Below are 71334 nucleotides of genomic sequence, written 5' to 3' on the forward strand. Positions count from 1 at the left end.
GTAATAGGAGCAACATCATTTGGGAGAGATGCCTTTTTACCTTTGTTTCTCCATCTTTTATTTTTCTTGTTCTCATTATGTGTGGGTTCAATCCTCTTTTCGGTGCTCCTTATTAATGAGATTGATTGAATAGAAGGCTCCTCCTCGTTACCTAACTCATCATAAGAAATAATAGGAGGGTATTGGGAAGTCTCTTCCCTTTCGTTAGTATTATCTTCATCTTCTATTTGTTTTCTTTTCTTTATGTAATTGGCAATATAAGGATTTTCAATGAAATTCACCGCACAATACATAAAAATTTCTTCTAGATCAATATCGAGGAATTTCTCAAGGTTATATTCTCGAATATGCTTAGTTATACGTTTCATTTCTTCATAACCCAAAAGCAAACTAAGTTCATTATGATGTGCAAGGGAAATCAAATCATCACAATTTTTGGACACGATTCGGTCATGAAACAATTTGCATTGGAGATTTAAATGACCATGTTCATTGCAAAGTTCACAAGTATGGCGAAGAAATTTAAAATTTTCAGCACAAACATCTAGCCTTTCTTGCAACCATTTAGTTTCCAAATACTTATGCCTCTTGCAAAATCTATTTTCCCTAATTGGTGTGTACTTGCAAGCTCTATGCACTCCACAAAAATTGACATGCTTATAAGAGACATTTTCATTATGACTAATGCAATCATCATTAGTACTATGGATACTCAAGGAGTTCATACTAACAACATTGCAATCATGCTCATCATTCAAAGATTTAGTGCCAAACATTTTATTGACTTCTTCTTCTATCACTTGAGCAAAATTTTCCTTTCCATCATTCTCACGAAAAATATTGAAAAGATGAAGCGTATGAGGCAAACTCAATTCCATTTTTTGTACTTTTATTTACTAAGCTAAACTAGTGATAAAACAAGAAACTAAAATATTCGATTGCAAGATCTAAAGATATACCTTCAAGCGCTAACCTCCCCGGCGACGGCGCCAGAAAAGAGCTTGATGTCTACTACACAACCTTCTTCTTGTAGACGTTGTTGGGCCTCCAAGTGCAGAGGTTTGTAGGACAGTAGCAAATTTCCCTCAAGTGGACGACCTAAGGTTTATCAATCCGTGGGAGGCGTAGGATGAAGATGGTCTCTCTCAAACAACCCTGCAACCAAATAACAAAGAGTCTCTTGTGTTCCCAACACACCCGATACAATGGTAAATTGTATAGGTGCACTAGTTCGGCGAAGAGATGGTGATACAAGTGCAATATGGATGGTAGAAATAGGTTTTTGTAATCTGAAATTATAAAAACAGCAAGGTAACTAATGATAAAAGTGAGCGAAAACGGTATTGCAATGCTAGGAAACAAGGCCTAGGGTTCATACTTTCACTAGTGCTAGTAACAATAATAAAATAATTGGATCATATAACTATCCCTCAACATGCAACAAAGAGTCACTCCAAAGTCACTAATAGCGGATAAAAAACTAAGAGATTATTGTGGGGTACGAAACCACCTCAAAGTTATTCTTTCTCATCGATCTATTCAAGAGTCTGTAGTAAAATAACACGAAGCTATTCTTTCCGTTCAATCTATCATAGAGTTCGTACTAGAATAACACCTTAAGACATAAATCAACCAAAACCCTAATGTCGCCTAGATACTCCAATGTCACCTCAAGTATCCGTGGGTATGATTATACGATATGCTTCACACAATCTCAGATTCATCTATTCAACCAACACAAAGAACTTCAAAGAGTGCCCCAAAGTTTCTACCGGAGAGTCAAGACGAAAATGTATGCCAACCCCTATGCATAAGTTCACGAGTTCAAGGAACTCGCAAGTTGATCACCAAAACATACATCGAGTGGATCACGTGATATCCCATTGTCACCACAGATAAACACATGCAAGACAAACATCAAGTGTTCTCAAATCCTTAAAGACTCAATCCGATAAGATAACTTTAAAGGGAAAACTCAATCCATTATAAGAGAGTAGAGGGGGAGGAACATCATAAGATCCAACTATAATAGCAAAGCTCGTGATACATCAAGATCGTACCATCTCAAGAACACGAGAGAGAGAGAGAGAGAGAGAGATCAAACACATAGCTACTGGTACATACCCTCAGCCCCGAGGGCGAACTACTCCCTCCTCGTCATGGAAAGCGCCAGGATGATGAAGATGGCCACCGGTGAGGGATTCCCCCTCCGGCAGGGTGCCGGAACAAGGTCCCGATTGGTTTTTGGTGGCTACAGAGGCTTGCAGCGGCGGAACTCCCGATCTATTCTTCTCTCTGATGTTTTAGGGTATATGGACGTATATAGGCGAAAGAAGTCGGTCAGGGGAGCCACGAGGGGCCCGCGAGGGTGGGGGTGCCCAGTGGGGTAGGGCGCGCCTCCCTGTCTCGTGGCTTCCTCGAAGCTTCCCTGACGTCTACTCCAAGTCTCCTGGATTGCTTCCGTTCCAAAAATAATTCTCCCGAAGGTTTCATTCCATTTGGACTCCGTTTGATATTCCTTTTCTTTGAAACACTGAAATAGGCAAGAAAACAACAATTTGGGTTGGGCCTCCAGTTAATAGGTTAGTCCCAAAAATAATATAAAAGTGTTTAGTAAAGCCCATAAACATCCAAAACAGATAATATAATAGCATGAATACTTCATAAATTATAGATACGTTGGAGATGTATCATGATACTAGCAAGAAAATCTTTATATTCAGATTTATGTGGTTCACTAACATTGCCCCACTGCGGGAGTTTACAAGCAGCATTAAAATCTTCTAGGTCCATGGTATATGATTTATCATAAAGATCAAATAGGACAGTGTGAGAATTGCATGAGGATGTAAATTTAAACCTTCTCACAAATGAATCAGTTAGGTAGCGGTATTGCGGGCACTTATCTGACACGAAGCCCTCAAGATCAGCGTTACGCACATACACGTCAAATTCTTCCTTGATGCCTGCACGGATCATAAACTCCTCTAACGGCCATTCACAAGGCCGCACTTGAGCTTCTCTTGGTAGTTCATAGTCCGGCTCACGTATCGCGAGCCTAGCTGCCTGCTTCCTTGAGGACCCACCTTGGTACATTTTCCTAAACATATTTCTTCCTCTAAAAAATTTCTGAAATTTTTAGTGACTCAAAATAAAAGTGAACCAAACTCAGCAAGATTGATAGCAACTACTCCTACAAGTGCCTAGAGGCCATATCATACATTAAAACTACTTTTGATGACATAAATTTGACATGCAAGCTCAAGAACAGGGTCACCTAAGCAGCAAAAATTAGCAATAAATAAAGCACTAGAACAAAAACTAATTGGACCATTAGAGGAGTCACATACCAAAGAACAATCCCCCAAAGCAGTTTTGTGAATGGAGCTTTGAGCAAGGAGATCGAAAATGGCAGCAAGATGAGCTAGAACTCAGGTTTGAGCTGGTGGGTGATTTTTTCTGGAGGAAGACGAAGTGTGTGGATGCTGGAATAAGTGGAGGGGGCCCACGTGGGGTCTATGAGGCAGGGGGCGCGCCCTCCACCCTCGTGGGCACATGGTGAGGCCCCCTGGTGTGTTCTCAGTGCCAATAATTCTTAAATATACTAGAAAAAATCATATTAAATTTTCAGGGCATTTGGAGAACTTTTATTTTCGGGGTATTTTTTATTACAAGGATAATTCAGAAAACAGACAGAAAATATTATTTTTGCTTTATTTAATCTAAATAACATAAAGTAAAAAGAGGGTCAGAGAGTTGTGCTTTATAACTTCATCCATCTCATGCTCATCAAAAGGAATCCACTAACAAGGTTGATCAAGTCTTGTTAACAAACTCTTTCCGAATAACATGAAATCGGAGAATTTTCGAATAATACTATGTTACCTCAACGGGGATATGTATGTCCCCAACAATAAGTATATCATATTTCTTCTTGACAGTAGGAAGAGGAAATTCAAAACCACCAACAGTAATCATTGAAGTTTTTCCAATAGAGTTAATACTGTGGACTTGAGGTTGTTTCCTCGAAAAGTGTACCGTATGCTCATTACCATTAACATGAAAAGTGACATTGCCTTTGTTGCAATCAATAACAGCCCCTGCAGTATTCAAAAAGGGTCTACCAAGAATAATAGACATACTATCGTCCTCGGGAATATCAAGAATAACAAAGTATGTTAAAATAATAACGTTTGCAACCACAACAGGCACATCCTCACAAATACCGACAGGTATAGCAGTTGATTTATCAGCCATTTGCAAAGATATTTCAGTAGGTGTCAACTTATTCAAATCATATAAAGCAGTTTTAACATAGTTTCTTTTAATGGGGCATGGTATAGTTGGTACTCCTGGATCTCCTAGTTTCTTTGGTATTCCACCCTTAAAAATATAATTAGGCAGCATGGTGGAAATTTCAGCTTCCGGTATCTTTCTTTTATTTGTGACAATATCTTTCATGTACTTAGCATAAGGATTCATTTTAAGCATATCAGTCAAACACATACACAAAAAGATAGGTCTAATCATTTCAGCAAAGCGCTCAAAATCCTCATCATCCTTTTTCTTGGATGGTTTAGGAGGAAAAGGCATGGGTTTCTGAACCCATGGTTCTCTTTCTTTACTGTGCTTCCTAGCAATGAAGTCTCTCTTATCATAACGTTGATTATTTGATTGTGGGTTATCAAGATCAACAGCAGGTTCAATCTCTAGATCATTGTCATTGCTAGGTTGAGCATCAACATGAACATCATCATTAATATTATCACTAGGTTCATGTTCATTATCACATTGTGTTTCAGCATCAGAAATAGAAATATCATTGGGATTCTCAGGTGTGTCAACAACAGGTTCACTAGAAGCATGCAAAGTCCTAACATTTTTCTTGTTCTTCTTTTTAGAAGGACTAGGTGCATCAACATTAGTTCTCTGAGAATCTTGCTCAACTCTCTTAGGGTGGCCCTTAGGGTACAAAGGTTCCTGAGTCATTTTACCCCCTCTAGTCATAACTCTAACAGCATTATCATTTTTCTTATTATTTAATTCATTGAGCAAATCATTCTGAGCTTTAAGTACTTGTTCTACTTTAGTGGTAACCATAGAAGCATGTTTACTAATAAGTTTAAGTTCACCTTTAACTCTAGACATATAATCACTCAAGTGTTCAATCATATAAGCATTACGTTTCAATTGTCTACCAACATAAGCATTGAAGTTTTCTTGTTTAACCATAAAGTCATCAAACGCATCCAAGCATTGGCTAGCAATTTTAGTAGACGGGATTTCACATTTATCAAATCTATAGAGAAAATTTACCTTTACTACCTGTGTCGGGTTATCAAGACCATGTATTTCTTCAATAGGTGGTAAATTCTTAACATCTTCAGCTTTAATAACCTTTTCTCTCATAGATTTCTTTGCCTCTTGCATATCTTCAGGACTGAGAAATAGAATACCCCTTTTCTTCAGAATTGGCTTAGGAGTTGGTTCAGGAAGTGTCCAATCATTTTCATTACTCAACATATTATTCAATAGCAATTCATCTTGATCAACAATTCTTTCCCTGAAAACACAACCAACACAACTATCCAGGTGGTCTCTGGAAGCATCGGTTAGCCCATTATAAAAGATATCAAGTATTTCATTTTCTTGAGAGGATGATCAGGCAAAGCATTAAGTAATCGGAGAAGACTCCCCCAAGCTTGTGGGAGACTCTCTTTTTCAATTTGCACAAAATTATATATTTCCCTTAAGGCAGCTTGTTTCTTATGAGCGGGGAAATATTTAGCAGAGAAGTAATAAATCATATCCTGGGGACTACGCACACAACCAGGATCAAGAGAATTAAACCATGTTTTAGCATCACCCTTTAATGAGAACGAAAACAACTTAAGGATAAAGTAATAGCGAGTTTTCTCATCATTAGTGAACAGGGTAGCTATATCATTTAATTTAGTAAGATGTGCCACAACAGTTTCAGATTCATAGCCATAAAAAGGATCAGACTCAACCAAAGTAATTAACTCAGGATCGACAGAGAAATCATAGTCCTTATCAGAGATACAGATAGGCGAAGTAGCAAAAGCAGGGTCATGTTTCATTCTAGCATTCAAGGATTTTTCTTTTAGCTTAGCTAATAGTTTCTTAAGATCATATCTATCATTGCAAGATAAAAGTCTCTAGAAGTTTCTTCATCCATAAGATAACCCTCAGGCACAACAGGCAATTCATATCTAGGGGGAGAATCTTCATCATCACTTTCATCAATATTACCAGTTTCAATAATTTCATTCTCTCTAACCCTAGCAAGTTGTTCATCAAGAAATTTAGCTAGTGGCACAGTATTATTGAGCATAGAAGTAGTTTCATCAAAAGCATCATGCAAAGCAAAAGTGGCATCATCAATAACATGCGACATATTAGAATAAATAGCAGGAGTAGGTGTCGCAAGTTTACTCAAAACAGAAGGTGAATCAAGTGCAGAGCTAGATGGCAGTTCCTTACCTCCCCTCGTAGTTGAGGGAAAAAGCTTGGTTCTTTCATCTTTCAAGTTCTTCATAGTGATCAGCAGATATAAATCCCAAGTGACTCAAAGAATAGAGCTATGCTCCCCGGCAATGGCGCCAGAAAATAGTCTTGATAATCCACAAGTATAGTGGATCACAACAGTTTTCGAGGGTAGAGTATTCAACCCAAATTTATTGATTCGACACAAGGGGAGCCAAAGAATATTCTCAAGTATTAACAGCTGAGTTGTCAATTCAACCGCACCTGAAAGACTTATTATCTGCAGCAAAGTATTTAGTAGCAAAGTAATATGGAAGTAACGGCAACGGTGGCAAAAGTAATAGTAGCAGTTTTGTAGTGATTGTAACAGTGGAAACGGTAAAGTAACTAAGCAAAGATCAATATTTGAAAAGCTCGTAGGCAATGAATCAGTGATGGATAATTATGTAGGATGCGATTCCTCATGCAACAGTTATAACATAGGGTGACACAGAACTAGCTCCAGTTCATCAATATAATGTAGGCATGTATTCCGAATATAGTCATACATGCTTATAGAAAAGAACTTGCATGACATCTTTTGTCCTACCCTCCCGTGGCAGCGGGGTCCTATTGGAAACTAAGGGATATTAAGGCCTCCTTTTAGTAGAGTACCGGACCAAAGCATTAACACTTAGTGAATACATGAAGTCCTCAAACTACGGTCATCACCGGTAAGTATCCTGATTATTGTCACTTCGGGGTTAACGGATCATAACACATAATAGGTGACTATAGACTTGCAAGATAGGATCAAGAACTCACATATATTCATGAAAACATAATAGGTTCAGATCTGAAATCATGGCACTCGGACCCTACTGACAAGCATTAAGCATAGCAAAGTCATATCAACATCAATCTCAGAACATAATGGATACTAGGGATCAAACCCTAACAAAACTAACTCGATTACATGATAAATCTCATCCAACCCATCACCGTCTAGCAAGCCTACTATGGAATTACTCACGCACGACGGTGAGCACCATGAAATTGGTGATGGAGGAAGGTTGATGATGACGATGGCGACGGATTCCCCTCTCTGGAGCCCCGAACAGACTCCAGATCAGCCCTCCCGAGAGAGATTAGGGCTTGGCGGCGGCTCTGTATCGTAAAACGCGATGAATCCTTCTCTCTGATTTTTTTCTCCCCGAACATGAATATATAGAGTTGGAATTGAGGTCGGTGGAGCATGAGCGGGCCCACGAGGCAGGGGGCACGCCCCACCCTCGTGGACAGGGTGTGGGCCCCTTGACGTAGATTCTTTCGCCAGTATTTTTTATATATTCCAAAAATATTCTCCGTGAAGTTTCAGGTCATTCCGAGAACTTTTATTTCTGCACAAAAATAACACCATGGCAATTCTGCTGAAAATTGCGTCAGTCCGGGTTAGTTCCATTCAAATCATGCAAATTAGAGTCCAAAACAAGGGCAAAAGTGTTTGGAAAAATAGATACGATGGAGACGTATCAACTGTTTGAAACTATGTCAGCGAAAGGGGGTTTAAACCATTTGCACTGGGCATGTGTGCACTAGTGTAACCCTCGTGGGTAGTTTGGATAGTGCACTATCCATTGACCAAACTCATCTAATGTTCATGCTCTCACTAGCTAGCGGTAAGTCTCGACCCATATAGCATGTAGGGTGGATATAGAATTAAAAGAGTGAGCAACATACTTGGTTAGGGCTTCCCTACAAAGGTTGTCTTGTTACCCAAGGATGGCAGTTAGGTGAGGTGGCACTATTGTTCGATCTTGTCTATGATAGAGGATAGTATTCAAATATGTTCAACATTAAATTATGCATCATCTTACTAGTTCATTAGATCAGTACCTTGAGTATAGGTTATGGTGATGAAACGATTGATAAAAGTTCATCATTAGCACATTAATATCATTATTTCATGTTACATATGGATTGTGGAATAAAATATAGCATGACACTCGTAGTGCATACTAGCTCGTGCGTTTTCGCCTCCATCTTCACCGCCACCCCTCCATGGTCTATATCCTACACTCATCCCTTCCATTAGGGCTAATCTCCATCCTCAAGTGTCCTTCCAACTTCATTATTCCTTGTTTGGATCCCACACACATCAAAGGTGTTCACCATGTTGAGAGCCTGTCTGAACCAAGGGAGAAGGGGTTCAAAATCGTACGATCCAGTGCCGACGAGACTCCGATGACCCCTAGCAGCAAGGTCAATCTCCAAGTTTTGTGGATTGTGATGTTATATGCAGTTTCTCAACACGTTGCGTGCTCACGTGTGTTCTGCTACAAACAATGCATGGGCTACATTCTGCAACGATTCTTGGTTTATGCCAAAAACTTTGCATTCACGTTGCAAGCTTTCTTTGGTGTTGCAACGCGCAAAGCTTTTTCTCGACAATTTTTCTGCAGTGGTTATTGGGGATTTATCACACACACAAATGTTGCATGTACGCAATAAATGTTTTTCTTCACGATCCGTACCTCCGCCTCCCGCAGCTATGCTGCCCAGATTTGATAGACTAAGATTGGACAACTCCCGAGGTGAACGATCGTTGGCTTCTATCATACGGCAGAACAAAAGGGCATGTTGTAATGTGCAATAGCATAATGCTTGGTTTCACTCATTCATGATGGGGCGAGTCAAATTACTAGGGTTTACCTCTCCTAGTATAGGCATCATAACAAATATCATGCACTGCCAATTTAACACGTAGATGATATGACACTGTAATTAAATAAGAAAGAGAAGATAGCAGTATCATTACAACTGGCATGGGATACATGCCCCGACCAGCCCGACCCGACCCGGCCTGAAAAAGCCCGACCTGGCCCGGCCTGATCGGGGAGGGGGGGCAGGATCTGCTACAAATAATGAAGAGTGTGAAGGATGGGCGGACGACCATCACAAAGGGTTGGACTAAAGTTCTGTGTGCCTTCGGCATGGCAGAGGGCACAGTATGGGCATTCCTCTTCGCTTCCCTGGCAACTGGAATATTTTTCGGCTCTCTCTTTATCATCTTTAATACTATGGTGGTTCATCATTGTTTATGTGGTGCTTCAGTAATTCTTGAGCATATGCTACCTGAGAATTGAATTATGCATTGGTTATTGAACCTTTGTAAATAGGGTGTGTATATGATGGATATGAAATAAGGGATTGCCTACTTTCAAATTCAAATTCTGAAGAATTTAAATGGCAGGGATTAAATTAGTGAGAAAATTCTTCTCTACAGGTCATGGTTTGAGAAAGCGAAATGTCGATCAACCTTAAGATCAGAAATATTTCTCAGCTCACGGCGTGTGTGATGAATCCCTACCGGCTACCGCACACACGATTCGCTAAGGACTAACTGTGTAATTAAAAACAACACACATATTTTTACCTAGGGGCGGAGCCAGGCTAGCACTAGGCCCCGTACTTGCTTCATTGCTATAGTGATCTATATTGTGAAATAGTGCAAACAATGCTACAGTCGACGAAAGCTTTCAGCAACATGACCCGAGCCTGGCCCCCTAGGCTTGGGCCTATGTTCTAAGCTTGAAGGCTGGGCCGGGCCTGGTCCTGGGCCGGTCATATTTGCTATTTAGTGAAGAGGCCGGGCCTGAGGCCCAAGGCCCGACGGGCTTTTGTAGTGATGGGCCGGGCTTGGGCCTAATTTTTAGGCCCGACGCTTCAGCCGGGCAGGGCCCAGGCCTTGGTTTTTTGCTTCGAACTTGGTTAGGCCCGGCCTGAAGCTCGGCCCGGCCCGAGGGATGGCCAGGTATAAGTATCATAGATCACCGAACAAGGAAATGGTAAATAGATCTTGTACAGAACTTTACATTAAGATTGTAAAAACGAATAAATAAGATGATACTATGATATATACTATACAACAGGATGATAGTAACTAAAATAATATAATGCAATATGATACTATCCGGTGTGGGATGCCTACGACTTATTTATTATACTATACTACTAATGAACATCAGTGAGCTTTGCATTCATCAATCTCCTTGTGGATCGGCACATTATATGGTGACACCACCAGGAGCAGCTGGTTGCTTCTCTTTGCCGTCAAGCCTACAACGGTGTCCATGTCCAGCTCATCCGGCCGCATTCCGGCAGGGAGGCTCCAGTCGAAATAGTACAGAAGTCGTGCCACGACGAGTTCTACCAAGGCCAATGCAAAGATGTTCCCAGGACACATCCTCCTTCCACTTCCAAATGGCAGGTACTCTAGCTGCGTGCCTTTGTAGTCCGCCGCGTTGTCCTCGAACCTCTCTGGCCTGAACTCCTCTGCATCCTGCCAGTACTCAGGGCTCCTCGCCATCGCCCATGCGTTCACGAAGACGCGAGTGCCCTCCTCGACCCTGAGCCCGCGGACGTCGCAGGTCTCCCTGCAGACACGGGGGAGCAAGAGCGGAACCACCGGGTGAAGCCTCATGGCCTCCTTAACTACCATCTTTGTGTAGCATAGCTCTTCCATGTGAGCCTCATGGTCTTCTGGGTTCTTGTGGTTGAATGCACACCGCACCTCCTTCTGCGCCTTGGCCATTGCGCTTGGGTTCCTTATGAGCTCCGACATGACCCACTCGGTGGTTGATGCAGTCGTCTCCGTCCCTCCAGCGAACATATCCTAATTAGTCGGTCAGAAAGCATAGTTTTCACTTTCAGTGAGATGTCTAAGAAATTGATTGAAGTTCCATAATTTTGTTGACACAGAAATGTTTACCTTTCGGTCAAAATAATTTGGCAATTTCAGAACTACATGAAAATTCAAATATTTTCTCAAATCTTCCAAATATCTAGTTGAATATTTTAAGTGAATGATTCAGCCCTTTGGCTGAAATGCAAATCGAGTCACTGGTATTGACTGAATTTATTTTGGTGCTTGCTGAAATATTTCTGAAAAGTGAATTCTAGTGATTTTGTTGCAAATATTTCTGAAAGTGGAAGTGAAAACCATGTCACGGAGTTTACATGCACAAGGATGAAAATCCCGTTTCATGCTAGCATTTGAGAGCAGTTAGGTATTATCAGTCCACTCACCGCTATGACTGCCTTGATGTTAGTGCTGCCCATGGGGACCTCGAGCTGCCCCTCGTCCCTGACCCGAAGCAAGACTCTCAGGAGGTCCTCGTCGTCTCCGGTCTTGTTCTGCTCTCGCCGCTCCTCGCACTCCGCGATGATCTTGTCAAGGACCGTGTCAAGCTGCCGGCGTGCTCGCCAGAGCCGGCGCTTCATCCCACTGACGACGTCGACGAACGACAGAGACGGGAAGAGGTCCCCGACGCAGAGGCCCCCGCTGCTCCTCAGAATCACCTCGATCGCCGAAAGGAACTGCGCCTGCAGCTCCCCGGCGCACCCCTCGCCGAACGCCACCTTCGCCGTGACCGTGTTCGTGCACGCCATCACGAGGCCGCCGAGATTCACGGGTTCACCACCTCGGCCGGCTGAGCGGACCGTCTCGACGAGGCGCATGATCTCGCCGCCCCGGACCGGCGCGAACTGCCGGACCTTGCGCGCGCTGAGGAGCTCCGTCGTGCAGAGCCTGCGCATGGTCCGCCAGTACGCGCCGTAGGGCGCGAAGGCGACGTCGAGGTTCCCGTACAGGCAGATCTCCGAGGCCAGGATGCTGGGCCGCGACGCGAAGCTGAGGTCCTTGTCCCGGAGGACCTCCTGCGCAGCCGCCGGCGAGGAGATGACGACGGCGTCCACCTGGCCCAGCCTGAGGTACATCACCGGGCCGTGCTTCTTGGCCAGGTCACGGAGAGCGACGTGCGGCAGTGGCGTGAGGAGGTGGTGTAGGCTTCCGATGAACGGGAGGCTCCATGGACCAGGAGGCCTTGCTGCTTTGGATTTGCGGCCAAGTAATAAGGACGACAAAAGGATCAAAGGCAATGAGATGAGCAGGAGGGTGGCTGTGGTTAGCTCCATCAGCGTGGAATTACTTCGTATTGCACAAAGCTCACTATTTTACCTGGGAAGAACAGCGAGAGAGCCCATCTTATAAGCCTTGTGATGAAGGCTGCAGTGGAGACAGTGCCTATTTGATTGTTCCAATTTCTAATATAAGTCACCTGTTTCGGGTGTGCTTCATTTGTCCGTTATGGAGTACTCAGTATTTCCTCTGGGATCAAAATACAGTGCCTATTAGATTCTTCTAACTTCTAATGCAAGTCAAATTTTACTTCCGGTGAATCTTTACAATAGATCTGATCTTTTCGTAAAAAAGACAAAATTTACAAAATTTAACCAGGTTTATGAAAAATAATATGAATAGACAAAAGTTTATTTTAGTCCCCCAACTAATTGACAAGTGCAGCTTTTGTTCCTTAATTTTAAAACCAGACAACTTGCACGCTGATCAAAATGCATGCTTTTATTACGTCTCTATCCTGAATAGAAGTGGTTTTGTTGCTGAGTTCGATGGGTCTAACTACCTATAGTTACATTTTTTTGTAGTTATAAAGAATATTGGGGGATGGGTTAGAGATGCTCTAACCATAGTTGGCAAGCCTTCTATAGACTCGGCGTTTTGATTTCTTATGCTTTGCTATTTCAGGTTTGTACTTTCCTTTCTATTTGACATTTTTTGCCTCTATTTTATTAAAACTACATCTTGTTTGGTTGGTTGGAGCTAATTAGATAAAGAAAATAGGAATTCGGGTTATAAGATACGAACCCACCTGTTTGGTTGTAGGGACTAGGGATCTAAAAGGATAGGGAGTGGGAGTTTAGAGTCTAACAACCCCCACCATTTTAATAACGGGGAAGGGGTGAAAATAGGGATAGAAATGATTCAACGAGATCTTGAACCTTCAATGTAACTTAAGTTGTCATCTCTTACTTTTTTCTTAATCATTTATGAATATCCACTAACCAAATAATGGAATAAACATCTCTCTTAAATTCTCAAATATTCTTATCATTCCGCTGCCAAACAAATGATGGGGATTAAAATGAGATGTCACATGTCTAATCCCACCATCACTCCTTCCTCTTAAATCTGAATCCCCTTGAAAAAAGTTGCCAGACACACCGTTAAAGGTTGTGTATGCATTTTGGCACAGTGGCCGGAAACAACAAATTCTTCTACTATTGGAGAACAATGGCTCAGAAGAAGGATTGGGAGAGGCTTTATTGTACTTCGCTACATGTTAGCATGGTATACAATTTTTTATTGAGGGCCTCTTGATTCTCATGAATTTTAAACCACGAGAATAGGGAAAACATACGAATAGAATGTCATGACACCTTAAATACTACAAGTATGTTTGGATGTTTAATTGTGCACATGAAAACTATAGAATTAGAGGATACCCCACGCGTTGTTGCGGGAATTGATTGATGAGAAATTGAGTTGATAACACAAGAGCCAAAATTAAAAGTAAATATGACTTATTATTTTTGATTAGGTATAGTTGTAACAATATTTATTGAATATAAGTAGAATAATTGAATGAAAAACATGTTTCAATGCATGGTTGAATGTGCTAGTGGGTCTTTTCTCATGCATGATTGCATTTCTAGGTGGGCCTTAATTATCTGATTGATAGTTGTATGGTGGGGTAACTTACATGTTAAGATAAGTAAGTTAGTGGGAATGACTTCCTTAAATATATACTCCCTCCGTTCTGAATTACTTGTCTTAGATTTGTGTAGATACGGAGGTATCTCGCATTAAAATGAGTCTAGATACATCCGTATCTAGACAAATCCAAGACAAGTAATTCGGAACGGAGGAAGTAGGATTCTTCACAAAAGGTTGAAATAATGCAAATTTTAGTACAAATGAGTCCTAAGGGTGAAAATCCTATATAAATTTTAATCTTAAGAATCAAACAACTCATGTAGGAAAAATTACCGAGGATTGGAATCCTCCAAAATTACTTTTACTATCCTTTGAATCAAAGAGCCCGAAGCCCTAAACAACTTTTATGCCGGACACTCGACGCCAAGTTCTGGGGAAGCAATCAAAGCAGCTCACACGCTTATTAAGATTGATGATCCTCCTATGTTTTTACTATCAAACTTGGTAGAGGATGTAACTGTAAGTCCTTCACGTTATCGCGTGGAATGGAAGAGACGTTGACCTTGGATTCTTCACATTTCTATTGATGCTCAAGTTTGCAAAATAATACCCAGTTTTGGCATGTAGTGCGCTGAAGAATCTCAAAAGATTAATCCTCTGTACGGCCCGTGCGTATCATATCAAAATACAAGCTTAGAAGTCAGCTGTGCCATCTAATGAGCTAAGCGACAATGGCTGCTAAGGGCGTCTCTACCAAATATGGTATTGACATTGGTAGGAAAGATTTGGTGGCGGCTAAGCGTTCAAGTTTTATATAACAAGGCAGGAACTGAAGAAAATCCTCCAAAGTTACAGAAGCAGCCACGCACGCAAGCGCGTGCGCACACACACAAGTAGAAAGGAAGAATTAACAACAGGGCGTTTGATCTTGACTTCACGTGAAGGCATCCAATAGATAAAAAAAAATTGCATTGTCCAGGGACTCTTTAATCATGGTGAACGGGAATCCTGCTTGTAGTGTCATTTTATCTCTTTTATTAGTGATAGTAGAGAGTGATGCTAATCGATCGAAGTGTCAACTCTTTAGTTGGTGATGTCAGGCCATGTCCAACACGGACGCTTGTCATAAGCGTCAGGATCCAATTCCCGTCTGTTTTGGCCACGTAGGCATGGTTTTAGAAACATATTCCAAAAATATATTTTAACAATATAGTGAATTTGTTCTAAATACATAATGAGCATTTTTAATACAAGATGAATAGTTTCCTACTCCCTCTGTTCCAAAGTACTTGTCGTGTAAGTATTTTGGAACCGAGGGAGTAATAGACGTCAGCCTTTCTTAAAACATTTAGCTGAAAAACACGACGGATATTTTTAATACATGGTGAATATTTTAGAACAATTTCCTAAGAGGTGTGTGAAAATCTTGGTTCTTCTATGGCCTTGCTCATTTTGTCTCTGTGCAATCTGACTCTTCTGCTTTAGTTTTCTTTGCGTGAATTTGGTGAAACCGAAAATGATTACCGGCTATCCAAGTCATCGATTTAGAAATTACAATGGTGACTTTGGTTGTGATTCAAAAAGAAGAAGAAAGAAAATCAACAAAATGTTTTCACTGTATTTTTTTCATATGTCATTTTAGAAGACTTTGACACCCCCAAGGCACTGTATTGTCCGTTTTGTGCAATCTGGCAAACAATTTTTTCTTTTGGCGAGAAGTATAAGTTTTAGAATTAATTCCACTTTTTACATAAATCGAGGGGACCCATACAACAGTCTACAGTCCGGCCGCAGAGGAGGCTCGCCAAGCGGCTTAGAGCATCTCCAACCGTTCGCCTCCGGGCTAGAAAAAAGCGCCGCTTGGGGACGAACCGGTGATATTTTCGGCGTGGGGGCGATCGGCTTCCCAGCCGCCACCCCCAGGTTGGCCCCAGACATTTAAAAAAACATAATTGGGCAAATTTTGGTAAACACGGCATACATTCGGCGATATTTAGGCGGTTCACAGTTTTTTTTACATATAGAGACATAATAATAAGTCTACTAAAAAGAAGGAAAAAAAGGCCACGCCTATAGGCCGAAGAACTAGCTGAACACGCCGAAGTCGCTGCCGTCGTCGTCCTCCTTCTCCTCCTTCACGCGGCCGTCCCTGCTGGACCCCTGCCCGGGGTCCCCCTGGCGGACAGGTTTGGCCGGCGGTGGCACCTCGTCGTCGCTGTCCTCGAGAACGACGACGCCTCCCTCGTCACAGCCACGGCGCCGAGTGGCGATCTCCTCCAGGGCGCGGGGCTGGCGCTCCAACTCCGTCCGCGCCCAGTCCTCCCGCGCCCACTTCATGGTGGCCTTATCGTCGATGGCAGCCTCGTCGTTGTGCTCGTGCTTCACGGGGCCGAGCCCCGGCTCCGTCTTCGGCCTGACGAGGCGGGAGGATAAACCGCCGCTGCCCTCATTGATGACGACGCCGTGGTTGCGCCGGCCGAGCGGCGTTTACGCTTAAGAGCATCGGTGCCCCGGGGGAGTGGGAGGAGGAGCGAGAGGAGGAGGAGGACCCGCCCAGCATCCTCCTCATCACCCATGGACCGCATGTCCGGCGGGGGACTGGGGCGGCCGGGTACGTCAACGGCGGGTCGTTGCCACCCTCGAGGTACTCGAGGACGGCGTGCAGCATGCGCCGGGGGCGCCCCACCACAGGCGGCGGACGTCGCTGTTGTTGCGCCCCCTCGCCAGTGGCACGTTGTTGGTGGAGGCCAGCTGCTCCGCCTGCCAGCTTAGAATAACGCCGCCCACGCCCCGTGGTTGCCGGCGTCGTACTACGGGAGGGCTCGCTCCTCCTCTGACAGAGACGCCCGCGCACGGTCGATCTTGGCCTGGAAGTAGTGGGGGTGCTCGACGTCGGGCAACGGGGGGACGGGGACGCCCTCGGGGCTGAGCCTCCACCGCCCCGGCGCGCGCATGTCGGGAGGCGCCGGGTAGTATGCTTCGTGGAGAAGATGCGCTTCTCACTCGTGCAGAGAGCGGCGGCCGAAGCCATCGGCCACCGCCCCATCGCTGGGGAACCTTTCGCCCATCGTCTGTGCGTGCACGAGGAGAGAGGGGGCTCCGGGCTGGGTGTGTTCACCGGCAAGGCAGGGGCGGCTTATATAGCGGCCGGGGGCGGCGTTGTGTGTACGCGTGGCGGGGAGGGGGCGCGTCGCCTCACCGCACCGCCCGTGAGAAATCAATGGAAGACTGACCGGCGGCAGCCTTGCATTGATTACTCGCGGGAAATCGAGGCGATGAGGACGACGAGGCGCGGGGGTCGCTGACTCGGCGGGCTCGCCGTTCTTTCACGCCAAAATCAGTTTTCCCGGCGCCCCGGGCGCCCCCAGCACATCAGGTTCGGCCTGAGTCCGCCGGCGCCAGTTTCGGCCCAAACCGGCAAAAAAGAGCTTCTGGAGGGTGCGACTGGGCTAATTTTTAGACGCCGGTATTAAAAAATGACCTTGGGGACGTGGCTGAAGATGCTCTTAGTTTGCGATCGTTTGGCATTCCACATGCATGACGTGCTGTCGGCGTCCGTCTGTGATGGCTAGCCGGTGGTCAAGCGTATTGGCGTCCATGCTAGTGCGGGCAATTTTGACTATTTTGACCTGTGGACGAAATCAATTCACAAAATGAACTGCCCGTGAAACTATTTCACAGCACTGACCCTTTTGTGTAGCGCCCGCCACGCAGGCGCCACACCCTACGGTGCAGCGCCTAGCTCGGGGGCGTTGCACCTCAGTCCACCGTGGCAGCCCCTGGGCCCGCACCCAGCAGTGCAGCGCCTCAGAGCTAGGCGCTGCACCGTAATGTGCAGCGCCCGGCCCACAGGCGCTGCACTGTGACTTAGATGCCAGCCGCCCGCTGCCCCCCCCCACCCCACCCATTCGTTCCAGAGGAGTTACAGAACAGGCGGTCGGCGGCTTCCTCCTCTCCCCCTCTCAATCCCCTCTTAAAAAATCTTCAAATCTGACGATTTGGCCCGTGGATTCCTTCACCAATCCATCCTAGAAGATACTTTTCTCCGATCCCCTTCTTTCTATCCATAGAATGTATGCTATTTCGGAGATTTGAGGAACCCTTGTTTGAATCTTGTGTGTATTAGATTTAGGGAATTTTTGTTTGAATCTTGCATGTATTAGATTTGGGGAACCCTTGTTAGACTAGAATGTGGTTTGGATACATAGGTTGACATGTTATTTATATAGTTTGGATACATAGGTTGACATTTTATTTATATGGAAAAGATATTTGTATTGAATCTTGCATGAGGTAGGCTTAGTTTAGTTTATTGAAATTACATTTGTATTGGCAAGAATGGTTTGGATACATATGCTTTGTATTTTGCATCTAGTAGGCGTACTTTAGTTTATTTGTATTGAAAAGATAATCGTGTTGACAAGAAAGCTTTCTTTCAAAATTGTTAGGATGGTTTGGCTTCTCGATGATCACTGGGACAAACAACACCGGTCGTACGCTATGGCGGTGGAGCAGCGGGTAATAATGAAAGTGGCCTGTTTTATGAATTTCGTATTTATTTCAAACACAAATGCCCCATATGTAATGTTATGAATTGTTTGTTTGTAGGCGCTTGCACCTTTGAAGCTTCGTTCTCACGGGGTCACCCTTGGGTGGATGCGCTATGATGAGCGATACACACCGTATGTAAGGGAGACAGGACTTCTCCCTTTCATTCATATGGTCAGACGGTCGACGCCACCCAACAATGCTCCAGCACTCACCGCGCTTATTGATCATTGGCGGCCGGAGACACATAGTTTCCATCTACGGACCGGGGAGATGACAGTGACGCTCCAGGATATTGCTATGATCACCGGTCTTCCTATCGATGGGAATCCTCTATGTATGAGCACCGACTCCGATGGGTGGCGCGCGCAGATGCATGCCCTTATCGGTATGGTTCCTCCGGAGCCTCCCGAACCAGCAGCAGAAAACAAGAAGAAGGAAAGAGTCGCAGCCGGTGCTACTTTCACGTGGATTACTGAGCACTTTGGTACTTGCCCACCGGAAGCTGATGAGGACACGGTCAAGATATATGCTCGTGTCTACATGTGGTATGTGATATCCAGGACTATGTTTGCTGATGGCACAGGCAAGAATGCTCCATGGATGTGGCTGAAGACGTTGACCGTCTTCGATAGCAAATGGAGTTGGGGTTCGGCGACACTGGCTTACTTGTGTGCGAGCAATTTGTTCAACAAAGTGGCGAACCGCTTCTCGGAGAAAGCAAGACAACAATCTTGAAGATCATCGGCCAACTCCTTAAGGCCACATGCCCTATAGAAGTTCGAACAAAAGTGCCTCATGCACCATCGATGGTGCAACGGAGCATGCCCAGGAATGTCAATCTCCACTGCGTTAAGAATTCCTGCATGCCGATCCGATATGACACAAATTTTCCTTTGAGCGGGTAACACCTTCGTCCTCAAAAGACGCATAAACCACTCCCAGTTGTCATTGTTCTCCGCCTCAACCAAAGCAAATGCCAATGGCAACACCCGGTTATTGGCATCACTTGCTATCACAACCAACAAGGTGCCCTTGTATTGTCCGGTCAAGAACGTGCCATCAATGGAGATGACCGGCCTACAGTGTTCGAAAGCCCTCACGCATTGCTCGAACGCCCAAAATGCACGGCCAAATACTCGGACTTTCTTTCCTTCATAAACCGTTGTTTGGTGCCCATGAGGCTCAACAACATGAACCATGTCCGGGTTTGTGGCGGCCATGGCTAACAACAACCTAGGGATTCGGTTGTATGCTTCCTCCCAAGTACCATACAACATCTTAAATGCGGCTTGCTTCGCCTTCCATGCCTTGCCGTATTTCACCTTGTAATGAAAGATGGCTTTCACAAGGTCAATGACATGTTGGACGCTCATTGTTGGAAGTGTGGATATTGAGTTGGAGAGCCTGTAAGCGATGAACTCAGACGTGAGTTGTCTGTGGTCTTGGGACACAATCTTGCCATCCACCCTTTTGCCTCGGCACATGTGAGTTGGCACACAACTCACTACGTGCCAAGCGGGACCTCCTTTCCATGGTCTTGCACGCACAATCCACGGACATATTTCATCTTCACATGCACATGCAACCGTGTAGCGCACATTGACGTCCGAATGCACCACCTTGTGTGGACGATAATGCGTAACCGAGTAGTTGTCGAGCCACATCTTCAATTCCAAGAAGGTTTCGAACTTACACCCTTTACCAATCCGGTTCTTGTCGTCTCCCAAATCACGGTGAGAGCTTGGCCTAACCCCAAGAGATATAGATTTGCCACCATCCACAACGGCTTCATCCGCGAGACTAACATCCTTGAACAATGGTGTCTTGTGATCCCGACCGAATACCTTCTCGAAAGCTTCGGCCTCCTTCACCGTGAACCCCTCCTCATCAACTTGTTCATCGGGACCTTCGTCATCCGAATCCGATGCATATGCACGGGAAAAAGGGATGGAATGGTCCATTGTCTCTTGCAAATGATATTTGTCAAGATCACCCACATTGTTGTCATGGAGATCAACTTCATTGTCATCGTCTGCATACTCATCATTGTCCTCTTGCAAAGCTTCATCTTGGTTGTTTGTAAACGGGCTCAATGTTGGCCTCACTTCTTGGCTCAAAAGAGGTTCAACAATTTCATCTCGCTTCAAGGGTGGGGGGCTACTAGCAACCAAAGGGGAGGGTTTCCGGTTCAAGTCCAAATGCAAATTTGAATCAACCTTCTTCGTTGCAAATAACTCAAGAGCCTTGTCAAGTGAATCGGCCACCGTTTCCTTGTATGCAACCCAACGTTGCTCCGAGTTGATACGCATTGTCTTCCAACGGATGTGCATTCCAAAACCTACATTATGCCTTCCCTCCAACTCAACGATATCACTAGGGTCCATCCAATTCAAATCTTTCCTCACTTGTTGCAAGAGCTCCGCATAGTTAGGACTACTATCAAACAACATATCTAGCTCATCCGGATCCGGTTCAATATTGCCTTTCAAGAAGGCGTCTTTGTCCCCATGATGAACAAACACACATGTTCTTCCCATCCCTATAAGCATTCACACAACACATCGTAACATTACTTCCATGAGTACTAATTTAAGGATTAACACGGAATACAAACCCTAATATATATATATCAAACAACAACCCTAACCCTAACCCTAACCATAACCCTAACCCTAACCATAACCCTAACCCTAACCATAACCCTAACAATAACCCTAACCATAACCCTAGCACCAACATAAGAACACCCATAAGAATAACCGTAACATACTAACAAAGCCTAATCATAGGAAATTGGCAAACAAAGATCTCACATCTCCATGCAAATCTCTAGATCCAAACAAAACTAGGGTTTCCCAAACTAGCATTACTTGGATCAAAACAAGGGATCGGAGAAGATTACCTTGAGGGAGGGTATGACTTCGAAATCCACGGACAAATTCTTCAAATTTGCAAGTTTTGGGAGAGGATTTGAGAGGGGGAGAGAGTGGGAGAGGGGGTAAAGCTCGGGTTGGGGTGTGTGGGGTGAGGGGAGTGGGGGAGGGGGGCCCAGCCGCTGGATAAGTCACAGTGCAGCGCCCGAACGCTAGGCGCTGCACATTACATGTGTGGCGCCTAGCTAGGAGGCGCTGCACTGCTGGGTGCGGGCCCAAGGACTGCCACGGTGGACTGGCGTGCAACGCCCCCGAGCTGGGCGCTGCACCGTAGGGTGTGGCGCCTGCGTGGCGGGCGCTACACAAAAGGGTCAGTGTTGTGAAATAGTTTCACGGGCAGTTCATTTTGTGAATTGATTTCGTCCACAGGTCAAAATAGTCAAATTTGCCGCTAGTGCGTCGCGAGTGTGACATCGGGCTCGATCTGCCGAAGGTGTGCACAGGGTCGATCCTGAGATTTTAGGGGCCCAAGGCGAAACTATACGAGTCCATTTACGATACATCAACCAAATTTGGACAGTATATTTTCATGGTTCGATACTACACTAAATTTTTGGTAGTATATTAATTAGTTAGGTGCATTTTTGGCAGTTCATTGTTTGTTTCTGTTGTGTGCTGGCGGGAGGGCCAGCTACGGCGAGGACGTAGTGGAACAAATTCCTCAGGTCCGTCGTGTTGGGAGGGACTATTCCTCGAGTCGTCGGAGTTCACTGACCGTGTTCCCCCCGCGACGTCCGTTCCCTCTCCATGACCACAGCCGCATCACAAGAAGCTGGTCTCGAATACAGACAGCCGCATCACAAGAAGTCGGTTTAATTAATTCTCATAAAAATTAACCAGTATGTCTTTGAGGAGAATTTTGCCTGATTCATTATGACCGTTGGATCAAACTAATACTACTCGTTATATGGAGTAGTATGATGTACTGTAAAAAAAACTCAAGATATATATGCAAGCAAACACCGACGACAACTGGGAGGCTGGTTGTTGTCGTTGTTCCCCTTGTTTGTCTGTTTAGTTTGGTTCTTGGTTGGTAGGTAGCTGCTTGTTTCTTAGCAGATTTGTCCACGTTCAAGCAGAAGATCAATCTCGGTACGATCTTCTTTATTGAAACCTCTATGGTTATATAAAAGTATATTAAAATGAGGAGGGTATCAACACCCATACTTCTATAAGAAATAAGGGTTGGTGACATGCAAACGATCTTGAGTTCTTGACCATCTAATACAGTCAGCCCCAATGGCTCCTGAATCATTTAGACCTTGTATATTACTGTATATCATAATTGCACACATCTAAGAGGAAGCTAATAGGCCGAGAGGAAAATAAAAGGAATTGTTTGATTTTACGTGCTTGCTGAATTTCAATTGCCTGAAAATATTTGAAAATCTCATTCACTAAAATTGGCACACCGGTAACCGTAAAGTTACCCTTTTTGGAGTTGTGCTTTTTTAGTGAAATATTAGTGCAATTTCTTGTTCATGGATTATATTATATATGAAGTGACGAACGGCTCATGTAGCACCCTGATGACCAACGGCGCCACTTTCACACAACTCCACGTGGAAACATGCATGTCATGTGGGTGAAATAGATGTACTCGCAAGGCTTACAACAGACCTAAGCTAGTTATGCGACATGTTTCAAAGGAAGGGTGGATGGTTTAGCGGTAAGAACTAAGCATGCCTTGTCTTCCTCCCTCGCATCTCTCACGAGGAAGAACCCATGAGGCGCTCAAACGGTTGGCAAGTTTTAATTACTAAGGTTAAAGTTGTTCTGTGATTAAGTCAACAAGATCCAAGTCGTCCAAGAACATGACTATTCGAGTAGATTTATCCCCACGGAGGTGTGGTACACCAAATGTACCCATACACGTTCATCCATCTCTTGCAGTACGCTGGTTATTGGCACATTATATGCATGAACCGATGGAGGTGGATCGACACGACACTCCCCTACGCTACATCCAAGTCCAGGAAGCGACCTGATTTAGTCGACACCAAATCGAGAGCCCGGCCGTAGTTCCAAGTCGGACCCAATCAAATGCGAGGGGTTCCAACTTCCAAGGTGAATGTTGCCCCGAACCAGAGTCAACCCTTTGTATCAGCTCCACTAAGTTTACGTATCACTAAGGGATTTCTCATCGGTGGCACAAAAGTATGAAAGGCAAATGGAAAACCCTAGCTGCTCGGTAGCTCGTGTAGGCCAAGACCAAGGGCCACCACCACTGGTGGCCCATACACCTCCACTCCTCGCCGTCATCCACTAGACGCACATCGTCACCGTCGGGATCCTCTGCGCACATGGCCCTAGTAAGCCTAAGTTGCCTTTTTTGGAGTTGTGCATTTTTAGTGAAATACTAGTGCAATTTTTTGTTTGTATTTATCTCTCTTTGTCTCTTTGGTTGAACGTTGACCCAAAAGCCAGGAAATGTTACCTAGATTTCAAACAGAAAAAAAAAACAGCTAACCTAAGTCTAGCCTCCATAAATTGGCCAGGTCAACGACGACCGAAGACCACAAGTTTGGGTCAATAACTTTGATATCGACAGCGCATGGTTAGCTCACAAAACATACTCCCCCGATTAGTGATCTAAAAAGTCTTGCACTCCCAGTACTGCATTTCTTTACAGAGGAAGTATAAATCTGCAACACGTGCGTGCATTCTAGGCTTGCTCAATGTATCTGCTAAATGTGGATTATTGCTGCTCAATTATAGCACAAAGCAAGTCTAAAGAGAGAGATCAGATCAGATGGGTAAAACAGTATCCTAGGGGAGGCTCCTTTTTAACCCACCACTACTCCTACCAGCATTCCTTTTCACTTTTGTTGAGTCAGCCAAGGCAGCCCAGCCAGCCAATCCTTGCTCAGCCCAGCTCTGCTAAGCTGCCTCCCCATCCTCCTCCCTCCTCCCTCCTGGAGGATTCTTCCCCTCCTCCTCCGCCTTTCTCCGCCCAGCAGAGATTGCATCCGATTCCAGTTCCAGACCCAGCTCCATCCTCCTCCAAACCCTAGACCCAAGCAATCAAGCAGTCCGTCGCCTTCACCTCGTCCCCCTCCCCCATCTTGCCGTCTCCGTCCATGTGACCGACTTTCTTGGCCCAAGCAGCAGAGCCGGGGCGGAGCGGCGGCTATGGCGGCGGCGTGCGCGGCGGCGCGGATGTTCGCCTACAACGCGACGCTGTGCGCGTGCGACCCGGGGTACTACCTGTCGCCCAACGGCACGGCCTGCGTGTCCCTCCCGGCGTCCGGGGACGGCAACACCTTCGCCGACTGGCAGGTCGGGGCCGTCGGGGCCGGGTCCCGCAACCAGACGCTCTACTTCCTGGCCCCGGTCCTCTCCCTCGACGCCGTCCGCCGCCTCACCCAGTCCCAGGCCGTGCTCCTCTTCACCGCGCTCGTCACCCTCCTCTCCTGGCTCGCCTTCTGCGCCGCCGCCAGGCTCGCCGGCCGCGACCCCTCCGGCAACAAGAAGCTCTTCCGCGCCCGCTTCTGGATCAGCCGCCTCGACTGCATCTTCGACACCCAGCACTGGGCGGTCAGTACTACTCCTCACTAACATCCATTGGTTGATTGATTTCCTTTTTCGTTGCACACATTATTTCCAGAGGCCAAAGCATCCACACATTCATCGATTGCTTTCCCTTCTTGTGCCACACATTCAGTAATTAATCAAGCAAGCAAAGTAGGAATTTCCGGATAAATAAATAAAATTACTGTTACAGCTTCGTTTGCTTCGCCTAGGCGTCTTGGATTGCTTCGCCTTCCCCCAAGCGTTTCCTCCTACTTTTCCTCCTGGTTGGCTGCTTGCTTCCGTGTGGCGAATTGGGATTGCCTTTTGAAATTTTTACCATTATTTGCCTGCTGTGTAACACACGTGTACTCTTGTCGCAATCAGCATATCCATAATATATCTTTCTGATCTGAAAGTAGGTTGCAATTGCTGTCCAAATGTAGGCTGACCAGCAAGTGCTCAAGAAGAGGAAGACAGAGCTGGGTGGGATGTGCTCGGTTGCTGCCCTCATACTCTTCATTGGATTAGTCACTGTGTAAGTCAGCTTCACAAAATTCATCTAGTCTAGTACAATACTCAACTGGAGTGATGCTCACTCGAAATGTGTTGATGCAGGCTGCTGTACCAAGCCATCAATAGGCGCAACATCGAAGTGCATCGAGTCAAGCCGGCCAACGCTCCTGATCTCTTGGCTTTCGTCAACGACATCGAGTTCCACATCACCACCATCTCGAGCATGTCCTGCTCCCAAGTGACCCCGCCTTCGATGATCGCGATGGGGACGCCCGGGTTCATGGACTTCAGGGTGTTGCCTCTCTCGACGCTCTTGACCTACAGTTGCCAGAACACGAGCCAGGGGCCGTCTATCACGCTCAAGTGCAGCGGCTGCAGAATGCCTCCAAGGGACCACTACGTGTCCTGGCAGTTTGTTGACCTGCCGAGGCGGCCGGCGATAGCTGTTGGCTTCCAGTTCAACCTGACTACCAAGCAAACCGGGGACGATGAGCACGTGAGCTTTGTCAGTGGGACCATAAACTCTGACAACTATGGCGACGAGAAGCTCAAGACATTCAGAGGGAGAGACTCCAACGTGCTCAAGATTCAGCTGTTTCCCCAGATATACAACAAACTTAACAACTTGAAGCTCTTGCAGCCGCTGCTTCAGGACTTCACTCCAGGGTCTACCTTTTCGGATGTCAGCAGCTTGAATGCTTCCCTGCAGAACCCTACAGATGGAGTATTAAATACTACGCTCTACATAAGTTATCTTTCAGATTACATCGTGGAGATTAGTAACGAAAGTGTCATAGGCCCAGGTGAGTCTCTTATGATGACAAGGCTGAGCATTTTTCTGTTTGATACTCTGTATGTGCTATCTTTCCAGTCTATTTAGTGCCCAAGTCTTTTTTGCTGTGCGCATGATTTGCTAGTAACCGATTGCTTATGGTTATGGATTATTATAGCAATATTGCTTCAGATTGAACTACTAACTACCATATGAATAGTATCAAACATTTGCTCCATGATAGGTTTTCCAAATCCTAGAGGATCTGTATTTAGTAGTGTGTGGCTAATTAAATTTGATCTTGATCTAGCTGTTTGATTTGGTTAAACATAGTTATAGTTATACTAGTTTAAACTGATCATGTTACTGCAGATATGAATATATGGTTACAAAAGGCTTTCTACTTGTAGCATATAGGAAATTTGCTTCCAGCTCACAGCGGGTTTCACTTAGTAGAACCATCCTCCATTGTTATTTCCTGAGACTAAAAGTAGCTTAACCCTGAATCCCTGGCACGGCAACAAATCCTGAATTTCTTCTCCAGATATGAAAGTACTTAAAACAGAAGCAACTTATAGGTTGTGTGATATTTCTCAAGACGATTTTCCACATGCCTGCACACCAAATAGGCCATAAACAATAGCCTTGTGCCGTTGCGCGCCCCGTAGATACATACTTTTGTGGTTATAATGAGGGCCCACTTGTGAGAAAGTTGGCCCAAGTGTCCAACAGAACACCCTGGCAGTTATATGGGTTGTGAATTTGAGCATTAGCTACCTAATTTGTGCAGTTTCCATTTCTATCATCTAATAGCGATTGTTTCATGCAGTCAGTATAATTGCGAGTATTGGTGGCCTTTATGCCTTCAGTATAGCGATATTTCTCTGCCTCATGGCTCAAGTAAGTTCATGGACAATTTACTGTTTTTTTTTTACTTTGTGACACTGAAAAAAAGGAATAAGCATGCGACGACGTGTAAACTGATTTGGTATGCAACTGACTATTATTTGGACTCTTCAGTGTGAAGCTAGGATAAAGAAGCTCCGTAATGAGGATACAAGAATGCTGAAAATTCTGAGCAAACGGCGAGCTCAACAGAATTGGGATAAGGTGAAGCATTGCTTGGTCCAACGATGAACATCATATAATATACATGGCATCCATGGGGCTGCATCTCTGATTAATAAATGATACTGATTTTGTTGTTTATAGGTGAGAAAGTTTGTGATGTATACCTGGGGCCCTAGCAACTTGGATCCAAGTGACAGAAGTGGCAAGTACCCTGAAGCTTCAATGATGGATTCTCTCCATGAATCCTTCCACAAGAAAAGAAAACCGACTAGACGAGCTACCTCGATTGCTACCAGAACGATGAGAGATCATCCTGATGTGGTAAATTAAATGCCCCTTTTTAATAGTGTCTACTGATAAATTTTGTGCACTATAGTACTATATTTAGTTTTGCAAGTTTGTGTTGTTATTCCATTCAGTTTGTCGAATCCTACTAGTACTTTTCTTTAGAAAAAATCTTACCTTCTGTGCATGATACCGCGTGCAGGGAGCAATTGACATCGAAAGAGCTGGGTAAATGCAGCAGTAGACAACAACCTTGACGCGCCTGTATGGACGACTCCTGCAGGAAGAAGTTTGTATGGTTGAGTGACGCGACCAGCCATACCGGAGATTCTTTTATTTTTGTCAATATGATCTATCTCAAGGCAAAAATTGTACAGCGGTAGGTAGGTTGTAAAGTTGCAAATAGCTTGATTTCGTTGGACGGGCACGATTCCTTTTCTTAAGCATGTGATGAATGGGATTATGGATGTGTGACTGGATCTCCTTTTCTTTTCAGCAATTCATCCATCCACGTGAACTTGCAATAGCCTAGAAGACCCCTTTTGTTGTTAGTTCCTGTAGTGGATTACTTTATGTTTTTTTAGAAGGGGATAACTTTTCCGTGTTCCCTCCTTTTATGCCACCACTGAAAGGTGGAACTGGATCAATTATGTCAAGCCATTTAGTTGGGAATCTTAAAGTAGATGGCAGTAAATAAATTAAGGGTGTTGTTTTGCTGAAGGAGTAAACAGCCCTCTGCGGTACCTAAAGTTAACATGAGTTGTAAAAATCACCATAACATTTTCACAATTGTGGCTATCAAATCAATCAACTGCCACACACAAAATGCATAGTTGTTGTAATTTGACTATTCGTTATGTATGATGAGCCTTTTTCCCCCGAGAAAATAATGTCTAACAGGAGTAAACTAATACTCCTTTTGTTCCCCCTTTGTTCCTTTATTAGCACTGCAAATGCGCACTACAATTCGGAACTTTAGCAACAACAAAAAAAGGGACTATAAAGAGGAATGGAGGGAGTATTTGAGTTGCATGGGCTGACCAAATTCTCCAACAAATTTCCCAAGTAATTCCCTTGGATGGTGCGCAACAAAGTAAATTCATAAAATTTGGAGGAATGAAGACAGTGAGTAGAGGGAAGTCCATTGAAGTTCTCAAAGGAACAAAATTCAAACACTTGTTAGATTCCCTATAAGATGTGGAGGTCAAAAGAATGCATTCCATATAAATTTTACCCTGATGATCTGGCCAATTATCTCTTTCTCCTGTTTTTTCCTGATGCTCTTGCCAAAATACAGTAGGGAAAGGATCATAGTGCAGAGTTTTATAAATTAAAAAAACATGTACATAGAGAATATTTACAGGTATGCAGAGAGTACAGGAAGTGTTACAAATTATGTTGTATCCAACCTTTGAAGTTATTCGAGTGCTTTTGTACTCTCTGGATAACCAGAGTAAGATCCTCTCTGAAATTTCTGAGCCATCTCTCCCAAGATAAAGCAGAGAGCACAAACAGCCCCGCTTGCCCAGCAAGTACCCTGGGGATGACTGCATTGCACGTTGAGGAGCGCAACAACGCCGCCGAAGAGCATCGCACCTTTGATGTCATGTCGCGATATCAAGAGCCGCTGGCGCCAAATGCTACGCTGAGGCACCACTGCACCTCCTGTCAGTAGCTTACCTGACAGACAACAGCCAACACCTGAAAAGCAACTCTGAGCACCTTGCGAGGCATCACCGCCAACACCGGAAAAAAGAGAAGCCTGGAAGGTTCATCCTTCAGTTGCAAAATGCGGTAGCAAGGGGCCCCAGTTCCTAAACAGTATCCAGCGCTTGATACTTCCATCAACCCAGACTAAATCATTCCACCATTGCGTTTCTCCTATTATCGTTGCGAAGAATGGGTTATTTTCAGTGACACCAATGGGGATTCCCTTCAGTTTCGCACAGCCCTTCACCTTCAAGTCCTTGAGAGACGGCAAGACCCTTCCGCAGATGCAGCTAAGCTCTGGAAGCTCCCACAGCTGCAGCGACTGTAGCCTCGGAAGAGCATGTTCCGCGGCGACCGATTCGTCGAACACTCTCTCCAAGCTGTCACAGAACCTTATTTGTAGGCTACGAAGATTCGGCAGGCGCAGGGATGAAGGAAAGAGGAAGTTCAGTTTTGGACAGCAATCGAGGAGCAAGTGCATCAGACAACTGAAACTAGTCAAATCTTCCATCCCTTGGCAGAAGTATGCTAAATTGTCCATGTTAGAGATCCATATATTCTGCAATTTGACCATTGTAGCCACTTCTTCCAGTAAGAATATATTCTCCAGTTGGTGACAGTCCTCTACCCAAAGTTCTTGTGCTGCTGTCAGTCTTCCGGTATTCAGCGTTTATACCAGATTTGTCAGTGTTATACTTTTTAATGATATTAGCTCAGCGTGTCTAAGAATCCCTTCGAGATCATCAGGATTGCTGACACATTTTATCTCCAAAACCCTATCGAAATCACCTGACTGTCTGTCCATCAAAGAAAATTTTGTCCTCCATACTTCAAAGCCATTGTCCATTGTTTGGTCAGAGTTTAAAGGGGAGATAACTATGTGAAACTTTCGAAAGCAGTTTGACCACAGTGTAGAGTCTTTGTCCAAAGACAAAGACTGAGCGAAGTTGGCCTGGCTTGAATAAATGTATGTTTTTCCGTCCTGGTTTACATCTTGAGAGACCCTCATGCCAAATCTGTCAGACAACTCGAAAGTAAGTCCACGCGGCAAACAAAGCATGGCCTTCCAATCCACCGGATCCTTACTTACTCCTATCTGGAGGTTACTGACAGCACCTGTTTTTGAAACTCCATAAGGGAACTTGATAAATGCTGTTGTATCACATGAATTGTGGTTTGTTTCTGTAGTTTGCTCAAACTTGAGGCATGGGCAATCTTGTAGCAGAAGTTGGTTAAGCTCCATGCACGCAGCCAGGGATGGCAAGCATTCGATAGAAGTTCTCGAAAGGTCGAGGATCTTGAGCAACCCCATACGGTCAAATGATCCACATTCTACCCTTTTTAGGGAGCCACAACCTGATGCACTCAGTGCCTCCAGCATCTCCAGCGAGCCTATGTGCTGAATTCTCTCCAAGTGTCCACATCCAACCAGTAGCAGCAACCGGAGGTGAAACAGACGAGAAATGGACTGGGGAAGGGTTCTGATTGGAGTGAAGGACAGGTCTAGCACTCTAAGCATTCCCACGCGGCAAAAGAATTCTTCCGATATACTTCTCATATGGCGGTTCCCTCTTAAAAGTAGCGTCGAAGTTGAAAAGCACTCATGACTTGGGCTTGCACGGAGTTCTTCCTTCACTGTGTTATTCATCAAGGAAATCCTTCTGCCAAACTTGGCAAGAAGATACTCAAATGGAATGTCATTGTCGAAGTATTTTTCAGGCTGCTCCACATAGCCATTCTCACGTCCAACTTGTGATACCGTCTCTCTGATGACATCATGGATGCGGATATGATGGTCACCCTCAAAATGAATCAAACCATGCTTTAAAAGCACATGGAGAATTTCCTCACCATAATAGTTAGCCTCATGAGAATCTCTAGCTTCTTGAATGATACCATCCAGCTTCCATAAAATGATCAGGTCTTTGACAGGAATTGCTTCATCGTCAGGGAAGAGTAGGCAGTATAGGAAGCAGCGCCTGGCAGTATCACTAGGAAGCCGACGGTAAAAAAACTTTACAAGGCGAACCATTGTGGTGAACACTGATATCTTGGGTCCTAGAGCCACATAAGCTTCACTTATTAACTTGCTCGACTCTTGTGCAGGCATATCACACAGTGCCCCAGCCAGTAAGATAATCGACAATGGCATGCCAAAACAGTTGTCAACTAACTCCAGATCAATATCCTTGCCGATCTTCTCGCGCAGTAGGTCATATGAGGCCTGATCTGTGAGTGGTTGTGGCGATATAAGTATAGCTGGATCCATGACTGAAACTGTCCTCCCGGTTCTTGTGGTCACAATGACCTTTGAACCTAAACTCTGCTCTCGAGGACATGGAATCCCCAATTTCCCTAAGATGTTTTCCTCGACAAAATAAGCATTGTCGAGAACCAACAAGAACTTTCGTCTCGTGAGATGCTCCTTGATCATCACCCTAATTCTCGACGATGACAGTTCTGCGCCAATGTCAATTAAAAGACATGTGGCAATCTTCTCAGTGCACCGTCTCAGACTACAACTTGTAGACAATGAAACCCAGATATAGGTATCAAAGCGATTAGAGTTCCTTGCGGTTTCAAATGCCGCTTTTGCCGCCCATGTCTTTCCCAAGCCGCCAATGCCCTCGATGGCAACCACTTCACCTTCTGGACGAAGAATCAGGCAAAGCATGTCTTGGAGCGTTATCAACCGATACCGTGGTACAGTAAAGCTTGGCAAACGAGTCCTTGATTTCCTAAAACAGCAGTAGGACGCCATGGCCGGCACACCTCCTATTTTGTCAGCCCTTGTGCTTGGGTTGCGCCTGGAGTCACAAGAAATCAGCTCGTGTACCTGCGTGGCGGACAAGTTCTTGCATTGTTAACTAGTCAATGGTGTTGGCTAATGTGTGAACTTGTTGCCAAATAGTATGAAATTCCAGTTCTTGATAATCTAGGTGTAGTTGACGCCCTTAGGCAAATATCCTTTTTCAAGTTTGCACCTCAAAGCAGCATCCCGGTTAACTGAAAATAATTACATTTCTTTCCATGAAAGAAGAGAACTGAAACAAGCTGTTGTGAAGGCTACATATGATATGAGAGAATTCACCCTTTGTGTGCGCAAAGCTTCGGGAGGTAAATTCAAGAGAACATGCTAGATAATTCCTTGTTGAGACTGATGAAATATGGGTTCTCCTCCTTTAATAAACAAAATAGGCGGACCGGATCCGGTCCCTAGCTTAGGTCCGTTTGGCAACATGCATAGCTAGCTAGCAAGCAAACATGGGGAGCACTGATAAGGATAACAGATGCAAAGGTTGTTGCACTTGCACGCCATTGCTCCATGTTTGTCTTGCAGAGAGACAATGCCTGAACTGCAGGAGCGGCGTGCTGCTACATGGTACGTATGGGGTTGTTATTCAGTAAGTCTGACTCGGCCCATCTTTCCTGGAAATCGGCAAGAGTCTGCGACCAAGGGCGGGCAGAGCACACAGGGCTCCCCGTGAATCGTCCCGGATCGGGTTCCCCCTCGCGTCGGAAGCTCGGACGGACGGACAGCTGAAATCCAAGGAAGAACAGGGCTCACCTTCGGCTGAATGGAGGCGAGCGGTGCTGATGCGATACGTGCGGCCTTTCTCCAGAAGCCGAACGCGACCCTGATGATCCGCTGGCGCAGAGCTTGCTTGTATCAGGGATTCAGGGGGGGAGGGAAGGTGGGCGCCGGCGGTCGGGATGGCCACCGCCGGCGGCGGGTTGGAGCGGGCCCTGGTCCACGGGCAGTCAAAGCAACCCGTCTGATTGGAGAGCGTTATCTTTTGAGATTTTTTCCTGTGAAAAACCTTTTAAGCAATTTAATCACCCATTTTTTTAGTCTAAATCTAAACACATTCACTTTATTGATCAATGTCCAAATACATGAGAATATAATTTAAGTCCGGGGGTTGAAGGAGCCATAAATAGCGCGTAGATAACCACAAAATAATTAGATGGGTCTTTTATGGTCTTTCATAGAAAGACCGTGAAAAATAATTAGGTCAAAATAAATCAACATTGTGGGAATTGAACACAAGGCCTCTTGTCTATCTCTTAGATGTAACTAATCCCAACTCATTTTAAATATACGAGCGGCAGTCATCATGTTTAATTTTTTTTGCGAGAAAAGGAGTTGATATTAAAACAGCCAAATTACAGAAAGGTCCACACAAAAAAGGAAATTGCAACCAAGCCCCTCTGCAACCCGACTACGCCGGCACCGTGGACGAGCCGATGACGCGCCGTTTGCGGCTGCTCGCTGACGCCTTGGATCAAAGCAGCCCCCAGGCAAAATGGGAAGTCTCTGATCAACGGTCCCTGAGGACCTACACCCATGGCTGTCGTCGTCGTCGCACCGCTCAACATCGCCTTCCTTCTCCAGATCTTCAACCGTCGGAATTGTCATCCCTCGATCTCCAGCACGGGGGAACCGTGCACGGCCGCTTCACCGAGCAGCGAGCACAAAGAAAGGAGCTGGTCCACAGCGGAGCTCCACCGGAACTTCGCCGTCAAAGGGGAGACCAACACCTGCAAAAAGCTGATCAAGTCGTGTCGCCGCCTCCACGACGCCACCGGCTGGCTCCCTAGGCACGCCTACACTATGTACACGTTGCAAATAGGGCCTCCCCCGTCCTCCCGCCGCCGGAGCGGCTGGCGGAGGGCGAGGGAGCCGCCGATTCGGCAACGGCGAGGTGGAGAGCCTGGGGTTCGCACAAATCGCCCTTCGTTCCTGTAGATGGGGAAGGGTGAGGTCCAAGGCTCATGTTTAGGGAGAGGACTAAAGCGGGTGAGGACTTCATGGTAATTAATGAAAGGGTTATGCTTAAATGCCATTAAAAATGATTGTACTTAAATGGAATCAGTGGGAGATTATGCCCCGCAAAGAAAATATGAACACGACTAAATTGCAACATATTTTTTTATGTTCATTTTGTAGAAGGGCGTTGTTGCGTTGCAACATGTTCTTCATAATGAATCCGATGTTGTGGGACATTATGCTTGTGCAAAACATCAATTTTATCCGTTGCAACGCACGGGCATATGTGCTAGTAATAATATTAATTCAGGTCCATAGACCATCTAGTAATGACCACAAACACTGGAGCGAGCTGAAAATGCACTGACGTCATCGCTCCTCCCTCACTAGAGTCGGGCAGAACTTGTTGCAGTAGACACTCAAGAAGTCGTGCTAAGGCCCCACGGGACTAATGCACCTGAACAGCAAACGTCACCGATGAAGAGAAGAATAGATCAGAAGAATTAACTATAGACACACGAACGATCATGGTCCTAAAGTGTGCTTAACAAGGCTATGTGCCTCATAGTTTGTCTCCTGCCATTTGAAGATGAAGTATCACTCAGATAGTTGTGTTGTCGTTGCTTTGATCTCCTTCACAATGCCAACTTCTATTTTCTACTATGTGTTTCATTTGTGTTTTTCCTTCTAAACATTACTTCTGATTCCTATGTGTTTTATTTATAGTTTTATACACAAGTTTCTCAGTAGCTTCCATCTTTTGGCAAGGAGGTCAAGAAGAAGAAGAAAAATGGGCTAACCAAATTGATAAGAAAATAGGCAGTTTTTCGATTAAATTAATTCATGAATAAATCATAAATATGACATGGACAGCATTGATAATACAGTGATTACGATCTAACAGAGCATGTACTAGGCATATAGTAGAAACATCTACGCATATCGCTAGTACTGCTACAACAGAAAGAAACACGAGAAGGATAAATGATGTATACCCTCCAATTGGCCACACGGCGGTGGTGGCGGTGGCAGCAGCCGCGGCATCCTCGGCGGCCTTCTTGTCGGCCTCGGCCTTCTCAGCGGCAGCACGGTCGGCGTCGGTCGACATGATGACGACGAAGGTGATGCGGACATAGATGAACAGAAGCGAGTAGTCGCGAAATCGCTACCCAAAAACCTAATCGCCCCTCTCCCGTACAGGATCCGGAGAAGCGGGGTTTCGGAGGCCTGTTCTCCCGTCAACCGTGTACGCGGTGAACAGGACGGAGTCGTCGGCGGCAGCAGCAGCAGAGGAACGACGTGGGCGTGGAGGCGGAGATGCGTTCTGTTTCGTGGCGGCTAGGATTGGCAGCGTCCCACATATATATGTGCGGCCGCGCGTGGAGAGACGTGGGCTGAACCCACGTCCAAGTCGGTAGCCCACGATCCGACGTCTCAGATCGTGGCCCTACCTGTCAAAGACTCTCCGTTCCTGACCGCAAAAGAAGCGCATAGGAGTGAGCTTGGCTCGGCTCAATCCCGCAACCCGCGGCGCGGCGCGGCGCGGCGCGTCGTGGCGAGGCGTGGCGTGGCGTGGCGAGCAGAGGAGGAGGAGTGCGCGAGGGCCTCATCTCTTTTCAAGCTCCAATAGCATGAGGGAGAGGATCCCTTATAAACCACTCCAACTCTCCTTCCACTTTCGGGGTGGGACTAAACTTCCCACCACCTTGTCATGCTACCTACATGGGCCCTTAGAGATCAAATCTGAAATTGTCATATGGGCTCTAGGCCCATCTCATATTTCATTAATCCCCCACCAGATCTCAGGGGCCCACTTTGTCCTTTGTTCCAAACGCTGTTTTGATATATACCAGCATCTCAGTGAAGACCGATTAAGGTTGAGCTCCACCTAGACCAAGTAGTTACACTCCTTCACAACTGAACAATGGACTATGCCTTGAATTGTCAATTTGGCGTCAAGAAGTTTCACCACAAGTCCCATTGATACGAGGCTGCCGAAGGCCGACCCCTCGGGTGGAGCATATTATTCACACTCCTGGCCTGTTCATGAGCTTGCTAGAGATCACCCCAATCTCATAGACTGTGACTAGTAGTCGGGCTCATATAGGTGTGTTCCTCCAAAGATCGCTCTGTAGGATAGCATCTTGCTTATGCATATAAGCCTTGGAACACATTAAGACAGTAGTCATCCTTCCATACAGTTTCCGAGAGTATTGCATCTCCAACGGAGTGGGTAATTAAAGTTACTCTACTCAGTTCACCATTGGCTTGTTTTCCCAGGTCCTACTTCACGGGATCTCCGATCACATAGGTTGGGTTACTACCAAGGCAACTCATATGGGTCTCATACCCATCTCCCTTGATGCGCTATCTATCACAACACGTGATAGCCCTTTAGTAAAGGGATCTACCAGATTCTTAGCCGTTTGAATATAATCCAATGCTATCACTCCAGAGTTTCTCAATTTTCTGACAGTTTTCAATCTCATTCTTATGTGTTTGTTGGACTTCATGTTGTCCTTTGAACTCTTCACCTTGACAATAACTGTTTGGTTGTCACAGTTCATAAGGGCGGCCGGAACCGGCTTCTCAACCACTGGCAAGTCCATCAACAGATCTCGAAGCCATTCTGCTTCGCCACCCGATGTGTTTAATGCTGTTAATTCTGCTTCCATTGTCGATCTTGTTAAAATCGTTTGCTTGCAAGACTTCCAGGAAACAGCATCACCTCTAAGAGTAAACATATACCCAGTTGTGGCCTTCATCTCATCAGCATCAGAGATTCAATTCGCATCACTATACCCTTCAAGTACCGACGGGTATCCGGTATAGTGAAGTCCATAGTTCATAGTACCTTTCAGATAGCGCATAACTCTCTCAAGAGCACGCCAATGTACATCACCCGGTTTGGAAACAAACCGGCTCAGTTTGCTAATAGAAAATGCGATGTCAAGCCTCATTGCGCTCGCTAGATACTGGAGTGAACCAACAATCTGAGAGTATCTCAATTGATCTATAGCTGTGCCTTTAGACTTTCGAATCAGCACACTAGGATCATATGGTGTTTGAGATGGTTTGCAGTCTGAATATCCAAAACGACTCAACACCTTCTCAACATAATGGGATTGCAGAAGTGTAATCCCACCTTCACCATCTCTCAATAGCTTGATGTTCAAGATAACATCAGCCACTCCAAGGTCCTTCATCTCAAAGTTCTGAGATAGGAAAGACTTAACTTCCTCGGTCAGCTTGAGATTAGTCCCAAATATCAGTATGTCATCAGCATACAAACACAGTATAACTCATTCGCCCCCACCATAGCGATAGTATACACATTTGTCGGCCTTATTAACAACAAAGCCAACAGATGTCAACGTTTCATTAAACTTGTCATGCCATTGCTTAGGCGCTTGTCTCAGGCCATACAAAGATTTCACCAACTTACACACCTTTCCTTCCTGACCATCCATCACAAAGCCATCAGGCTGTTGCATATAGATTTCCTCCTTTAGCTCTCCGTTCAGGAAAGCTGTCTTAACATCCATCTGATGAATGAGAAGACCATGTGAGGCCGCCAACGAGAGTAATACTCGAATGGTGGTCAGTCTGGCCACAGGTGAATAGGTGTCGAAGAAATCTTTTTCTTCTTTCTGGGCATAGCCCTTGGCCACAAGCCTAGCCTTGTACTTTTCTATCATACCATCGGGCCTAAGCTTCTTCTTGAACACCCACTTGCATCCCAATGGTTTGCAACCATAAGGACGTTCAGTAAGCTCCCAAGTCCCGTTAGCCATGATGGAATCCATCTCGCTACGGACCGCATCCTTCCAGTAGTCAGCTTCTGGAGATGCATATGCTTCTGAAATAGAAGTGGGATTATCCTCCATGAGGTATATGAAGAAATCATCACCAAAGGTCTTTACAGTCCTTTGTCTCTTGCCCCTACCAAGGGATTCCTCATTATCCTCCTCAGGATTTTCATCATGTGTTTGGTTATAATATTCCATCGGAATGGCAGGTTCAGGAGTCTCCTCAGATTCCTGTCTAGAAGTGCTTTGTACATCTCTCATGGGGAAAATGTCCTCAAAGAATGTAGCATCTTTAGACTCCATAATTGTACCGACCTTCATGTCAGGTACCTCAGATTTCACTACTAGAAATCTATAGCCAACACTATTCATAGCGTAGCCCAAATTAACACAGTCCACAGTCTTTGGTCCAAGCTTACGCTTTTTGGGGATCGGCACATTAACTTTCGCCAAGCATCCCCAGGTACGTAAGTACGAGAGTTTTGTCCTTCTCTTGGTCCACTTCTCGTAAGGAGTGATCTCGTTATCCTTTGTCGGAACTTTATTCAGGACATGACAGGATGTCATTATAGCCTCCCCCCACCATGCCTGGGATAAACCCGACGTATCTAACATGGCGTTAACCAAATCAGTTAGAGTACGGTTTTTCCGCTCGGCAACCCCGTTTGACTGGGGTGAGTAGGGAGGCGTCTTTTCGTGAATAATGCCGTGTTCCGCACAAAAGGCATCAAACTCTTTCGAGAAGTACTCTCCACCACGATCTGACTGGACTCATTTAATTTTCTTTTCAAGTTGATTCTCAACTTCTGCCTTATAGATTTTGAAGTAGTGTAGAGCCTCATCTTTAGTATTTAACAGATACACATAGCAATATCTAGTGGAATCATCTATCAAAGTCATGAAATATTTCTTTCCACCTTTAGTCAACACACCATTCATCTCACAAAGATCAGAATGTATGAGTTCCAGTGGCGCCAAGTGTCTCTCCTCTGCTGCCTTGTGAGGCTTGCGAGGTTGCTTAGATTGCACACACGAATGGCACTTAGAACCTTTGGCTAAAGTGAAACTCGGGATTAAATTCGATTTTGCTAGCCGTGTCATAACACCAAAACTAATGTGACAAAGACGTGAATGCCAGACTTCAGATTCATTAACACTCAAATGAATATTGTTCACGACTTTATTACATAGATCTGCAAGAGAAAGGCGGAACATGCCTCCGCATTCATAACCCTTTCCAACAAATAGTCCATATTTCGTAACAACTAATTTATTAGACTCGAATACCAACTTAAACCCTTCTCTACATAGAAGGGAGCCACTAACGAGGTTCTTCTTGATGGCGGGGACATGCTGCACGTTCTTCAGCTGCACGATCCTTCCCGAAGTAAACTTCAGATCGACCGTGCCAACACCAAGAACAGAAGCACTCGCGCCATTCCCCATCAGTACGGACCCGTGACCTGTGGCCTGGTAAGAAGAAAACAATGAAATGTCAGCACACACATGAACACCTGCACCTGTGTCGACCCACCAATCGGTGGACGGACAAACTGAAAATACAGTAAATAAATTACCGTACCCAGATGCACCACTCTCATTGTTGCTCACAATCATATTGACAGACTTGGAGTCCGGCCCTTGCTTCTTATACTTGTTTGGGCACTTCTTGGCTCAATGTTCAAGCGAACCACAAGTAAAGCAGCCCTCATCCTTCTTATTCCTCTTGAAGGTCTTCTTACCCTTCTTCTTAAAGTCGGCACTCTGTTGGACACCGTTCTTTCCCTTGGACTTGTGGGAATTGGAGTTCTTCTGATGCACCATATTGGCCACAGAAGTTTCTTCTACCCCTTTTCCGTGCGAGTCCTTTGCCCTTGAATTCTACTCAACACTCAGATGGCCTATGACATCCTCCACAGAGAATTCATGCCTCTAATGTTTCAGAGTGGTGGCAAAGTTCCTCCAGGAATTGGGAAGCTTAGCGATTATGCAGCCCGCGATAAACTTGCCCGGTAACTCGCACTTAAGAAGCTCAAGCTCCTTAACAATGCATATTATCTCATGAGCCTGCTCCAATACAGGACGGTTTTCAACCATCTTGTAATCGTGAAACTGCTCTATAATATACATCTCGCTCCTTGCATCGGCAGCCCCGAACTTAGATTCGAGCGCCTCCCACAAGTCCTTGGCAGACCGCACATGCAAAATATGCGTCAACCAGCTTATCTCCAATCACGCTCAGAACTGCCCCGAGGAACACGACAGTGGCCTCCTTGAACGCCTTCTCCTGTTCAGGAGCGATCGTTCCTGTGGGAGTCACACCGGCGACCCAGAACGCGTTCATGGCCGTGAGCCATAAGGTGGTTTTAGTCTGCCAATGCTTAAAGTACGTCCCCGTAAACGGGGACGGTTTCAGTGCAACAGCAAAACCAGAATTCGAAAAACTCCTACACGGATTAGGTTTTTGGATTGATAAGAAAATAGGCAGTTTTTTCAATTAAATTAATCCATGAATAAATCATGAGCATGACATGGACAGTATTGATAACACACTGATTACGATCTAACAGAGCATGTACTAGGCATATAGTAGAAACATCTACGCATATCGCTAGTACTGCTACAACAGAAAAAAACACGAGAAGGATAAACGATGTATACCCTCCAATCGGCCACACGGCGATGGTGGCAGTGGCAACAGCCGGGGCATCCTCGGCGGCCTTCTTGTCGGCCTCGGCCTTCTCAGCGGCAGCACGGTCGGCGTCGGTCGACATGGTGACGACGAAGGTGATGCGGACGTAGATGAACAGAAGCGAGCAGCTGCGTAATCGCTACCCAAAAACCTAATCGCCCCTCTCCCGTACAAGGTCCGGAGAAGCAGGGTTTCGGAGGCCTGTTCTCCCGTCAACCGTGTACGCGGTGTATGGGACGGAGTCGCCGGCGGCAGCAGCAGCAGAGGAACGACGTGGGCATGGAGGCGGAGATGCGTTCTGTTTCATGGCGGCTAGGGTTGGCAGCGTCCCACATATATATGTGCGGCCGCACGTGGAGAGACGTGGGCTGAACCCACGTCCAAGTCGGTAAGCCCATGATCCAACGTCTCAGATCGTGGCCCTACCTGTCAAAGACTCTCCGTTCCTGACCGGCAAAAAGAAGCGCATAGGAGTGAGCTCGGCTCGGCTCAATCCCGCAACCCGCGGCGCGGCGCGGCGCGTCGAGCGGAGGAGGAGGAATGCGCGAGGGCCTCATCTCTTCTCAAGCTCCAATAGCATAAGGGAGAGGATCCCTTATAAACCACTCCAACTCTCCTTCCACTTCCGGGGTGGGACTAAACTTCCCACCACCTTGTCATGCCACCTACATGGGCCCTTAGAGATCAAATCTGAAATTGTCATACGGGCTCTAGGCCCATCTCATATTTCAACACAAACTGGGTGTGGTTTGATCATCAAAAGACCAGTTAAACTTTGTTGCACAAGAAGTATCTGGGCTGAAAAACGATATCCCAGACATATTAGAAGCCCGTGGATTCATGGGATGGTTTGATGATGATAAAGAAAAACATTTGTTTTGTTTGGATCTTTCATGAAAAAAGACGGCTTGAAAGATACTCTTTTGAGAGGATAAGTAGTTAGGACATATCACTCTCCCGGAATAGTCTCCAACCTTATACCATATTGTACGTGATAAGAAGGATATTCTTGCACATGTGCTCAGCTTCCCCGCCAATGTATTACTTCCACATAATTTGATTGGCCCTGTCTTATGCCATGACAACATCTGTTATCCCATTTGGATTTGATTAACATGACATAGGATCAGATATGTTTCGTTGAAATCCAATTGCATCTAGATCCTTTACATTCAACTCTATTTTATGTACATTTTGAAAGAAGTCAAAATTTCAAAAATTATGAGATGAGCATACTAAAATATCGGTTGCATACACCGACTGGTTCACACAAAAGACCTTAAGCCGTTAAGGAAATTATTGTCCATATATTTCAACACTAAATATGCCTTTGTAGGACGTTTAGAGACTTGTGTCAAGCCTCTAAAAAGTCTTATGTTTATGAACAGAAATATTTTAGAATCAGATTTTTTTTGTAAAACAATGTGCCATTTATGAGACGTCGAAAATAGAAAAAAAGGTATAGTGCAACGTGAATAGCGTGGAAATCCATTTTTATGGTTTTTCCACACATAACGCAAATGATCCTTATTTTTAACAACAGTTTACAAGGTTTACTCTTATCTATTTTTTCTTTTTTTTGAGGGAAGGTCGTCATGGTTATTAAATTAAAAGACATTTACATCATCAACAAGCTTACCAACCGCAAAGTCAGATGGCTCGTCTAACCAACTTAAAGTAGACTTATTACAATAACTTTAGTTAGCTAGTACATGAGCTGCTTGATTACAAGAACGAAAACAATACTTAAATATGACCTTCCCAATTATAGTGCTTATATCCACACTCTGCAAATAATGTTGCGGCTGTATGACCAGTACAAAAGTTGATTACTTGAAGAGAATCTGACTCCGCTTCAATTCGGTTGAATCCCAAAGAATTGGCAAATGATAGTCCATCTCTCATAACTATCGTCTCCGTGGTAATTGCATCAGCTGCCACCGAGATGAATTTACATTGCGCGGCGATGAAGTTTTCCCTATCATCTCGGAGAATGGCAGCTGTCGCACCACTGCCATCATCTGCAAAGAAAGATGCATCAACGTTTAACTCTGTATCCCCTACTTCTACGTTCTCTGATTCTTTTAATCAAAAGTTTTTTTTTTCTGAAACAAGGGTTTCAAAAGTCCGGTACAAACTAAATAAATCCGGTGCACATCGTGCCCGTACATTGTTCATCTGACGGTCGGGTAGGAAGATAGGTATCCTCTGCCCGGCTATCCCCTCCTCCCCGGTTTCAATCCTGTCTCTGAAGACTCCTCCCAAATTCTCAACTGCTGCCGCTGCCGCCGCTGCTTCTTCCTCCTACTCTCGGCGACTCGTCTCCACAATTCATCCCCCCTCTTCGTCGTCGGCGGCGGCGGGGACGACGGGGCACAGCCGAGAACCCAGGTTGCCAGGACCAGCGGCAACTCCAAGCTTGCTTCTTGGTAAGGGAAGGAACCCTAGCTTGCTTCGCCGATTGATTGATTCGATTCGATTCACCGGACAGTTCCTTTGTTCGTCTCATCCTTCGCTCAGTTCATAATTCGATTCGATTCGAGTAGGTGCTTCTTCTTCTTCTTCTGCTTCAGCGCAGCGCGAGATCCGTCGGAGCCGAGCCGAGCTGAGCTGACCCCATTGGACTGAACTTTAGGGGGCGTAATGGACAACACCCAATTCGCCATGGTAATTCCTGCTTACACGAGCTGCGCAAAGGAATCTAATTCTGTTTCTAACCTTCTGTGTGTGATAGAGTGTCCTTACCTGCCTCTGTTTTTCTGCTTCTGGTGGAGCAGATTGAGGAGCTGGCCTCGCTCATCAAGGACAACCTCTACAGCAAGCACCTCGTCCTCTCCACCGAGGAGATCCTCGTCACCCTCCTACAGCACAGCTACCTCGATGACGACGATGAACACGACCGCGCCACAACTGAAGCAAGTCGCGGGGCAGCTGGGAATACCATAGAGCTCCAGCCCACCAGCTCCTACAATCGCCTCCTTTTGCATCGTCTCGCCGACATATATGGGTATAAAAAACCTCCCTGATGCATTCATCTTCGTCCGCTTCACTGTGCTGACATGCTAAAGTCACTGCGGCGACCACTCCGTTTGCTAATTTTATCTGCTTCTGTGTCGCTGCTAGGTTTGCTCACGAATCTGTTGGCGAGGGTGAGGATCGGCATTTGGTTCTCCAGCGCTGCCCTGAGACAGCCATGTATGTCGTCAACCTCCCTTATTGAAACCTTTCTTGTCTGGCTCGATTCAGCAACGTCGTACATGTCTACACCATGCCAAAAATGTGCTAGTGTGTTTCAAGCAGGGTGTCTCACTACCAGTGCCAATGTTCTCTTTTTCCCTGCTATATATTTAACTTGCCACACATAGGTCGGTGGTTGGCTAAATTCAGAGCTGTTATTATGCTTGCCCTGTTTTGAATTTAGTTATGCTATATGTTTCAGCCCTCCCGTCCTTGTCAGCGATGTGTTGTGGAATTATGACGACGGTGATGGTCCTTCAGCCTCTCTCATGCTAGCGAGAAATGAGACAGGTGAATGAATCATTCTTGATGCGTTTATTTGCTGTATCATGTAGTGATTAGGCAGATGCTTGTTTGGAACAAAGAGTTTGAGGCTACTTCTTGAGAAGAAAAGCAGGATTTACTTAGGAAGTAAAGAGTGTCCAGTCCTTTGCTATGGTCAAATAGTCAAATTTATTCGTAGTGTTACCTTCAGAAACTCTAAACACATCATTAGCAAAAAGAGTTTCCCTACATGTATGAATATGATCTCTCATCTCACGCAACCCTCTGTTTTACAAGTTTATGCTTACTGCGTCTGAATTTGTGAAGATATTCGACGGTAGGACTGAGCAATGCAAAGCTTCTAGCAGTCCCAGTTTATTTTTCAGCTCTTGCACAGTGTAGCTTGTAACCTGGATTTAGCTATTTTTGGTTCAGCCCTTCTGCTGGCCACTAGCTTTACATAACTTGTTTTCCTTCATTAAATAATTAGGCAGACCTCATGCATGCCTGTTTGAAATACTAGCTTGCAGTAATTACTAATTAATACCATCTTCTTTCAGATCTTCAGAAAATTTATGAGCCAGAAAATGTCCAAGACGCTATTTCTCTTGAAAGCTTGCATCTGAAAACTGATACACCAGTTTCGAAGCCATTGCCGCAGTTGGTGCCACCTTCAGCAGCATCGCTTAAGGAGAGGGAAGCTGCTTATCGGGCTGCTCGTGAGCGAATCTTCTCTTCACATGAAGCCAAGGGAAACGACACATCAGCAGCAAAATCTAGGCATGTTCCTGCTGTTGCTCAACGGATGATCGCACACGCACTTGGTAAGAGAGTTGAAGATCCAACAGAGAGAGCTGCCTTGGAGAAAATCAAAGGGAAGGAACTGGTAAATGGACGAACTAGTCCCACGAGTAAAGAAGCAGGGAAACACAACTCAAGCTCACCTGGTGGTGGTCCGTGTCGGAACCCATCTGCTCGAAGCCGTCCTACACCTACTGTTAGCGCCGTGACGCTCAAGAAAGAACAGACTGGAGCGGCTAAAAGGATGTTTGCACATGCGTTGCGGCTCCCTGGTGTTGAGATGCCCAATGGCGCGGCCCGAAAACCCAAGTAAGAAGAGCTGGAGATGAATGAAATTCCGAGAATGCATGGGCTGGGGCTGCCTTGACTGCCGTGCCCCGTGCGATGGAGCTGGAAGCCCTTGCTGTGCCAGCCTGCTCTTATCTTATGGAGTGGCACTTGTGATGGATGTTAGAAGCAGATGAAAGGATTGGCTGTTCAAATCAGCCGGTGTGAGACAATGCGCCATAACCTTTATTTTGCCTCCCTTGACTCGAGTTGAGTCGAAGAAAAACCTGAGGGCACGCGGTGAGAAGGCTGAATCCAAAGTGGCCGTTCCCTGTTAGAATTAGAATTGTGCTAGCAAGTAGTGGTGTTGGATGTTTGCCAACAGAAAGAAATGTTCTTGTTAGCGCCTACCCCAGTCCAGTGAGTGTTTTTGGCTCTCCAACCTGCTGTATCGTTCTTAGCTTATATACTAACCTCTCTTTGCAGAGGGAGTACCACTTTGGTGTATCTTACTATCTTAGTTTGGTTTTGAAGGGCTTAGTTCCCAAACAATGTTTTATAGTTGATGCATGAAATTTGTTCTTTTTTCGAGAAAAAGCACATTGAAAAGAGAGTTTTGGTTACATTCCTCCTAAGAGGTAGTCCCTCTGTTCCCATAGAACAGCTGTACATTATGGGACGGGGTAGGTTACAAGCATGGAATAAAGACTAATGCAAATCACAGGTCGTCAGTAGAACAGCTGTACGCCCATAGCCTGGCCTCATTTTTGATTCTACAGTTGCACATGCAGTCATTTCGGTGCTTCCAAGCGTCGCGGAGGCAACGCATCAACTTGGTTGTCTTTTTTCTCTATCTAGAAGTGGAAGTGCTCTGCCTTCATCCAACAGAGATCCAAACCGGTGAGCCAATGGAAGAACTTCACTCCTGGCGTAGCCAAGCTCTTCCATATGAGCTTCCAGGTGCTGCAGATTTGGGCATGGGTTCGCGTTATGAAAACGCCATTCAATTTGTACTAACTTTTTCTTAAAACAAAATTTGTACTAGCTTCAATTTACCTCTGTGATTGCTAATAAGATAAAAACATGTAGTAAGTTGATCAAAATAAATCTTAGCTGCTAATGATTTTTTGTCTAAAAGGACTACCTGCCTAACGGTATTGACAAAAAGAACCACCTCTGAGATGAATTGCCAAAACAGACCAGTCTAGACGTGGCGGCAGGCGCGCCAGCCGACACGTGGCGCCTGCCGCCACATGCGGAGGCGGCAGCCCCTGCCGCCATGATGTGAGGCGGCCGGTGGCCGATTACAGGAAAATTACAACCCGACGAGCCGTGACGGAAACAGGGGCAGGGCAGGCTGGCCCTGCCGCCATGCAGTCAGGCGGCATGCACTACTGCCGTGCGCGAGCCAAGTCACTTTACTCCTCATCGAAATAGACAACGATGGCAAAGTTGCGTGGATACATGCATGCATCAGGATTCGTTCTCTAGTGAGCAAGTGATCCATTCATCAGGACATACATGCATCAGCAATGGCCCAAAACAGGGTACAGGTGGCCCGGCTCCCGTGCAGCTGCACCATCAGCGCATGCCGCCTAGATGCATGGCGGCAGGGCCCACTTGCCCTGCCCCCGTTCCGTCGTGGCTCGCCGGGTTGTAATTTTCATGTAATCGGCCACCGTCCGCCTCACATCATGGCGGCAGGGGCTGCCGCCTTCGCATGTGGCGGCAGGCGCCACGCGTCAACTGCCACGCCTGCCGTCACGGCTAGGCTAGTTTGTTTTGTCAATTCGTCTGGAAGATGGTTTTTTTTATCAATACCGTTGGGTAGGTAGTTTTTTTGACAAAAAATCAGCTGCTAATCACCTCCCATTTTACTTCGAGAACTCAAAACAACATTCTTAAAAAAGGAATTCATCTTTGTGGTGTTTGGTGGTGCTTTTCTCTTCATAGCTGCTAAATTACAAGTCTTTGAATTAGGGCAGGTTCTTTTGGGGCTTATTCTAAAAGCCTAACCTAAAATTTTATTTAGAAGCGTCTCTTGTATCCGGCGGTGCATCTAGCATCGTTGGTGAGCATGTGGAGGTGTGTCTCCGGCGGATCTATCTTTGGTGGATTTGGTCGGATCTCGTCGTTGTTCGTCTACGTTCGTTTGTCTTCGGGTTAAATCCTTCCAACCTACGTTACTCTTCATCGGCGGCGGTTGCTGTTCTGATAGATTGGAAGTTTTTCCGAAAAAAAGAAGCGTCTCTTGTATTGTTTGACTAAGTCTTTGTGGCAAAGTAACTTTTGTAGTGGATTCATTTCTTCAAGACCCGTCGAGTATTCTAGAAAAAAAATTCTTAAGGAATTTCTTGACATTTAAAATGGACACACTTGATTTGCGAATGTAGCATGTCTGGCTCACTGTATGACTGACAAAAATATAATATGACCGCATCCATGAACGTCTATACGTGGTGGTCCGATGGCCTGCCTGCCTCCATAGCCGTCCTCGACGCCGTGCTCCACTCCCTGGCATTCTCAAGCATTGAGCCAGGGTCAGGCCCGAACACGGCGTCCTTTATGCTGTCGCGTCTAGCGTCCCTACGCAAGGGCGCATGGATGCATACACCCGTCTTGAACTCATCCACCAGATAAGAAAAAAATATGTTATTTTTTGTTACGTTAGCAAATTGTGATTGTCATTTAATATGGACACCGGATTAGCGATTTGTTATTGAGGAAAATCAGATTTCGTTTTGAAAGGTTATAAAAAAAAAAATCTTATGTCTGTCTTTTAGAGAGGTGATCTCACATATATGGTGCGGATATCTGAATTCTTGATTACTTATTATATACTTGATTGAATTGAATCAAAACTTACCAAAGCAAACACGAAACAAGATCTTCATCTTTAATGGGATTTGGTTTTTAATGGGAGGGAGGGTGGTGGGTGGTGATGCAAAAATAAACCAGAGGAAATATATGGTGGTAGGTGAGGCGAAAAAAAACTGCGGAAGGGAAGCTACCAACTCCCTTTTACAAGTAGAGATTTATGTAGAATATATTGAAAATTAATGCAAAATATACAGAATCTTAATGTTTTAATACCAGATATACTCATTACTTTTCATGCGCATACAGTGCATGCTGGACCAGATCATTCACTAAATCAAATCAACTAATGCTACAAATAGTGCTGACGATGTGTATATATACTTGCACTCATAAAGAAATATCTCCCCACGAAGAGAGAGAGAGAGAGAGAGAGAGAGAGAGAGAGAGAGAGAGAAGCACACACTTTCTATGAGTATGTCAAAGATCATTCTCCTCCTCCTCCTCCTGGCACCCCTTCGCATGGCCGCCGCAAGCCCGGATTGTGCCCCCGGCCGGGAGCCGGGCATGGAGGCGTCTTTTGCCTGTAGCCAGATGTGGCTGTTGAAGGCCGAACAAGATCTCTGCGTCCGCATCATGGCCTGGGGCGGCGTCGACATGTCCGTGTCGCACAAGGAGGAGGAAACCGGGTACGTGAGCCTTGCTGCGTGGTTCGCCGTGGAATCCTTTGAAGTCACGCGGATCGCCGCGAGGAACCAGCTCAACCATAACACATCGCTCTCCGGAGAGGAGAGGCGCGCCTACGAGGGGTGCATGAAGGACTACGCGCTAGCGGGCAGCTCCATCACCCGCGTCGCCGACGAGATGCTACCCAGCTGCCGCTTCACGGGCCTCAGCGGCGAGTACAACCGTGCGCTAAATAGCATAGTTAGTTGTATGAATCGGCTGTCGGCGCTGGCTCGGGTGAACACGCCGTTGTACCCCATGGTGTTGGCCGACCAGGACAAAGCAGTGCTGGCGTACCATCTTGCTACTTTGATTGGTGTAGTGTGATAGAGCAAACAATAAAATAGACATTGGGTGCACCGCTACATAGCTTTACATGTGTGATGTGTTGCCATAGTTGGATCCATGATTTGGTGCCAGGTTAGGCTAATCCATCTACTCTCTCCGTCCGAAAATACTTATCATCAAAATGGATAAAAAAGGGCGTATCTAGAACTAAAATACATCTAGATACATCCCCTTTTATCAGTGGCGACGCCAGGTTCTAGAGGGTGGGTATTCATTTTGGAGGAGGGTATTCATTTTGCCCAAATCATCACTGTTTTGCAAAAAAAATCGCTTGTTTTATATAAAATTTCAATGGTTTGTCAAAATCTTGGGTATTCAACCGAATACCCAAGAAGACCCCTGGCGCCGCCCCTGCCTTTTATTCATTTTGATGACAAGTATTTCCGGACGGAGGGAGTATTAAGTTAGTAAGTTCCCTCAAATTTCGAGGCTACTGATGTGTCATAGTGTTAGGGCATTCTAACGGCAACCCGCAAAAATTCTCCCGCATACGTCCGCGGACAGGGCACCAGTTCATGCACATGGATGCCGGAGGCAGCCATCCAACCGTAGCCGCATACATTTTCACAACAACTCGAATCAACCGGACGAAATTCGTGCAAACAAGGCCAGAATTCATACAAACATAACGAATTTCATATAAAAATGCCGGATTTTCATATAAACACGACGGATTTCATTACATTTACATCAAAGCGGTCCTAGTCCAGCTCTGGAGTATAATTAATACCTAATCTAAATCGACGCCCACGGATCCCTTTGTCTTCCTCATGTCCGGCAGTTCGATCACCGACTGCTAGGAGCCCCAGAGGTATGTGCTTCATCATAAAGGGCGACTCGCTTCCCCACCACTCATCGGGGTGGAACCCCGGGCTGATGCTTCAGCTGGAGGGGAAGGCGGCGTCTTTGCTTTCGTGGAGCCCATGTGGGATCGACGGAGGTCCTCGCAAGAGAAGAACCGAGCAAGACATCTTCTGTGTACGCCAACGTCGCCTAGGTGATGGCCTTCATGGGACCCAAGCGCTGGGGGACTCCCATGTTCTACTTCTCCTTGCTGATGGCGGCGGACACGGAGGCGGCGGCCACCAACTCTTTGCTCTCCGCGCACCCGGCTTTTGTCTCTGCCTGCATGGCACGGTTGCTGGTACGGGCGGCGCAAAGTTGTCAACGGTAGCGATGACGCCAGTGCCGCCGTGCTCCCGTTGTGCCGGCGTGCAACAACTTGCCACTCCTCATAGGGTGGGCCTGGAGCGGCGAGTTGCTGAACCAAGCAGCGGCTTGGGGCGGCAACTTGCTCCGTCAGGTCAAGAGCGGAGGTGGAGCAGCGAGCTGCCTCGCTCATATCTGGCGGGCTCGGCAGGCCACCCAGCTGGCTTGTATGCAGGAGAACTGCTCTTCGGAAGGCATCGAAAGAACGATGAAGGAGGAGATGGGGGAGCGGCAGAGGTGTATGGTTCTTGCCCGGCAATTGGCCTCATTTAAATAGAGGGCAGATGGGAGGAGCTCGACCGGCATTGCATTTAATACCGGCCGCTCATGAACGAACATGTGCTCAGAGTAGGTTTCTCGGCTTCCACACGGGGTTAATTGTAACACCCCGGATATGATTTACCTAATATGTAATCCAACTCTTGCCGTTTCCGGCGTTAAGTTATTTTATTTTCTCGGGTTCGGTTTTTTGTCTCCGTGTGTTGTTGTTGTTGTTGTTGTTGTCATGCATCTCATGTCATGTCATCATGTGCATTGCATTTGCATACGTGTTCGTCTCATGCATCCGAGCATTTTCCCCGTTGTCCGTTTTGCATTCCGGCGCTTCGTTTCTCCTCCGGTGGTGTTTTCTACCTTTCTTTCGTGTGTGGGGATTAAACATTTCCGGATTGGACCGAGACTTGCCAAGCGGCCTTGATTTACTACCGGTAGACCGCCTGTCAAGTTTCGTACCATTTGGACTTCGTTTGATGCTCCAACGGTTAACCGAGGGACCGAAAAGGCTTTGTGTGTGTTGCAGCCCAACACCCCTCCATTTTGGCCCAAAACCCACCAAAACTCTCTCCATCATCTAGAGCGTTCGATCACGATCACGTGGCCGAAAACCGCACCTCATTTGGACACTCCTAGCTCCCTCTATGCCTATAAATACACCACCCTCTCGAAATTCCGGATTCCCTCCTTCCAAAACCCTAAAAAAACTCATCACACCGCCGTCGGACACGTCCGTCCCGGGCGGACGGAATCGCGCCGCCGCCCCGCACCAGTGGTGTAGTGCCACGTGGCGCCTCACCGCCCCCGCGCCGCCAGCCCGGGCAGGCCCATCGCCGGCCCCCGAGGCCCGCGCGCCCGAGCCGCCGCACCTCGCCTGCCGGCCTGCCTCGCCTCCCCGAGCTGCCGCCACCTCCTCGCAGCGCATCCTCGCCGGCCGCCGCACTTCCTCGTCGCCGGTGACCGTGGCTGCAGCTCCGGCCGCCGCCCCCGCCGCGCAACCGCCGCACGCCCCGGCGAGCTCTGGCCGCCCTCCGCCCTCCTCCTCCCACGGATCCGCCGGCCGCCGTCGCCTTCGTCAACTCCGGCGAGCTCCGGCCGGTGATCCTCGAACCGCGCTGCTACAGTACCGGGCCGGATCTAGATCTATTTGGACGGTTGACTTTTGTCCCGAAACCCTAACTATTTTGCACTTTTCATCATATTGTATCTTTGCATCCATAGCTCTGTTTTGGGCATATAACATATCAAAATGTTCATCTCAGAGAGTACATCATTTCATCTCATTGCATAATTTTCATTTGAGTTCATCTTGATGCCCGAAATGCTGTTGGAAGAATGCTATTTGAGATAATTGTCAGATCTGCTGCTCCAATTAGATATTTGTCATTTTTGCCATGATTATTGTGTGCATGATATGCCCCTGAGCTCTACATGAGTTTTGTTATATGTTTTGCCATCTTTCCAGAGGTGCAACCCATGTATTTTTGTGATGTGTGTGGTGACCAGCACAAGCTTGCAAGTGGTGCATTCGTTAATGCTGATTTCAGGGACTTAGCAATTCCACTAAGTCCTTGATCTGTTTATTTCAATATGCCATATGTTCATGTTGTTTACTAGTGATCCGTGTCTCTTTTGAGGATGATCAGTAAGGATGTTTTGTTAATCTTGTAGTGCTCTATCCATCCATGTCTTTGTTTGCATTTATGGAGCACCCTAGCTTGAGTCAATCGAGCTCTACTTTTGCTATTTCGTGAATCTGGTCAGATTGTCTACTTGTTAGTGATTTTGCCGAGGATGTTGTAGTTGATCCGTGCATACTATGTTATTGTTCTTGCCATGTCTAGCTTGTATAATGTGTATTCTTGATGGGTGTATTCTTAGATTGTCATGACTTGCTCTGTAGTGAGTGCATCGAGCTCGTGAACATGCCTACTTGATATCTGATTTTGCATGCTCCAGTTTTCACTAAGTCTGAGAACTGATTATGTTTTTGCCATGTTCACATGCTTGCAAATGTATTTTCTAATCCTTTTTGGCTCAAGGTCACTAAGGGACTTTTGTTAAGCTCTTTGAGTAGCTCCATGCCATGCTTTACTTTGCCATGTTCAGTTCCTGTAGCATATAGTTTTCATGCTCCAAAGTGTGCTACTTGATCTGAAATTCCAGACAAGTGTTAATTTCACTAAGTCTGAAATCTGTTTACCAAATGCATTTTTGCCATGCTTGTTTGAATCTGTTAATGGATGAATTGGCCGTAGCTCAGTGTTCATCTTTTGTTAAGCATCATGAATGGATCCCTGCCATGTATTTTGTTGCCATGTTTGAGTGCTGTAGCATGTTTATTTTGTTGCATTTAGATGGCTACTTGCTGTAACCGCAGACCGGTGCCATATTTGAATTGCTTGCCATTTCCAAACCGTGACTCCGATTCCGGTGATCTTTATATCGTTTTCAAGCGATTTCATCTCACCTTTCTAGTGGCACACTTGGTTTTCCAAGTTGAGGCCAGGTTCATTCATTCCTTGTCAAATCTTGCATATGCATCGCATATCGCATCCCGTATAGCATACCATGTTTGCATCATGTTGTTTGAGTTTGCACGTGGTTGATTGTGTCCTTGTTTGTTTGTCTTGTTTGGATAGAGCCGGGAGACGAGTTCGCTAACGAGGATCCCGTTGAGTTTGCTTTCGAGGATCCAGTCAACTCTGACAACTTTACAGGCAAGATGATCATACCCTCGAAATCACTACTATCTTTGCTTTGCTAGATGCTCGCTCTTTTGCTATGCCTATGCTACGATGCCTACCACTTGCTTATCATGCCTCCCAAATTGCCTTGTCAAACCTCTAACCCACCATGCCCTAGCAAACCGTTGATTGGCTATGTTACCGCTTTGCTCAGCCCCTCTTATAGCGTTGTTAGTTGCAGGTGAAGATTGGAGACCGTTCCTTATTGGAACATTATTTACTTGTTGGGATATCATTATATTATCTTGTTATCTTAATGCATCTATATACTTGGTAAAGGGTGGAAGGCTCGGCCTCTCGCCTAGTGTTTTGTTCCACTCTTGCCACCCTAGTTATCGGTGTTATGTTCTCGGATTTTGCGTTCCTTACGCGGTTGGGTTATAATGGGAACCCCTTGATAGTTCGCCTTGAATAAAGCTTTTCCAGCAATGCCCAACCTTGGTTTTACCATTTGCCACCTAGCCTCTTTTTCCCTTGGGTTTTCGGAGCCCGGGTCATCTTATTTAAACCCCCCCGGGAAAGTGCTCCTCTGAGTGTTGGTCCGACCGAGTAGACTGCGGGGCCACCTCGGGGCAACTTGAGGGTTGGTTTCATAGGATGTCTCATCTGAGTGTGCCATGAGAACGAGATATGTGCAGCTCCTATCGGGATTTGTCGGCACATTCGGGCGGTGTTGCTGGATTTGTTTTAACTTGTCGAAGTGTCTTGTAGAACCGGGATACCGAGTCTGATCAGAATGTCTCGGGAGGAGGTCTATTCCTTCGTTGACCGTGAGAGCTTGTCATGGGCTAAGTTGGGACTCCCCTGCAGGGATTTGAACTTTCGAAAGTCGTGCCTGCGGTTATGGGCAGATGGGAATTTGTTAATGTCCGGTTGTAGATAATTTGAACCTTAACTTAATTAAAATGAATCAACTGTGTGAGTTACCGTGATGGTCTCTTCTCGGCGGAGTCCGGGAAGTGAACACGGTGTTGAAGTAATGCTTGCGCAGGTTGTTCTCTAGTTGTTCGATCGCGCTTTGCCTTCTCTTCTCGCTCTCTTTTGCGAACAGGGTAGCCACCATATAAGCTAGTCGCTTGCTGCAGCTCCACATTTTTACCTTGCCTTACCTATAAGCTTAAATAGTCTTGATCGCGAGGGTGCGAGATTGCTGAGTCCCTGTGGCTCACAGATTACTTCGAAACCAGATGCAGGACCTGATGACTCCGTTCCAGATGACGCGTTTGAGCTCAAGTGGGAGTTCGACGAGGACTCATGCCGTTACTATGTGTCTTTCCCTGATGATCAGTAGTGGTGCCCAGTTGGGGCGATCGGGACCGTGTCGCATGTTGGGTTTGTTAGGGTTTCGTAGTAATTTCAAAAAATTTCCTACGCACACGCAAGATCATGTGATGCATAGCAACGAGAGGGGAGAGTGTTGTCGACGTACCCAATGCAGACCAACTGCGGAAGCGCTGACACGACGTAGAGGAAGTAGTCGTACGTCTTCACGATCCAACCGATCAAGCACCGAAACTACGGCACCTCCGAGTTCGAGCACACGTTCAGCTCGATGACGATCCCCGGACTCTGATCCAGCAAAGCGTCGGGGAAGAGTTCCGTCAGCACGACGGCGTGGTGACGATCTTGATGCACTACAGCAGCAGGGCTTCGCCTAAACTCCGCTACAGTATTATCGAGGAATATGGTGGCAGGGGGCACCGCACACGGCTAAGGAATAGATCACATGGATCAACTTGTGTGTGTCTGGGGTGCCTCTGCCTCAGTATATAAAGGAGCCAAGGGGGGAGGGGCGCCGGCCAAGGAGGAGGGCGCAGGAGGAGTCCTACTCCTTCCGGGAGTAGGACTCCCCCCCAATCCTATTCCAACTAGGATTCCCAAGGGGGGAAAGAGAGAGAGGGGGGCCGGCCACCTTCTCCTAGTCCTAATAGGACTAGGGGAGGGGGAAGTGGCGCAGCCACCTTGGGCTGCCCCTTTCTCCTTTCCACTACGGCCCATGAAGGCCCATATGGCTCCCGGGGGGTTCCGGTAACCTCCCGGTAACCCGGTAAAATCCCGATTTCACCCGGAACACTTCCGATATCCAAATATAGGCTTCCAATATATCAATCTTTACGTCTCGACCATTTCGAGACTCCTCGTCATGTCCGTGATCACATCCGGGACTCCGAACAACATTCGGTACATCAAAATGCATAAACTCATAATATAACTGTCATCGTAACCTTAAGCGTGCGGACCCTACGGGTTCAAGAACAATGTAGACATGACCGAGACACGTCTCCGGTCAATAACCAATAGCGGGACCTGGATGCCCATATTGGCTCCTACATATTCTACGAAGATCTTTATCGGTCAGACCGCATAACAACATACGTTGTTCCCTTTGTCATCGGTATGTTACTTGCCCGAGATTCGATCGTCGGTATCCAATACCTAGTTCAATCTCGTTACTGGCAAGTCTCTTTACTCGTTCCGTAATACATCATCTCACAACTAACATATTAGTTGTAATGCTTGCAAGGCTTATGTGATGTGTATTACCGAGAGGGCCCAGAGATACCTCTCCGACAATCGGAGTGACAAATCCTAATCTCGAAATACGCCAACCCAACATCTACCTTTGGAGACACCTGTAATGCTCCTTTATAATCACCCAGTTACGTTGTGACGTTTGGTAGCACCCAAAGTGTTCCTCCGGCAAACGGGAGTTGCATAATCTCATAGTCATAGGAACATGTATAAGTCATGAAGAAAGCAATAGCAACATACTAAACGATCGGGTGCTAAGCTAATGGAATGGGTCATGTCAATCAGATCATTCAACTAATGATGTGACCTCGTTAATCAAATAACAACTCATTGTTCATGGTCAGGAAACATAACCATCTTTGATTAACGAGCTAGTCAAGTAGAGGCATACTAGTGACACTTTGTTTGTCTATGTATTCACACATGTATTATGTTTCCGGTTAATACAATTCTAGCATGAATAATAAACATTTATCATGATTATAAGGAAATAAATAATAACTTTATTATTGCCTCTAGGGCATATTTCCTTCAGTCTCCCACTTGCACTAGAGTCAATAATCTAGATTACACTGTAATGATTCTAACACCCATGGAGCCTTGGTGCTGATCATGTTTTGCTCGTGGAAGAGGCTTAGTCAACGGGTCTGCAACATTCAGATCCGTATGTATCTTGCAAATCTCTATGTCTCCCACCTGGACTAGATCCCGGATGGAGTTGAAGCGTCTCTTGATGTGTTTGGTCCTTTTGTGAAATCTGGATTCCTTTGCCAAGGCAATTGCACCAGTATTGTCACAAAAGATTTTCATTGGACCCAATGCATTAGGTATGACACCTAGATCGGATATGAACTCCTTCATCCAGACTCCTTCGTTCGCTGCTTCCGAAGCAGCTATGTACTCCGCTTCACATGTAGATCCCGCTATGACGCTTTGTTTAGAACTGCACCAACTGACAGCTCCACCGTTTAATGTAAACACGTATCCGGTTTGCGATTTAGAATCGTCCGGATCAGTGTCAAAGCTTGCATCAACGTAACCTTTTACGGTGAGCTCTTTGTCACCTCCATATACGAGAAACATATCCTTAGTCCTTTTCAGGTATTTCAGGATGTTCTTGACCGCTGTCCAGTGATCCATTCCTGGATTACTTTGGTACCTCCCTGCTAAACTTATAGCAAGGCACACATCAGGTCTGGTACACAGCATTGCATACATGATAGATCCTATGGCTGATGCATAGGGAACATCTTTCATATTCTTTCTATCTTCTGCAGTGGTCGGGCTTTGAGTCTTACTCAACTTCACACCTTGTAACACAGGCAAGAACCTTTTCTTTGCTTGATCCATTTTGAACTTCTTCAAAATTTTGTCAAGGTATGTGCTTTGTGAAAGTCCAATTAAGCGTCTTGATCTATCTCTATAGATCTTAATGCCTAATATGTAAGCAGCTTCACCGAGGTCTTTCATTGAAAAACTTTTATTCAAGTATCCCTTTATGCTATCCAGAAATTCTATATCATTTCCAATCAGCAATATGTCATCCACATATAATATCAGAAATGCTACAGAGCTCCCACTCACTTTCTTGTAAATACAGGCTTCTCCGAAAGTCTGTATAAAACCAAATGCTTTGATCACACTATCAAAACATTTATTCCAACTCCGAGAGGCTTGCACCAGTCCATAAATGGATCGCTGGAGCTTGCACACTTTGTTAGCTCCCTTTGGATCGACAAAACCTTCCGGTTGCATCATATACAACTCTTCTTCCAGAAATCCATTCAGGAATGCAGTTTTGACATCCATCTGCCAAATTTCATAATCATAAAATGCGGGAATCTCTAACATGATTCGGACGGACTTAAGCATCGCTACGGGTGAGAAGGTCTTATCGTAGTCAATCCCTTGAACTTGCCGAAAACCTTTTGCGACAAGTCGAGCTTTATAGACAGTAACATTACCATCAGCGTCAGTCTTCTTCTTAAAAATCCATTTATTCTCAATTGCTTGCCGATCATCGGGCAAGTCAACCAAAGTCCATACTTTGTTCTCATACATGGATCCCATCTCAGATTTCATGGCTTCAAGCCACTTTGCGGAATCTGGGCTCACCATCGCTTCTTCATAGTTCGTAGGTTCATCATGATCTAGTAGCATGACTTCCAGAACAGGATTGCCGTACCACTCTGGTGCGGATCTTACTCTGGTTGATCTACGAGGTTCAGTAGTATCTTGATCTGAAGTTTCATGATCATTATCATTGGCTTCCTCACTAACTGGTGTAGGTGTCACTGAAACAGTTTTCTGTGATGAACTACTTTCCAGTAAGGGAGCAGGTACAGTTACCTCGTCAAGTTCTACTTTCCTCCCACTCACTTCTTTCGAGAGAAACTCCTTCTCTAGAAAGGATCCATTCTTAGCAACGAATGTCTTGCCTTCGGATCTGTGATAGAAGGTGTACCCAACAGTTTCCTTTGGGTATCCTATGAAGACACATTTCTCCGATTTGGGTTCGAGCTTATCAGGTTGAAGCTTTTTCACATAAGCATCGCAGCCCCAAACTTTAAGAAACGACAACTTTGGTTTCTTGCCAAACCACAGTTCATAAGGCGTCGTCTCAACGGATTTTGATGGTGCCCTATTTAACGTGAATGCAGCCGTCTCTAGAGCATAACCCCAAAACGATAGCGGTAAATCAGTAAGAGACATCATAGATCGCACCATATCTAGTAAAGTACAATTACGACGTTCGGACACACCATTACGCTGTGGTGTTCCGGGTGGCGTGAGTTGCGAAACTATTCCACAGTTTTTCAAATGTACACCAAACTCGTAACTCAAATATTCTCCTCCACGATCAGATCGTAGAAACCTTATTTTCTTGTTACGATGATTTTCAACTTCACTCTGAAATTCTTTGAACTTTTCAAATGTTTCAGACTTATGTTTCATTAAGTAGATATATCCATATCTGCTTAAATCATCTGTGAAGGTGAGAAAATAACGATATCCGCCACGAGCCTCAATATTCATCGGACCACATACATCGGTATGTATGATTTCCAACAAATCTGTTGCTCTCTCCATAGTACCGGAGAACGGTGTTTTAGTCATCTTGCCCATGAGGCACGGTTCGCAAGTACCAAGTGATTCATAATCAAGTGGTTCCAAAAGTCCATCAGTATGGAGTTTCTTCATGCGCTTTACACCGATATGACCTAAACGACAGTGCCACAAATAAGTTGCACTTTCATTATCAACTCTGCATCTTTTGGCTTCAACATTATGAATATGTGTATTACTACTATCGAGATTCAATAAGAATAGACCACTCTTTAAGGGTGCATGACCATAAAAGATATTACTCATATAAATAGAAGAACCATTATTCTCTGATTTAAATGAATAACCGTCTCGCATTAAACAAGATCCAGATATAATGTTCGTGCTCAACGCTGGCACCAAATAACAATTATTTAGGTCTAATATTAATCCCGAAGGTAGATGTAGAGGTAGCGTGCCGACCGCGATCACATCGACTTTGGAACCGTTTCCCACGCGCATCGTCACCTCGTCCTTTGCCAGTGCCCGCTTATTCCGTAGTCCCTGTTTCGAGTTGCAAATATTAGCAACAGAACCAGTATCAAATACCCAGGTGCTACTGCGAGCTCTAGTAAGGTACACATAAATAACATGTATATCACATATACCTTTGTTCACCTTGCCATCCTTCTTATCCGCCAAATACTTTGGCAGTTCTGCTTCCAATGACCAGTCTGCTTGCGGTAGAAGCACTCAGTTTCAGGCTTAGGTCCAGACTTGGGTTTCTTCTCCTGAGCAGCAACTTGCTTGCCGTTCTTCTTGAAGTTCCCCTTCTTCTTCCCTTTGCCCTTTTTCTTGAAACTAGTGGTCTTGTTAACCATCAACACTTGATGCTCCTTTTTGATTTCTACCTCCGCAGCTTTCAGCATTGCGAAGAGCTCGGGAATAGTCTTGTTCATCCCTTGCATATTATAGTTCATCACGAAGCTCTTGTAGCTTGGTGGTAGTGATTGGAGAATTCTGTCAATGACGCAATCATCCGGAAGATTAACTCCCAATTGAATCAAGTGATTATTATACCCAGACATTTTGAGTATATGCTCACTGACAGAACTGTTCTCCTCCATCTTGCAGCTATAGAATTTATTGGAGACTTCATATCTCTCAATCCGGGCATTTGCTTGAAATATTAACTTCAACTCCTGGAACATCTCATATGCTCCATGACGTTCAAAACGTCGTTGAAGTCCCGATTCTAAGCCGTAAAGCATGGCACACTGAACTATCGAGTAGTCATCAGCTTTGCTCTGCCAGACGTTCATAACATCTGGTGTTGCTCCAGCAGCAGGCCTGGCACCTAGCGGTGCTTCCAGGACGTAATTATTCTGAGCAGCAATGAGGATTATCCTCAAGTTACGGACCCAGTCCGTGTAATTGCTACCATCATCTTTCAACTTTGCTTTCTCAAGGAACACATTAAAATTCAACGGAACAACAGCACGAGCCATCTATCTACAATCAACATAAACAAGCAAGATACTATCAGGGACTAAGTTCATGATAAGTTTAAGTTCAATTAATCAAATTACTTAAGAACTCCCACTTAGATAGACATCCCTCTAATCTTCTAAGTGATTACGTGATCCAAATCAACTAAACCATGACCGATCATCACGTGAGATGGAGTAGTTTTCAATGGTGAACATCGTTATGTTGATCATATCTACTATATGATTCACGCTCGACCTTTCGGTCTCCGTGTTCCGAGGCCATATCTGCATATGCTAGGCTCGTCAAGTTTAACCTGAGTATTCTGCGTGTGCAAAACTGGCTTGCACCCGTTGTAGATGGACGTAGAGCTTATCACACCCGATCATCACGTGGTGTCTGGGCACGACGAACTTTGGCAACGGTGCATACTCAGGGAGAACACTTCTTGATAATTTTAGTGAGAGATCATCTTATAATGCTACCGTCAATCAAAGCAAGATAATATGCATAAAAGGATAAACATCACATGCAATCAATTTAAGTGATATGATATGGCCATCATCATCTTGTGCTTGTGATCTCCATCTCTGAAGCACCGTCATGATCACCATCGTCACCGGCGCGACACCTTGATCTCCATCGTAGCATCGTTGTCGTCTCGCCAATCTTATGCTTCCACGACTATCACTACAGTTTAGTAATAAAGTAAAGCATTACATCGCGATTGCATTGCATACAATAAAGCGACAACCATATGGCTCCTGCCAGTTGCCGATAACTCGGTTACAAAACATGATCATCTCATACAATAAAATTCAGCATCATGCCTTGACCATATCACATCACAACATGCCTTGCAAAAACAAGTTAGACGTCCTCTACTTTGTTGTTGCATGTTTTACGTGGCTGCTACGGGCTTAAGTAAGAACCAATCTCACCTACGCATCAAAACCACAACGATAGTTTGTCAAATAGACTCCGTTTTAACCTTCGCAAGGACCGGGCGTAGCCATACTTGGTTCAACTAAAGTTGGAGAGACAGTCGCCCACAAGCCATCTATGTGCAAAGCACGTCGAGGGAACCGGTCTCGCGTAAGCGTACGCGTAAGGTTGGTCCGGGTCGCCTCGTCCAACAATGCCGCCGAACCAAAGTATGACATGCTGGTAGGCAGTATGACTTGTATCGTCCACAACTCACTTGTGTTCTACTCGTGCATATAACATCAACATAAATAACCTGGCTCGGATGCCACTGTTAGGGTTTCGTAGTAATTTCAAAAAATTTCCTACGCACACGCAAGATCATGTGATGCATAGCAACGAGAGGGGAGAGTGTTGTCGACGTACCCAACGCAGACCAACTGCGGAAGCGCTGACACGACGTAGAGGAAGTAGTCGTACGTCTTCACGATCCAACCGATCAAGCACCGAAACTACGGCACCTCCGAGTTCGAGCACACGTTCAGCTCGATGACGATCCCCGGACTCCGATCCAGCAAAGCGTTGGGGAAGAGTTCCGTCAGCACGACGGCGTGGTGACGATCTTGATGCACTACAGCAGCAGGGCTTCGCCTAAACTCCGCTACAGTATTATCGAGGAATATGGTGGCAGGGGGCACCGCACACGGCTAAGGAATAGATCACGTGGATCAACTTGTGTGTGTCTGGGGTGCCTCTGCCTCAGTATATAAAGGAGCCAAGGGGGGAGGGGCGCCGGCCAAGGAGGAGGGCGCAGGAGGAGTCCTACTCCTTCCGGGAGTAGGACTCCCCCCCAATCCTATTCCAACTAGGATTCCCAAGGGGGGAAAGAGAGAGAGGGGGGCCGGCCACCTTCTCCTAGTCCTAATAGGACTAGGGGAGGGGGAAGTGGCGCAGCCACCTTGGGCTGCCCCTTTCTCCTTTCCACTACGGCCCATGAAGGCCCATATGGCTCCCGGGGGGTTCCGGTAACCTCCCGGTAACCCGGTAAAATCCCGATTTCACCCGGAACACTTCCGATATCCAAATATAGGCTTCCAATATATCAATCTTTACGTCTCGACCATTTCGAGACTCCTCGTCATGTCCGTGATCACATCCGGGACTCCGAACAACATTCGGTACATCAAAATGCATAAACTCATAATATAACTGTCATCGTAACCTTAAGCGTGCGGACCCTACGGGTTCAAGAACAATGTAGACATGACCGAGACACGTCTCCGGTCAATAACCAATAGCGGGACCTGGATGCCCATATTGGCTCCTACATATTCTACGAAGATCTTTATCGGTCAGACCGCATAACAACATACGTTGTTCCCTTTGTCATCGGTATGTTACTTGCCCGAGATTCGATCGTCGGTATCCAATACCTAGTTCAATCTCGTTACTGGCAAGTCTCTTTACTCGTTCCGTAATACATCATCTCACAACTAACATATTAGTTGTAATGCTTGCAAGGCTTATGTGATGTGTATTACCGAGAGGGCCCAGAGATACCTCTCCGACAATCGGAGTGACAAATCCTAATCTCGAAATACGCCAACCCAACATCTACCTTTGGAGACACCTGTAATGCTCCTTTATAATCACCCAGTTACGTTGTGACGTTTGGTAGCACCCAAAGTGTTCCTCCGGCAAACGGGAGTTGCATAATCTCATAGTCATAGGAACATGTATAAGTCATGAAGAAAGCAATAGCAACATACTAAACGATCGGGTGCTAAGCTAATGGAATGGGTCATGTCAATCAGATCATTCAACTAATGATGTGACCTCGTTAATCAAATAACAACTCATTGTTCATGGTCAGGAAACATAACCATCTTTGATTAACGAGCTAGTCAAGTAGAGGCATACTAGTGACACTTTGTTTGTCTATGTATTCACACATGTATTATGTTTCCGGTTAATACAATTCTAGCATGAATAATAAACATTTATCATGATTATAAGGAAATAAATAATAACTTTATTATTGCCTCTAGGGCATATTTCCTTCAGGGTTGATCTTTTATTTTGGCGCCGTAGTCGGGCCATGAGTGTTTGAATGATGTAATGCTATTTATGTACTTTGATTGACGTGGTGAGTGTAAGCCAACTATGTTCTTTCCCCTTTATTATTTATATTACATGGGATGTTGTGAAGATTGCCTAACTTGCGACATTGCTTTCAATGCGGTTATGCCTCTAAGTCGTGCCTCGACACGTAGGAGATATAACCGCATCGAGGACGTTACATTAATGGAGGCATATGAATGCGGCGAGGAGGCCTGTTCAGCCGAGCGTGCAGCGAACGACACCCTCGGTCGATGAGCTGCTTTAATGACGGAGGCAGTGAGAGGTCACGTACGCCTTGAGCCGCCTTCAATGCGGAACGACGCACTCTATAGCGGCATGAATGTGGGCCGCTGGTGCCGGGTGGGATGTCCGCGCGGGAGGGGGAGGGTTTTGGTGGTCCAGGGCCGTCAGAAGCGGGCTTGGGATCGGTCCAAACTCTCGTAAACCTTCCCTATTTTTGTCTCTGAATTGCGGGAGAAATCACGTCCGGACCGTCAAGCCGACCGCTATAGTTCGGACAATGCGGTCTGGACGGCTATGTGAGGTTTGCTGGTCAGCTTTGAAGATGCCCTTAAGAGTCGGTTGTGGGCTCGATTATGAGGGTTTGTTTTGGTGACTGACTGTATATGTGCCTACAATAGCGCCACATGGCAAAAAACACGCGGTTTCAAATCAGCTCATCACACGCCACCAAGGTGTCGAGGAGAAGGAATATTTACTTGAGATCACTAATTAGTGAGTTAATTGCACAAAAGTACCACAATTGAGATATTACATGTAGATTGATATCATTTTTGTAATTTTTATATGTCAATACCAAGTTCGGGGAGCCGTTATAAAAAGGTTTAAATCGCGTATAAACATGTATTGACAGTGTACTGACCGATTGGGACCACCTGTCGGGTGCCTATGTGGCAGTTTTTTTAGAAAAACCCCTGGCTTTATATGTAATCACATAAATGTCCATTATTTCGCGGGAAAAAGGTCCTGCTAGAGAATATTTTTCGTTCACAAGTTTTCACGGACTCGTTTGAAAGTTTCCGTCAAATTGGAGAAATAATTGTGTACTCATAATAAATTTTAGAAATGCATCAAAACTGTTCAAATTTTATTAAAAAAATCAACGTGTTACTTAAAATGCAAGAATGATTTTAACGCTAAGTTCTTATATGTGCTGAAACATTTTTTTGAAATATACATTTTCGAAAAAATTCATCATGTCTAAGAAAATGTTCACCATAAATTACAAAAATTTCACCGCGCATTATGTAAAGTATTCATCATATCTTAAGAAAATTGTTCAACGTATATTAAAAAAATGTTCAGCATATATTACCAGAAGTACATTATATTAAAAAATGTTCAGCGTATATTACCAGAAGTACATTATATTAAAAAAATGTTCACGATTTGTAAAGAAAAGTACATCATGCATTAAAACATGTTCTCTATATGCAAAAAAGTGCTCAGCGTACATTAAAAAATGTTCATACGCATTTGAAAACATGTTCACAATATTACTGAAGCCGATCTTAAAAAATGTTCTAATAAGGATGTTAAAAATCCAGGAGAAAAACTAACCAAGTGAATGAAAAAAGAAGAAGAAAAAAAAAAGGAAGAAAAACCTAGAAATAAGCCATAACCAGAAACAAAATTAAAGCATACTGAGAGATGAAATGAAAATAAACCTGGGCACCCCTAAAAAAACTGGGCAACGAATGAAGCAGCTCATATAGGGCGCGTTAAGCGCCCGCAATGCCTTAAGCGCCGGCAACTAGAGCTGGCGCCCATGAGCGCAAATAGCAGGCCGCGGCCTAGCAAAGTTTGTTCGCTCGCTCGGCCGCTCGCTTCGCTGGCTCGATCGCTCGCTAAGAGCCAAGTTTTTTCCCGTTTGTTGTGCAGTTCAGTCGGTAGGGAAAAACCTCCCTTTTTCATAATTACGAAATAAAATTGTGAAATGAGAACGGGTTTAAATATTTAAAAAATAGTTCATTGATTTTTTTTAAAAAACAGAAATTTGAGAAAAAATTTATCAAATTAAAAAAACATTATCTATTGTGAGAAAAGTTCATTGTTTTTTAAAAAAGTTCATGGATTTTCAAAATAACTTCAACAATTTTGAAAAAGTTCATTAATTTTGAAAAAAATCATAAATTTGGAAACAACGTTCGTGATTTTGTAAAAAACTTAACGGATTTTGGAAGCAGCTCGCGAATCTAAATAACGAAAAAAAGAAAAGAAAAAGATAAGAAACGAAAAAAAACGAAGAGTAAAATGGCAGCAAGTCACTGAACACAAGAGGTGTGGTTATCCAGGTGAAAAAACAAAGAATCGGGCGCATCAGGCGCCGATCAGGAAGTGCCAACAAATGAGCCCCAGCACGCGCGCTAGTAAAATACGAAACGGAAAAATGGATTGCAGGCCTCGCTTCGCCTAGCCGCCGGCCCAGCGTGTGTATGCTAGTATAAGAAACGTTTTGCCTGGCTGCTCAATTGTGAGTACCTCTTTTGGGCCTGATTAATTACCTACCTAATTAATAATTATATTAATGGCTCATTTTTTAAAATTAGTTCGGTGCAAAAATATTTCTTATTTATATGGACCTAATCATGCACATAATTAATGGTCTGACTACTAATTAAATTAATGACTTGATTTTCAAATTGATTTGGTGTTTGTTTTTTTTTCAAATTATTTTCGCATTAATGAATGTGTGCGAAACGATGACGTACCAACACCCCTTTAAAATTATATCATTTCTATATCTATACTACTACATAGTGTATGAGTAGCAAAACATATGAACCGTTCGATCATTACGATCGACGGCTCTAATTGATTGATTCAAAAGTTAGGAAATCGTGGCGTCACATGCGTCATTGGATCAGAAAATCCAACGACCAATATTGGAGGGATTCACGGTGGAGACCACTAACTCTGCCAGGCGTGTGATCTGACTTGCTCTAGATTTTTAGCTAGCTAGATGTGGTCAACTGGGTACAGTACACTAGGGGCCCTGTTTGATTCCAAATAAGTCATCAACTTATAAGTCGAAAAGTGTAAAAAGTGACTTATTTTGCCAAACAGACCCAACTTATAAGTCACTCCGACTTATAAGTCATAAGTTGCTCCATCCAACTTAAAACTTATAAGTCACCCCTTTTTACCTGGGTCCCATCACCTTTACATTAAAAAACAAGGTGGAAAGGTGTGGTCAGCTGACTTATAAGTCAGATGACAACCAAACAGATGTGACTTATAAGTCACTGATTTTAAGTCACCTGACTTATAAGTTAGGTGACTTATTGAAACCAAACAGGCCCTAAGGCTAGAAACATCTCGATGTGTGCATGTATAGGACTGCCATAGCAGCGTACTTTTGAAAAGGTACTAATACGTACTCCCTCCATTCCACAATGTAGTACTTCTTCTATCCCCATGCTTCAACTTTGACCGTAAATTTAACTACCAAGATTGATTGCGGCGGGAGCAAAAGTTATATCAGTGAATTCGTATTCGAAAGAAGTTTTTAATCATGTAACTTTTTTTCCCGCCGCAGTCGGTCTCGTTCGTTTAATTTATGGTCAAAGTTTAACCTCGAAAAGCGCGGGCGCACTATATTTTGGAATGGAGGGAGTAGCAACATACTGTGGATGAACTGGAGGGTTTATTCCTTTTTTAAGGTATAGTAGTAAGCACATTGTTAAGAGCAACTCCAGTGGGGCGACCCATTTCGTCCGCGGCCGTCCGTTTGGATCAGCGCGAACACAAAAGGCGGCTCAACGCGCCGACCCAAATGGACGCGCGTCTGTTTTTTATCCGCGGGCGACCCATTCCAGCTCATTTTTGAGCCTGATTTGCGTCGACGCGGACACGTGACGGACGCACGCGCGTTCGCTTACTCCTGTCCTTGGGCCTGCTGGTCTGTGGCACATTGGCCTTCGGTGTCATCCTGCGGCTAACAAAGCAACCCATCCCGCCTTCTTCGTCGCCGACGACGCCGCCCATTTTTTCCGGTGACTCTTCCAGCTGCCGCCGCCTCCACATCCGCCCAGCAACGCCGTCCCTCCCCTCCCATCGCCCTCCGCCGCTGTTTTGCCGCCGGGGAGCAAACTGCTTCCCACCGCCGCTTCCCCCACCGCACAGCCACCCGTCTCCAAGAAGCCGCCTCGCCGTCCCTGCCACATCCGACCGGCACACTCGTCGGACGTCGGCAGGGCAGCTAGCTGGTCTGTGGACGCCGTGATTCCCCTCGCCGTCCATCTCCTTCGTCGACGCCCGCAAGTTGTTCGACAGTTTGCCAAGGTACGAAATGGACTCCGCCGACGAGTTCTTTTTCCACAATTTCCTTTGCGACTCCGACGATTCATCGTCCGACGACGACGAGGAGATATTGGCTGCCGTGTTGGTCCATCACCACCTCAACAGCCAGCGGCAGTTGTTTCGTGGCTCCATTCCAGGCCACCTTCCGACGTTGAATCGCAACCGAGAGAGAGGGCATTTCCTTCTCTGGAAGGACTACTTTGATACAACAAACCTATTGTTCAAACATCACAAATTCCGTCGTCGATTCCGTATGAGTAGGAATGTTTTCAACCGTATTGGAGAGGGAGTGGTCGGCTATGATGACTACTTCGAGTGCAAAGAGGATGCCGTCGACAATATTGGTTTCTCCTCTTATCAGAAATGCATTGCCGCCATCCGAATGCCTGCATACGGAGTGCCCGGTGATCTCATTGACGAGTATGTCCATATGAGCAAGTCTACATGCCTAGAGTCCCTGTATAAGTTCTGCAAGGCTGTGATTGCTGTGTTTGGCTCTAAGTACTTGAGAGAGCCGACAACTCAAGATACAGCCCGTTTGTTGGCGATGAATGCCAACAGGGGCTTCCCGGGGATGCTTGGCAGCATAGACTGCATGCACTGGGAGTGGAAGAACTGCCATTCTGCTTGGCAAGGGCAGTATAAGGGACATGTCAGGGCTTGCACTGTCATACTAGAGGCCGTGACGTCTCAAGATCTCTGGATCTGGCACTCTTTCTTTGGCATGGCTGGATCACACAATGATATCAACGTGCTTCAGCGCTCGCTGGTGTTTGCTAGGCTTGCCGAAGGCAACAATCCACCGGTGAACTTTACTGTCAATGGCCACAACTACGACAAAGGGTACTGTTTGGGTGACGGTATCTATCCTCAGTGGACCACTATTGTCAAGACAATACCCAACCTTGTCGGAGAAAAAAGGAAAAGATTTGCCCAAGAGCAAGAGAGTGCTAGGAAGGATGTCGAGCGTGCCTTTGGTGTTTTGCAATCTCGATGGGGTATCGTTCGGTATCCTGCTAATACTTGAAGCACGCAGAAACTATGAGAGGTGATGACTGCTTGTGTGATCATGCACAATATGATCATAGAAAACGAGCGTCCGGAATGTCTGTACGATCAAGGCTTACAGTTTCAGGGTGAAAATGTTGTGCCTGAGCATGGAGTAGTGGCAACATTTGAGCAGTTCACTCAGTTTCATAAAGACATGCGTGATTAGGAAACTCACGTGCAATTGCAAAATGATTTGGTTGAGCATATGTGGACTCATGTTGGCAACCAATAGATGTATCTTCTTTTTTTCATTTGCAAAACTATGTAAAACATTTTTATTTGTATTTGGCTTGTAAAACTATACTATTTATTTGGGCGGCCAAACTATTTGGCTTGTTAAACATTTTCATTTCACAATATGTTTGAATGCAAAATCAATGTAAAATTGGGCGGCCAGCCGGCCACGCCTGCACATATGGGTCGGCGCGTTGGGCACACTGCCGACCCATATCAAAGACAGGGCGAACGCCGGGCGGGCGGCCGACCCAAACGGACAAGAAGCGGACGAAATCGCCGTCCGTTTGAGTCGGCCCATTGGAGTTGCTCTAAAGGGGGAGAAATTTTCAAACAACCAAAGAAAATTGATTTTCTATTTTTTGTTTCGGTCCTAGAGACAGTCATGCAATAGAAATTCGGAAATATTCCGACTAAAGGGTAAGAAAAAGAGGGAAAATGAAAAGGTGAATAGTTGTTACATCAAGCTCCTTTTTACTATATTTTAATTTTGAATTATTATTTCTAAATATTTCATGAGACAGTAATAACATTTCTTTTTGAAGAAACAAAGGTTTTGTCTAAAACAGTTTGCATAAACAAGAAATTGTTTTGCTACATGATCTCCTACGAGAAAATAGGAATTTTCTTTTGAAAATTTCAATATAATTTATCATAATACATGGCTTTAGTTTTAATTTTAATGGTTTAGTATTTTGCGTATACATAAAAGTCTCAGGTGCAAAGCACGTACAACTGACTAGTATGTAGAGTATATTGGATATTAATGCCGAATGTACAAATCTTATTTTTATAAAAATATTTACTCCTCTTTTTTTGAGAAACCATGTACAGTTCTCACTTGTCGTCATGTACACATGTTGACCATGCGGTGCATCACATCTTCACCCGTCACATGATACATCTCAAACGTATCTATAATTTTTTGATTGTTTCATGCTATGATAATATCACTTTTGAATACATTTTATAGCAATTATATTATTTTTCTGAACTAACCTATTAATCGATACACGGGGCCGTTGTTGTTTTCTGCATGTTTTTGGTTTTACAGAAAATCCATATCGACATAGGTCAAAAAACCATGAGGGTTTAATACGATTTTTTTACATCACAAACATTCTAGAAAGTGTCGGGACCTGCCGGGGGGCAGTTAGGGGCCCCACGCGGCCAGGAGCTAACCCGCGCGACTAGGCCATATGGGCTCCGTGTGCACCATCGTCTGTCCATTCTTTCACCTATAGATATTTCGCAAAACCCTTCAGACCAATTTTCTCAGTGTTTTGCTCCACCGCAAGATTCTCTTCTGAGGCGATCAAATCTGGAGGCCTGTTTCGGCATCCTGTCGGAGGGGGAATCCACCATCGAAGGCTTGTTCATCAATCTTGCTGGAGTAAATTGCACAGAAGTACCACAATTGGGGCATTGGAAGCAGATTGGTACCAAGATTGGTAATTTTTACGTGTCGGTACCAAGATTGGGGCGAGCCGTTGCAAAAAAGACTAAAAGTGTGTTTTATACGTATTGACAGGGAATCAGATCGGTTGGGCCCGTCCGTCAGGTGCCACGCTGGCCAGTGAGCGCGTGCCCGCGTGCTGACTGCGCGCTGACTAGGACGAGGCCGGGTCCAACCGTTTAGGGCGCGGCTGGTGCGGTCGAGCCAGACCCCGACCCCGCTCTGCCCTCTTCCTTCTCCTCGCACCCTCGCCGGCGGCTGCCTCCCCGCCCGTCCCGAAGCCCGCCACACCACGCCGTCGTAGCCATGGATAGAAGTGCTTAGGCGCTGTCACCTCCCCCGTGGCTCCTCCTCCCTCACGCCCTCCTCTCCCCCGCGGCTGCTGTGCCCTGGCGACGATGGCCTCGGCGACTCTGGCAGGCAGCGATGGCCGGGGCGATGCAAGCGGCAGCGACCTCCCCCGCTTAGGCCTTGATGGCAGTGGCGGCTACTCCAGCTCGGAGTACAGTAGCGAGGACGAAGATTTTGCGGAGCCGGCGTTGTCGATGGAGCAGAGGCTGGGATTGGCGCGAATTTGGGTGGCCAACCCTAGCACCGCCCATCACTGGACTCATGGCTTCGGTGGTGTTCTGTAAGTGCTCCACTGTTCCATTCTTGCTCACTGAAATTGGGGATTAGTGTTAGGGTTTACTGCCTGCATGTTTAGCACTCTAATTGCTAGTCCTAACTAGAGCAGAGAAGTATAGTGGATTACATGAGTCCTAAGTAGAGCAGAGCAGCATTATGTGTTACC

At 45.5% G+C, this 71334-nt stretch overlaps 5 protein-coding genes and 1 pseudogene across 7 annotated transcripts; 3 read left to right on the forward strand and 3 right to left on the reverse strand.

Annotated features, from left to right (window-relative positions):
* Positions 1–10332: 10332 nt before the first annotated feature.
* Positions 10333–12612, reverse strand: LOC125547908 (cytochrome P450 99A2). Of its 2 annotated transcripts, XM_087516603.1 has the most exons (3): positions 12506–12612; positions 11575–12374; positions 10333–11161 (listed from the first exon to the last, which is right to left on the reverse strand). In XM_087516603.1, exons 2-3 carry the CDS (start codon positions 12262–12264, stop codon positions 10511–10513), a joined length of 1341 nt encoding a protein of 446 aa, XP_087372729.1. In that variant the 5' UTR covers positions 12265–12374; positions 12506–12612; the 3' UTR covers positions 10333–10510. The 2 variants fall into 2 exon arrangements, with proteins under 2 accessions (XP_087372729.1, XP_048567602.2); XM_048711645.2 differs by lacking the exon at positions 12506–12612 and having other exon boundaries at positions 11575–12497.
* Positions 12613–19272: 6660 nt separating this feature from the next.
* Positions 19273–21159, reverse strand: LOC147978465 (uncharacterized). Its single transcript, XM_087514761.1, has one exon. The coding sequence runs from the start codon at positions 21157–21159 to the stop codon at positions 19273–19275; it is 1887 nt and encodes a 628-aa protein (XP_087370887.1).
* A 3201-nt stretch (positions 21160–24360) lies between these two features.
* On the forward strand, positions 24361–28223 carry LOC125542750 (uncharacterized). Its single transcript, XM_048705922.2, has 7 exons — positions 24361–25080; positions 25500–25591; positions 25672–26372; positions 27171–27241; positions 27362–27451; positions 27554–27733; positions 27900–28223. The coding sequence occupies exons 1-7, from the start codon at positions 24676–24678 to the stop codon at positions 27927–27929; spliced, it is 1569 nt and encodes a 522-aa protein (XP_048561879.1). The 5' UTR covers positions 24361–24675; the 3' UTR covers positions 27930–28223.
* A 785-nt stretch (positions 28224–29008) lies between these two features.
* Positions 29009–33164, reverse strand: LOC125542749 (disease resistance protein At4g27190-like; annotated as a pseudogene). The gene is made up of 2 exons (XR_015618126.1): positions 32976–33164; positions 29009–32243 (listed from the first exon to the last, which is right to left on the reverse strand). The product of XR_015618126.1 is annotated as a disease resistance protein At4g27190-like (transcript).
* Positions 33165–42893: 9729 nt separating this feature from the next.
* On the forward strand, positions 42894–45859 carry LOC125522461 (uncharacterized). Its single transcript, XM_048687519.2, has 6 exons — positions 42894–43108; positions 43226–43346; positions 43457–43686; positions 43803–43874; positions 44119–44207; positions 44741–45859. The coding sequence occupies exons 2-6, from the start codon at positions 43323–43325 to the stop codon at positions 45292–45294; spliced, it is 969 nt and encodes a 322-aa protein (XP_048543476.2). The 5' UTR covers positions 42894–43108; positions 43226–43322; the 3' UTR covers positions 45295–45859.
* A 2623-nt stretch (positions 45860–48482) lies between these two features.
* On the forward strand, positions 48483–49166 carry LOC125525523 (uncharacterized). The gene has a single exon (XM_048690531.2). The coding sequence runs from the start codon at positions 48537–48539 to the stop codon at positions 49116–49118; it is 582 nt and encodes a 193-aa protein (XP_048546488.2). The 5' UTR covers positions 48483–48536; the 3' UTR covers positions 49119–49166.
* Positions 49167–71334: the final 22168 nt, after the last annotated feature.

The sequence above is a fragment of the Triticum urartu genome, chromosome 3A (assembly GCF_056163025.1).
Source record: "Triticum urartu cultivar PI428250 chromosome 3A, HENAU_Tu73, whole genome shotgun sequence".
Classification (NCBI taxonomy): Eukaryota; Viridiplantae; Streptophyta; class Magnoliopsida; order Poales; family Poaceae; genus Triticum; species Triticum urartu.

Bases quoted from the DNA above. Each gene is read 5' to 3' on its own strand.
- LOC125547908 (XM_048711645.2), bottom strand. From the start codon at position 12,462: ATGGAGCTAACCACAGCCACCCTCCTGCTCATCTCATTGCCTTTGATC. The intron at 11,162-11,574 runs GTGAGTGGACTG...CCGACTAATTAG, and splicing joins ACATCAAGGCAGTCATAGCG to GATATGTTCGCTGGAGGGAC.
- LOC147978465 (XM_087514761.1), bottom strand. From the start codon at position 21,159: ATGCTTATAGGGATGGGAAGAACATGTGTGTTTGTTCATCATGGGGAC.
- LOC125542750 (XM_048705922.2), top strand. From the start codon at position 24,676: ATGGCGGCGGCGTGCGCGGCGGCGCGGATGTTCGCCTACAACGCGACG. The intron at 25,081-25,499 runs GTCAGTACTACT...GTCCAAATGTAG, and splicing joins TCGACACCCAGCACTGGGCG to GCTGACCAGCAAGTGCTCAA. The intron at 26,373-27,170 runs GTGAGTCTCTTA...TGTTTCATGCAG, and splicing joins CGAAAGTGTCATAGGCCCAG to TCAGTATAATTGCGAGTATT.
- LOC125522461 (XM_048687519.2), top strand. From the start codon at position 43,323: ATGGACAACACCCAATTCGCCATG. The intron at 43,875-44,118 runs GTATGTCGTCAA...TATATGTTTCAG, and splicing joins CGCTGCCCTGAGACAGCCAT to CCCTCCCGTCCTTGTCAGCG. The intron at 44,208-44,740 runs GTGAATGAATCA...ATCTTCTTTCAG, and splicing joins GCTAGCGAGAAATGAGACAG to ATCTTCAGAAAATTTATGAG.
- LOC125525523 (XM_048690531.2), top strand. From the start codon at position 48,537: ATGAGTATGTCAAAGATCATTCTCCTCCTCCTCCTCCTGGCACCCCTT.